This window comes from Macaca thibetana, chromosome 3 (assembly GCF_024542745.1).
Source record: "Macaca thibetana thibetana isolate TM-01 chromosome 3, ASM2454274v1, whole genome shotgun sequence".
NCBI lineage: Eukaryota > Metazoa > Chordata > Mammalia > Primates > Cercopithecidae > Macaca > Macaca thibetana.
The window spans coordinates 95964738-96036826 of record NC_065580.1 but is presented as its reverse complement, the minus strand read 5'-3'; the positions used below and the strand labels follow the sequence as shown (position 1 = coordinate 96036826).

The following is a 72089-nucleotide window of genomic DNA, read 5'->3' as shown; positions in this document are numbered from 1 at the left end:
GCATCACTACACTCCAGCCTGGCGACAGAGCAAGACTCCATCTCAAAAAAAGAAAAGAAAAGAAAAGAAAAGAAAATACAGTTATCACTTATAAAGAGTTTCTGGATATATAATGTAACATGATTTATAAATATGTCAGAATTATGCATATGAAATATATATCATATGTAGTAATTAAGTACTGTCTACCAAGAGTTTTCTTTGTAAAATCACTATAGTCTTTTAGTATGGAAATACTATGGTATGTAGTGTTATAAATCATAAAAGAAAGGCATGGTTTATTGTTTAACAAGAGCTTATAATATAATAGCAGTTATATTATCTCCTTACTCTTTGGTGGAACATATAGACTGATATGACAGTCATAAGGAGCCAGACCTGAGTGATGTGGCATTCATTATTGTAGGAAAGTCAGGTTAAAGCTTTAAAGCTAAGTAAGGGAGCAAAAGTAACTGCAAACTATATTGCATTTGAGCTTAGTATGAGACCAAGTGTAGTTCCTGCACAAGGCGATTGTTATGTGGATTGAATGCATGCATCACCTCTTTCTTTTATTTTTGAGGGGTTCCTGTTCTGAGCCAGTACTCCTAGCTTGAATATCACCTAACCCAGAGAGTGGTAGCTGGCCCTTTCTTTATGTCCTTTCCTCCTGCCTTGACCATGAAAGAGGGAGGTTCATATCTTGGCCATTAGAAAGTTAATTTCTCCATTGTCCATCCGCTGAGCCCCAGGAGGTGATTATGAATGATGCCAGAGAATGGGATAATGCAAACATCAACCAGGGAGCTAAGAAAGCTTGAGTTGGTATAAGGAAAAGAGTGTTCTGTTGACCTAATCAATTGATTCCTTCTATTAACCATTATTTTGGGTCCTTACTTTATGCCAGTAACTCTGCTAGGCATGGAGAATATGAAGAAGTATCAGGCCCCTTAAATAATTCATAATTTAGGAAAGGGAATGTGTAAGATGAACAATGTAACGATGTCTGATAGGGGATGAGCAACTTAGCATAAAGGGAGGAGGGGGAAGATGAACATGGAGAGCTTTATTCATTTATTCAGCAATATTTGTTGGATGCCTATTGCGATCCCAGGACCTATTCAAGGCACTGGGCTACAGCAGTGAGAATAAGACAGGTTAGGGTTTTTGTTTCTTTGTTTGTTTCTCTCATGAAGCTTACACTGTAGAGGAGGGTGACAGGCACAATGCAACAAGATGCTTGACTTGCATCTTCTTACTGGCATTTCAGCATGAGAAAAGAGGAAGTTCAAAGAGGAGAGAGCTTGAGGCAGCAGGGCCGGGTGGAGAGACTCAGAACTTGGTGAAACTCAGCAATCAATTGAGAGTTTCGTTCCAAGTACAGAACCTAAATCAAACTGGCTTAAGCAAAAGGAAATGTCTGGCTCATGGAATTTAGTAATCTAGAGAGGAGCTGGCTTTGGGCTCAGCTTCAGGTAAGAGTTTAGAGGGTATCAAAGAGACCCTGTGTCTCTCCACCTCTTCATCTCAGCTCTGATCTGGCCCATAGCGGCCTCATTCTTGAGACAACTATGGATACCTCCTACTTCATGTCCTTAGCTCCAGGAGCTCTGGTGGAGAAGAGAGAATCTTACTTCTCTCTTGATGGTATAAACAAGTCTTTTCCAGCACATGGCTCTGAGAGTTCACACACCCAGCTCTTACATGGAATGGGATGCTCTAATGGGCCAGTCCTGAGTCACAAGCCTTCTGCTGGAGCCAAGAGTATCTCTCCAGGAGAAAATCCGTGCTGTACCCAAAGAAGAGTGAATGCGTGGGAGTCACCAAAAAGTCATCCCCAGCATAACAGTTCCCTGGGTGTCAGGCTGTGTGTCAGAATAGAATATAACGGGTACAGCCAAGGTTAAAAGGCAGATGAGTGCGACCCAAGGAAAGACCAGTGCATGATTAGAGGCTGCTAGCTGGGCAAACACACATCAGCCTCCTCGGTTCTCCTGCATTCGGTTCTCTTACAGTAAGAGAGTAGAGAGAGTGTGCATGAGATCCAGCTGGCAGTGCATTGCTCCTAGGGCCATCGATCCACGCTGCAGCAAAAGCGGGTGATGTGGCTGCATGCACCCTACTCTGTAGAGAATAGAAGGACCTCTCCCCTTACCCCATGGGGGTCTGAATTGCAGAAAAGGGGTGGCGAGGGACAGGTGAGGGGACATTCCTGAGGGCCATCCATGCATGCGTCTAAGCAGTCTAGGTGCACTCAATGAGTTTGAAATAGAGGAAGATTCCTGCACAAGGTGACAAGCTCAGCACAGGTTATGAGGGCCCCTACCTCTTGGTAAGAAAGAGCTCTAGGCCCAAAGCCCATTTTTATGTGGCCAAGCAGAATCACAAGACTGCCCACACTAGACTGCCTTTCCCAATACCAGGCTGCTTTTCCAAGAGTAGAAAGCTTTATGTTGCAAAATAAGGAATTTGGGCATTATTCTATGGGGAATGGGGCAGCACAGCGACGTTGGAGAACAGATTGGTTACATCAAGGAGTCTTAAACCAGGCTACCTGGGGTCGAATCCAAACTCTGCTACTTAGTGCCTTGTGACTTTAGGCAAGTTATTTTCCTTCTCTGTGCCTCAGTCTTCTCATCTGTGAAACGAAGGTGATAGCAACAAGTCCCAGTGAATAGGTATTTTACAAGGATTAAATGAGATAATATATGCAAAGTGCTTAGAATAGTGACTGATACCTTCAATGTTGCTGTTCTATTGGAGGGAATTTAAGGACCAAATAAAATGACAGACCACAGAACTAGCTGGTGGCAGTTCTGTGGCCTTGGTGAGCCATTGTCTGTGTCTGCGCCTCAGTCTCCTCCTCAACAAAATGAGGAAGTCAAATTAGACACTGAGATCTCCTTGCTCTGATGATCTTCAGCTGTAGTTGCAATGTGGCAATGGACTTGTGTTTGAACTTTAAAATGAGCCTTGGTGCCTTGCCGTGCCCTTTCAAAGGAAGGGGACTGACAGCTCAAAAGGAACCAAAGCTCTTTAAGCAAAAGAGCTCACCTGACTGTCCAGGGTAATCCAGAGAACTCTCATGAAAAGCCTTCTTCCAATGCTGGGAGAAAATGCCCACTTTTTTCTAAGAAATAGATGAGAGCAAAGATGTCTGATGGCTTTTGAGTTTACACAAACCAGGCCCCCTCCCTCCTACAATCTTTTGAACATCTCGAGTCAAATGAATTCTTGATGTCAGCAAAATTTTACATATGTTATGCAAAAGCCATCACTAGAAACACAGAGAAAAAGACATAAATAACGCAAATTGAGCATCCATCTTAGCCCTGGCCAGATGAAGTGGGGGTGGGTGCTGCAATTAGCAAGTTGGGGCCCAACAATGTCCATTGTGCTGCATAATCTATAGGAGGAATCTTGTTAGACCTGCACATTTGCAAGGCAGAAATATAGTGCTTGATGAAAGGGAAGACAAATACAAATTGTGAGGGACTGTGAAACAAGGTAGGAGGAGAGATAAACAGAGACGTAGAGAACGGCCAGAGAGAGGATGCACTCACAAAAGATGGGAGACAATGGAAGCCCTGCCCTTGAAATCACTGCCATGGCATCTTGATCAAGCTGTTGATTCTATTTGAGCCTAAATTACAAAGGATTGTGAATTATACATGGAAATTGTCTGGGTGCGTCCCTTAGCAGATGGGAAAACTGTGGTGGCAAATGAAATTAGCAGGCTGTCTCGTGGAACGAGCTCCTGCGCCTGTTCAGAGTCTACATGCGGTACAAATGCCGGGATCATCAGGAACAAAATAGCCATTAAACAACAACAACAACAACAAAAACACCCTTTTTATTTTCTCAAGATTTAAGAAACCGATTCCCTTTTTCCAAGAAATTGCCAACTGGTTTTAATTCTTGGAGATTTGGCGAGGAGTGGGCGTGAGAGGAGGCCGGGAGACTTCTCCGCTTCCTCACTGCCCACCCTGGTCACCCTGAATTTCGTGATCATCTCCAGCGAGTTCAGTACTGGGCACAGAGGCAAGAGCAGAAAGGAACAGAAAGTCAGCTGTCGCAGGAGTGAAGCCTGCTCTTGTCCTTCAGTGGGCAATGCTGGCCAAAATTAGTGGTTTCTGCGGAAATCACAGTGTGAAACTACACTTCCTTAGAGAGTTCCAATTGAGGAACAGACAATGAGCTCAGGGAGCTCCCAGCAGCCAGCACAGCAAAAACCTAAAGAGAATGACACTCACCAAACAGCATGGGGAGGCAGATGGGGAACTCTCAGCATGGGGAGGCAGATGGGGAACTCTCTGCTACTGATCGCGGATCAGTAGCCTTCTGCTCGGCTGTCTAGGGTTTCCACGAAGTCTGGACTTCTTTGGACACAGTTTCACTAGACTTATATCCTAGAGCAAGTTAAAACCCAGCAGATAGAAATTCAACATCATCATAATTATTAAAATAAACATAATAATGATAACAACTCTAATTGCGATCATCAATACACAGGCACGATGAGAGCTATTACTTTCTTAATGCTTACTATGTGTGCAATACTATGCTAAGTACTTTATATGCATTTTCTTATTTAATTCTCAAGACTTTGAGGTGGATGTCATTGTTAGTTCCATATAAAAAGTGATGAAACTGTGGTGCAAAGAAGAGAAATGTCTTTTAAATGTCATTGTGGTAGATGAATTGCAAGGTGGCCATAATTCTTCATTATTCCTGGCATCCACACTCTGCAATGTGACTTCACAGCTTTTGACTGTTCTTATGGCTTCCGTTTGGACAATGGAACGAGGCTTTGCTAGTTCTGAGCCTAGGTCTCAAGAGACCTCCTGCTCTTCTGCTTTTTCTCTTGGAAACTGCTGGGCTGCCAGGTGTATAAGCCTGGACTAGCCTGTTGGAAGATGAGAGACCACATGGAGCCAATAAGCCATTTTAGCAGAGACCGTCTTAGACCAGCCAGCCTCCTGAAGACATATGAGAGAGTCCAGATGAACTCAGATGATCCTGGCCCAGATTGGAAGAAACATCAAACTGATTGCTGACCCGTGAGCAATAATGGACAGTTGTTTTAAGCTACCAAAGTTTGGGGTGCTTGTTACACAGTAATAAATAACTGAAACAATGGCCCAGGTAATACTATTACTCTAAATTGGGTTTCTTTACTCCAAAGCCCTTTGCCTTTAACCTCTAGTCACTAGTGACACACTCCCATGCGCTCCACCTTGTTTACCAACACCATCTACTCTAATTTGGTGTAGATTCTGGTAGGTTCTGGTAGGTTCTCTTTCCAGTAGGTTCTGGTAGCATCAATTACTGTTTGCCTATGATATTCATTTGCTAGCAGAACCCCATGAGACTTGGAGAGAGATCCCTATTCCAACCCTAAGGGCAAATCTTGATTTTAAAAGCCAGCAATGGTGGCTGCAATCCCTTCAAGGACCATTAATCAGAGGTGAATATGAGACCCCTTTCTGACTATGAGATAGGCCCATGCACCAACTGGGGACATCTGGGAAAAGTTTCCTCTTTCTAAGGACAGAAATGCCAGAAAATACAGCTTTTTAGATTTTGTATGCTGCCCACCATCTTGCAACAATAAGGGGCCCTGACTGAGGCTGAAGCTAAGCTGAGACAGGCACAGCGCTGACATGGGAGAAACATGGAACCCTGATGAGATCACTGGGAAAGAGGTCGAATCAAGCCTGGGATCCACACTACTCTTCTTTTGAACTTTCCCTTCTGTTGAGTCATTTGAATCTTTCTGTTTTTTAACTTGCAGACAAAAGCATCCTAAGTGTTAGAGTTCCCGTCATCAGTTAAAAGGAACTCAGTAACTTGCTAGTCCTTTATTTTCTACAAAAACCAAAACCAAAGTACACACGAAAGCTTATTCCCTGGAGGCAGGCCCCAATTTCTGGGAGTCCCGTGCTTAAGACGTGTCTTGGCACCTTTTGGTTGACTTCGGCAGTAAGCGCCTGCCTCGAGCCTCAGAGCAGGATGACTGCAGGATGAGAGTAAAGGGCGAGGAGTTTTGAGAAGTGTTGGGACCATGATTGAAATGTGGTCAGACCTAATACCATAAAAACCCTAGAGGAAAACCTAGGTAGTACCATTCAGGACATAGGCATGGGCAAAGACTTCATGTCTAAAACACCAAAAGCAACGGCAGCAAAAGCCAAACTTGACAAATGGGATCTCATTAAACTAAAGAGCTTCTGCACAGCAAAAGAAACTACCATCAGAGTGCACAGGCAACCTACAGAATGGGAGAACATTTTTGCAATCTACTCATCTGACAAAGGGCTAATATCCAGAACCTACAAAGAACTCAAACAAATTTACAAGAAAAAAACAAACATCCCCATCAAAAAGTGGGCAAAGGATATGAACAGACATTTCTCAAAAGAAGACATTCATACAGCCAACAGACACATGAAAAAATGCTCATCATCACTGGCCATCAGAGAAATGCAAATCAAAACCACAATGAGATACCATCTCACACCAGCTAGAATGGCGATCATTAAAAAGTCAGGAAACAACAGGTGCTGGAGAGGATGTGGAGAAATAGGAACACTTTTACAGTGTTGGTGGCATTGTAAACTAGTTCAACCATTATGGAAAACAGTATGGCGATTCCTCAAGGATCTAGAACTAGAAGTACCATATGACCTAGCCATCCCATTACTGGGTATATACCCAAAGGATTATAAATCATGCTGCTATAAAGACACATGCACACGTATGTTTATTGTGGCACTATTCACAATAGCAAAGACTTGGAATCAACCCAAATGTCCATCAGTGACAGACTGGATTAAGAAAATGTGACACATATACACCATGGAATACTATGCAGACATAAAGAAGGATGAGTTTGTGTCCTTTGTAGGGACATGGATGCAGCTGGAAACCATCATTCTTAGCAAACTATCACAAGAACAGAAAACCAAACACCGCATGTTCTCACTCATAGGTGGGAACTGAACAATGAGATCACTTGGACTCGGGAAGGGGAACATCACACACCGGGGCCTATCATGGGGAGGGGGGAAGGGGGAGGGATTGCATTGGGAGTTATACCTGATGTAAATGAAGAGTTGATGGGTGCTGACGAGTTGATGGGTGCAGTGCAGCAACATGGCACAAGTATACATATGTAACAAACCTGCACGTTATGCACATGTACCCTAGAACTTAAAGTATAATAAAAAAAAAAAAAAAAAAAAGAAATGTGGTCAGAGATCCAAGGATGCAAAAATGTTCTAGCAGTGTGTGTTCTCAGAGGCAATCTCCCTTTTGGTTGGTCCCAACTTTTTCTCCCCATTCCTGGACTCCCAGGAAGCATGTGGTATGTGTCTTTATTCAGGGGTGACACTCAAAATATTTAACTACCGTTATGGCACGGATATGGACCAATTAAAACAGATGGCTACTGTGGTGCTGGAGAGGGGCTTAGAGGCTTCAGTTTTTGGGTCATGGGCAAGTGGGCACATAGTTGGAGGGGAGTGATCCTGGAGAAGGGGTCAGGGCAGAAAGGGTAGAAGATGGATCCGGGGGGCAGCTGAATGGATGGATCCTGGGCAGTCAGGAGGGCATTTACCAACCAATGTGGACTTATTTTCCAAAATGTAACACAAATGTTAACAACGTGTTCAGTCACATTGGGGCATAGCAGGCAGGAATCTATTAGAATGCATACCATATTCTCTGTTTGTCTGTTCTGCCAGCCTGTGTACCCAGGCTGGGGGCACTGTGATGCTGGCATATTAACGCGTCTCTAGCACCTAGCCCTATCTGCAGCATACAAGCCACCCCAGCACAGCTGTATTTATTTTTTAATAAATTGAATTGAACAGAATCAACAATATAAACATTGAGACCCATGCATGTTTTCTAGTCCAGATTCTGAATATGGAGGAATCTGACTGGTCTTGCCATTTCCCTTTGAAACAATTATTTTTTTGGAGCAGGGTTATGGAGAGGCAAGGTGACCTCTGACATTCTGACCTCTTTCACCCTGAGATATCACAAGATTAAACAGTCTAATTGGGAAGAGCAGATAGTGAAGGGAACTGGGGGAGAGCAGCCCCTGGCCCGCCTCCATCACCCTCCATGATCCAACACTTCCCATTGGACTGAGAAAAGAACATAAAACCCTGCCCCTCGCAACTCTTGCCCCTGGGAAACTCCTAAAAACAAGCCAGGAGTCCAGGACTTGGACACTGTGGAGATCTTGAAAGTATCTCTGTGTGCCGTTCATCTTCCTTTCCCTTAACACCAAGCAGTGTCTTATCCATGGCAGGGACTCTGGAACCATCTGCCGAGAGCTCAAGTGAGTGAATGAATGAATGAATGAATGAATGGGGTGCCCTCCCTTGAAAGCAGTTTTGGTCTAGAGAACGTGAAATAAACTTTGGAGTCATATTAATTTGGGTTCAAATCCAGGTTTTGTCATTTACTGGCTATTGACTTTCGTCAAACTCCTTAACTTCTGTAAATGTGTTTCTCAAATGCAAATAGACATAATAAAATCAATGTCAAGGGCTCACAATATCTGAAAGTGCTTAGTATTACATCTCTAAATGCTCAATAAATTGTAACTACTTTTCTCTTTACTTTCTTCTTCTTTATTTCGTCTTTTGGGTTATAACATTATTATTATTAGTATTAAACTTACTATTCAGAGATATTCTTCACATGTGTTAGAACAGCCTAGCTTGAGTTTCTTCATGTGAATGATGTCCTGATAAGTCATCATATAAATGGTATTTCTGAACAAAGTCTTTATTGTTCATTTATAGCCATTGAATGTGCATAAGCTAAGGAAAAAGACCTACTTGAAACAAGCCTTGTAAAGAATGTAATGTTTAGATACAATGGGCACCTCCCTTCACTTATCTTCTCCCTCATAATTTTTATTGAGCCCTTATAGTGTGCCAAGCCCAGTGTAAAGCTCTTTATGATCCTATGTTTTTCCTAATCTCTAGAACAGCCAGGAAGTCAATATTGAGGCGATCTTCTTTTACTGATGAGAAAACTGAGGCTCAGAGATGTTAAAAGATTAGGCTAAGAGAATACAAACAGCAGAGCCAGTATCACAAACGTTATGGTGGTCTCCCCAGTATCCATTTCTTCTTCCCCAGGTGAACTTCTGGTTATGGTGTAAGTAGCTCCATCCTCAACTCCATTGAGTGACTATAATTGATTTAAAACAACTGAGGTAATCCTATTTCTTTTGGACAGTGGTTTTATTGGATAGCTCAGATAAACCAGACCTCAGCTAATCAGTGCAGGACATGCCCCTAGTCAATCCAATTGGCGGTGTGACAACTGGCAGAGAGCAGTTGTCCCTCTTTTTCCTGCTGGCCCCTAATGAAAATGCAGTTAGCCTCACTTGCTGCTGGAGCCAGCATGAAGCCTTGAGAGGAACTGGGGAATCAGTCTGAGGATGGAGCTGAAACAGTAGAGTAGAGAGAAAAGGAGCTGCTGGTGACATTGAGCTGCTGAACAACCAATCTGGAAGCGTCCTCTGCCTTTGCTCCAATATCATCTACTGACTTTTGGTGTTAAAAAAGTTTCCCTCATTTTTTCTGTTACTTGCAATCAAAATCATTTTAAATGACACCATAAGATTCAAACCCAGGTTTATCTGACCCCAGTGGGAAAACCCATGTCCTACTGCTTTCCACTATCCTAGCTGATGGCCTTAAAACTCATACCTTTATCAGCAGGCAGTGGCACCACTGCCATGAGTCAGCCAGTCTGCAGCGGTTTTGGGGCAGTTTGTTCTCTGGCTGGAAGAATGGAGTTCAAGAGGTAACTGGTGGACATTTAAGGGCACTCTTTCAAATTGGTGACTGGAGATCATTAGAACAAGCTGAAGGCTATTTCTAGATATAAAGTAATGAAAACCTCTTCTTGGGATCAATCCAGCCAAGGAAGGCTGTGGAGCAGGGCAGATTTCAGTGAGGACCAGAGAAGTAAGCAGACAGCTGCGACAGCTGCTTATCAGGTCTTGATGTATTGAACATGTAAAAATGCTGAACTCCTCTGACTGCAATCTAATTTGTACAAGTGCTTAGAAAGAACACTGAATTTATCAGAGCTTGAAGTGCAAAATATTAAAAAATAAATCACTGCTAGTAAAATTGTAGAGCTATCAGGAGATCCATTAGAAAAGACAGTTAGCAAAGTCTATTTGAAGCACATTCATCAAGCTTTAAAATCATAGAGAAGCCCTCATTCACATGGGCATCCTTCTAGCCAGCTCAAGAGGACCCTACAATTGAAGGCAGAGAACAGCTGAATCCTCATAACTAGGGATCAGATCATTGGGAATTTTAATAAAAGTGTTTAAAGATATAAAAGAAAATGCCAGCCCAAATTGCTGAGATCAGGAGATGATTTCTAACCTTCCTTTTCCTGGTCCCTGCCTTGCCATGTACACTGTGGCCAGGGTTGCTTTTGTTCTCCACCTGCAAACTTAGTCATGCCCAAGACCAGGCTCTAAGTCGGCTTCCCAGGCCTGGGGTTTAGGTGACTTGTGTTCTTCCTTTTTTTTTTTTTTTTTTAGCAACCTACCTTTTCTAAATCTATTCTATTCTATTCAATTCTTTCTAACCTTTTCTCTTTTTTTCTTTCCCTGGTCCCCCCCCCCGCTTACCTTTTTTTTTCCTTCTTCTAATATTTTTTTCTTTTTTTATTGCTTTCTTATGATTTCTATTCTAACTTCTCTTCTTATTTTTCTTTTATTTCTAAATTCTAAAAATGATTTCTTTTCTTTCTTGATCTAATTCTTATTCTAACCTTTTTTCTAAAAATTCTTTCTAAAAATCCATTGTTCTTTTTGTTCTAATTCTAAAAAATTCTATTCTAATATTCCTAATTCTAAAATCTAAACCTTTTCTAAACCAGCAATTGAGAATTTTCTGTATTGGGTTTCAACCCATCTTGACTACCTGTAATTGAGGGATCCATGTTGATCTCACTGGGAAGCATCCAACCTTCTTGCTTACCCAGTTCAATCCTCAAGCGGGAGTGGGCATCCTAATTCTGACTGGTCAGTTTCTCTGTTCAGACCTCCAACCTCAAAGGAGCCTAAGTTCCTTGGACTCTGGGCTGCACCCTGTTCCCCAAATGATGTGTAGTGTTACACTCGAGGCCAGTTTTTTCAGTTCTGTCCCTTTCCCCTGGGCCTCCTGAGGAAGTGGGTGCCAGGTCAAGGTCTGGCCCATTCTTCCTCCCACCTGCCCCATAGAATACGAGAAAGAATGAACCTGACTCATTTGTATGTTAACCATTTATTTGTTTGTTTTTTAATAATGAGACAATATAGCATGATGGTTTAGGAAGCAGTGCTTCTCCAATTATGCATGGTGAATGACCAATGTTTTATGTTTTCAACCTACCATAGAATGCAATGTGGGCTCCAGCAGCACCTTGCGCCACATGTGCCTCATGATGCGAAAGAGACAGTTCTGAACTCATCTATATCCTATTTAATGAGGTGTGCCCACTGATCATGCACTGGGAAGCCATAAAAGTGTCAAATTATAAAATATTCCATATGTATACTTTCTATTTCCATGCTTGCCTTGTTGCAGATCAGTAACAATTAGTTCACATCTGCACATGGCACTCTGAGTAACATTTGTTTAGATCAATGGTTCTCGAAGTGTGGGCCCTAGACCAGCACATCACCTGGAAACTTGTTAGAAATGCAAACTCTCAGTCCCCAGCCAAGACCTAAGAAATCAAGAACTCAGGAGATGAGGCCTGGCCATGGGGACTTTTATCAGTCTTCCAGGTGATTGTGAGGGTGTACACCAGGTTGGAGAACCACTGCTCCTGCAGCTGAGCAGGGCAAAGGCCTGACGACAACAGGGGTGTTACGAGATTTCTTCTGTTAGAGCGTTAAGTACCAGTCAAAGGAAATAATCATGTCAGTACTGACCTACTGAACTCAATTTTTAAAACTTTGAGTTGCATTTTCCTTAAAGCCAATGAGTAGTGCATTCCACAGAAATTTACCTAAGTCCTCATTTTAACCAAGCCCACAATTCAGGTGTTCAAAGTTAATATTTAAGAAATTTAAGGCCAGGTGTGGTGGCTCATGCCTGTAATCCCAGCACTTTGGGAGGCCAAAGTGGGCAGATCACCTGAGGCCAGGGGTTCGAGGCCAGGCTGGCCAACATGGTGAAACTCCGTCTCTACTAAAAGTACAAAAATTAGCTGGGCATAGTGGCACATGCCTGTAGTTCCAGCTGCTTGGGAGGCTGAGGGAGGAGAATCACTTGAACCTGAAAGGGGGAGGCTGCAGTGAGCCGAGACCGTGCCACTGCACTCCAGCCTGGGTGACAGAGTGATACCTTGTCTCAAAAAAAAAAAAAAAAGTAAAAAGTGTGAGTGACCATTTTATAACTTCTCCTTAACCCATTCCTATCTTTTGCATTATTTTAAAGCAATGCTTCAATAGCATGTGAGCAGAGACACTCAGAAGGAAGGAATACCAAGGGAGGGAAGATGAGGCTCGTTGAAGGCAAAGACACCAGTACCCTGATATGCTTTGAGTCCATGTCCCTGGCAAGATCTCACGTCGAATTGTAATCCTCAGTGTTGGAGGAGAGGCCTGATGGGAGGTGATTGGATCAAGAGGTAGATTACCCCCTTGCTGTTCTTGTGATAGTGAGTTCCCATGAGATCTGGATCTTTAAAAGTGTGTAGCACCTTCTTGCCTCTCTTCTTCCTCCTGCTCAGGCCATGTAAGATGTGCCTGCTTCCCCTTTGCCTTCCACCATGATTGTAAGTTTCCTGAGGTTTTCCCATCCATGCCTCCTGTACAGCCTGTGGAACCATGAACCAATTAAACCTCTTTTCTTTACAAATTACCCAGTCTCAGGCATTTCTTTATAGCAATGTGGGAACAGACTAACACACACCCCATCTCTGTGTCCCCAATAATTGGTTGATCATAGATACTCAGTACATCTTAATGGAACAAATGAATAAATGAAAGAACAAACAGAAGCCTGGAATTGGATGAGTTAGAACACTTTGGGAAAGAACTTTCTGATTAACTGAACTTTCTGGTTCATTGACAAATACTTTTTGGCTGGTTTCTATTTGTAAAACACTTTCTTAATAAAGTACATTTTGTTTTTCATCTAGCTTGAGTGACTTTCTATTAATTGCAACCCAGTGGTCACTTGATTAAAAGATAGTCCTTGTTCAAGTGTGAGGCATCCAAGCTACATCTGTCCTAAAGGAGACTGTCCAAGTTTCCCATGTTGCATAACACAGCAAAACTGAGAGTATCATTTGTGAAAATTTTCTTATTGAAAATGAATTTATTGGAAACCACCTGCAGAGAAAAGCAAATAAAAAAATTATAGCTCATAAAGCATGACAAGTATATGCTGTTATTATTTTAGAGCAAATGTAATTATTTTTATTGTTGATACTTAAATTAAACACACCTGCATTTGACATTACCATGAGGATAATCAGTAAAGTAGTTTAATATCAAGCTTAGAGTTGTTCAGGAAGGATTTGCCAAAAATACAAGGAAAATCATAATTTTTTTTAAATGAGAGGAAAGTAAAAGACATCTACCAACTGGTTTGCATACTCAGGGCCAAGCAGCTAGAATGATAGATTCACAGAAGTTGACTGAGTCTGGCTAAAACTTCATTGGCACAATGCTGAAACAACCCATTGATTTGCTCTGTTCAATCCCAAATTGATTGAATTGGTTAGTCAGTTGGAGTTCCTTGGAAATCTGTCTGTAACCTGTTTGTCTTGAATACGAAGGCCTGTGTCTTTTAGGAATAGCCTCAGCCACACAGCATCCCTACTTAATGGGGAACAAAAGTACTATGGTTACGTAAATGCAAAGAGACCTAGGGGTACCGACAAGAAGTTCTAGTATCTGGCTCAGAATCTCCTTTATGATTCAGGCAAGCTCATTCTTATAGAGAGTCTGACACTCCTGGGTTCTTAGAAAAGGGGGAAGTGAATCTTATGAGAGAGGGGGAGAGAGAGAGAGAGAGAGAGAGAAGAAAGTGATGATGTTATTAAAACAAAAATTTTAAGGTATGAACTCAGGAAGATCTGAGTTTAAATCCTGACTCTACCTCTTTGGTCATAGGATCACTGTCTGTAAAACAGGGATAATAATAAATCTACCTCATAGGCATTTTTTAAGGATTAAATAAGATCGTGCTCATTGAGCACTTACTATCACGCCTAGTGTTTAATTAATATTAGCTGTTTTTGTTAGTTACTTTTCATCAAGCGTAGAATTTTCCTTGATTTGCCCAATAATGTCTCTTGGGTGTTAGATATTTGAGTTAATATCCAGATAGAGAGTAGATGCCTAATGGCAAACTCTTCACTCCAGTGCTGAGTTTTCACCACACTTTATGAGCTGGTTTGTGAAGGAAATAATGATTTTCCCACCCAAAATATATCATCCCTGGAAATATTCCAGTTGATGGTCATGAAGCCAAAAAGCAATAGTAATGAGATTATCAGACTCTGCAAAGACAGACAAACTAAAGAAGATTCCAAACCCATGCCTGCCAAGTTTTCCCTTATTTGGAAGTAGCTCGTATGAAATTCTGGAACTCTGTACAGGTCATTCTCAATCTGCCCGTTAACTTTCCTGTTTTCTGTCTTCTTGTCTACCTATGTCAACCTTTCTTAATATTTAAGCAGTTTTCAGGAAATTCAGTTTTAAAATGACAGCAAATCAGCTTTGAATTTGCAAAAGCTTCACATTTCAGAGGTGATACTAATCTAAAAAAACACACTATTATCTGTGTAATTTCCAATTGTTGCTGGAAGCATTTTGCTGCGGAGACCATTGCCGGCTATTAAGTAGAGGAGACTTGTTTTGGTTGCCAGAATTAGCTGAAATTAAGATCCTTTGACATCTTCTTACAGAAAAAAAGTCAGTTTCAGTACAAACAATCCAGAATTTAATACATTGTGACAGGTTATAAAGTTCTGTGCATTTGAAAGAAAAGCTTTACTGGTGGAATAATGTGTTTCTAATTTACACTTAATAGGCCCATGAAGTTATGACTAGAAGGACATTAAAGTAATGAGGAAATTCCAGTTATAGACACCTTCCGTAGAGATCTTAAAGATTATGATTAGGGCAGTCATTTTCCCAAGTACCTTATATAGCTAAAGCCAAAATGAAGGTGTCCAAAGAAAGGAGACGAGAAGCACAATAGGCTTCAGTTTAGAGGGCCAGGAAAGCGTTTTTGAGATAGCTGCTCAACCCAGATGTGGAGGATTTTATGAAACTTAATGAATGCTGTGTTTACTGAAGACCCCCAAGGGTCAGCACCGGGTGCTTTTCCATGAGGGAGGAAGGATCGATCATCAGTGCCATGAACAATAAGAAAGGCAGTATCATTTTTGTGGTTAAACCTTTCCCCCAATACAAAAGAAGAAACATTCTACTTTGCCTTGGTTCTTTGTCCCCACAATTGTCACCTTCTCCATCCTCCCCATAATGAACACAATGCACAATTGTTTCATTCAGTGCTTTCAGCATTTAGAAAAGTCTCAGTGCTACTGTGTCATTTAAAATGTATACTAGATGGCAAGAAAATTGGGAGTGTGTTATTTGATATGACATTGGGTAACCATTCTTATAACACGAATTGAGATCGAGATAGAGGAAGTGGCTGGTGCAGAACAGCAGAGAACATGTTCATAATGAAAGGCATATGATTCACTGCATTGCCAATATGTAGTTTCCTGTCCTTTTGTGAGATCAGTTCTCAAGAGTTAGTTGATAGAAATGAACCTGCTTTCTGACTAAAAAGTGACTGGAATCTCATTCTGTTATTGCTTATATTTTGGGTGTCATATTAAACATGGGAGGTCAAAACATCTTGGGTGCCATATTAAACATATTAGAGGTGGTCAATACATCTCCACTTAGGTGTTAAGAGATCTGGCAATTTTGTTCTTTTTTTTAAAAAAAAAGTTTCTCTGGTAAGAGTTTCATGGCTCTCCTCTTCTTCCTCCCTCTTTGCCTATCAAAAAATATTTTTTGAGCACCCTCTACAAGTCAGGAATTTTCTAGGCACTGGAGAATGAGGTCCTTGTGTTCACATGTACCATGGTTAGGCTCTGATCCTCTTTGGCTTGTTGAAGGTCTGTTCCATCAAACAGCATTTTCTAAGCCTTCATCTTACCTGAGTGTGTGTATATATATACACATATGTATATATAAAATATGTATGCATGTACATATGTATATATGTATATGCATGATAGGTTGCAAAGGACGTTGGTAGAAGTCACCTTCTACCTAGAAGTCTGAGTTTACAGTTTATAAGTCACCATATTACTATCGAAGAGTAGAAAATGTCCAAAGAAAACAAAAAAATGCTATGCCAGCAGCTTTGCTTCCCAAAAGCCCATCTCTTTCTGACTTTCCTTCAGGAGGCATGAGATTTAGTTACCAGGTACAATTTCCTTCTTCACCTTCTCTAAGGAAGGGTGTCTTGGTGACACTTGACAGCTGGGCAATGAGTTCAATTCAGCCAGAGAAAACAGACCTAGCTAGCAAGTTGTCTGGTGTCCAATAGAAAGATGATCTTCTTTTCTTTAAAATCTTTTTGCCAGTTTGTTATCTTGGGACGTTCTGGAATCCACTTATCTACAACTGAAATTTCCTTCAAGAATAAATATGATAGAATTCTTTCTCATCCCTCTGTGGTCATCATCCCTTAATCAATAATAAAACTTTCAGAAATAGCATCAAAGGCCATGGCGACCTCATTCATTCAGAATGCATGATGCTTTTTCATTGCACTCAGAGGAGGTTCTTACTACAATAGCATGAGAATATCCTTGTTAGACGAGGGCTGGAATCTGGGTTTGTGCTGTTCTCAGCATCCTGAGAACTTGAAAGCTCCAACTCCACTCAAAGTGAAATCATAATATTCTGAAAGAATTTTGGACATAAACTAGGGTAAACTTGGATAACAAGAATCAGCCTTGTTTGTGGCTGAAACAGAGATACGCTATTGTCACTGCTTGGGCTTTTAGAAAACTAAATTCCTGATAGATTGAAATTTGGCCCCCAGCTTGCTCTGTGATTTCTTTCAGAGTAGTCCCATGCAGTGGACAATCTTATTTATTTTCTTGCAAAACCTCTCATTTGAAATTTCAGAGTTGGAAAGTATCTTACAGGTCATTTGTTCTTATCTTCACCCCTCCCAAATTCAACACTTGTGTCTCCTAAAAGACCAACTATGGTGACAAATAACTCACTAGTTTGTGATACTTTAAAAATGCCTGGCACTGGTGTATGCAATGAGATTTGTACAGATAATTGATGGAGGAATGAAAAGATGCACCCAGTAGCCCAAGTGCCAGGGGCCAGCTCAAGGTGTGGGAGGTATTTACCAGAACTGGCTGGTTATATCCATGGCTTCACCATGACAATTAGAGAGAATTAGAAGAATAAAATCACTTTCTTTTTAGCTGAAGTTCCTAGTTAAGCACGTGGATGTTGCTTGCTGCCATTTTTCTGTCACCCTTGTTTCTTGAACGCGCCTATACAATTCATGCCACTTCTGAAATCTACACTTCTTAGTCATTATTTTAAAAATAACAGTATTTCCTTTTCCATATGCACTGAGAGCTGAATAATTAATTTGTTTACTATTTAACACATGCCTATTATCTACAAGATACTCAAAAACAAATGAAGTCAAACACCTTAGTTGGCTTCCCATCTGTAAGAGATATACGAGGAAAGATACTACATTAAACTCTCTCTGAAGGGAATTTCGTCAATTGTTTCAAAAAATTGTAAAAGTGTTAATACCTGGCCAGGTGTGGTGGCTCATGCCTGTAATCCCAGCACTGTGGGAGGGTGAGGCTGGAGGATTATTTGAGCCCAGGAGTTTGAGACTAGCTTGGGCAATATAGTGAGACCATGACCCTACCAAAAAAAAAAAAAAAAATTAGCCCGGGAGGATGGCACACACCTGCAGCCCCCGCTACTTGGGAGGCTGAGGCAGGAGGCTCGCTTGAGCCCAGGAAGCCAAAGTTGCAGTGAGCTGTGATTGCATTACAGATTGAGTGGCAGAGTGAGACCCTGTCTCCAAAATAAAAACAAACAAACAAACAAACATACTCTTTATTCTTCTAGCAATTCATCCTAAAAATATGGATTATAATAACAAAAACTGGAAATAATGAGTTTATCACTAATAATAATAATGGGAAATTGGATCCAAATGCCCAATATGAGCTGTCCAGGTAATGAACAGTAGCTTGCTCTAACAAATCATCCAAGACCTCAGTGACTTAACACAGTAACTGCTTATTGTTTTGCTCATGATACAGTTGGAGGTGGATGGTTTGGCAGCCTTCCACTAGGTGGTTTAAGGATCCTAGCTCATTCTGTCTTGTAGTCCTACTCTCTTTTAGAACCCCAAATTCTTCCTCTAGATCCCCTGAATTCATTCAAGTGATGAATAAAGAGAAAGAGCAAACAGGAATGCCCGGGTAGGTAATGGGCTGGATATGGCTTGAATCATTCGGACCACATTCTTTGGCCAGAACCTGGTTATACGACCACAGCTGTCTTTAAGGACAGTTAGAATCCTTACAGCCGGGAAGTATAACCCTTCGCTAAGACCAAGAAGAGGAGACAGGATTGGTGAGTATCTAGCTGATCTCCGGCATAGCCCCAGATTGGCTAAACACTTAGGCTATGATCCTGACTTGGTAAAAAATAACGTATTTGCAAATAAAAATCCTATTACATTGGTACAAAAGTAATTGCGGTTTTTGCCATGGAAAGCAATGGCCAAAATCGCGATTACTTTTGCATTAACCTAATGGAAGCCATACATCAGTGCTTCTTCCTGAAAGGTGGGATGCTAAGGATCTTCCTTTTCTATACTGCGCTTTTTAATATTCCTGGGGTCCGGAGTAGGGTATGGATTGGGAGATGTTGATCAAAGGGTATAAAGTTTTACTTTGGTTGAATAAATTCTAGAGACCTATTGTATAGCATGATGACTCTAGATAACGATGCGTTGTATACTTGAAAATTGCTAAGAGATCTTAAATATTCTCACATAAAAAAAAGCATATGAAGTGATGGATATGTTAATTGCTTGATTTAATCATTTCACAATGTATGATGTATATCAAAACATCATGTTGTATACCATAAATATATACAATTTGCATTTCTCAATTATATTTTAATTAAGCTGGAGAAAAAGTAACTTTACTTTAGAATAGGCCCCTCTAATAGAAATATAATGCAAATAACACAGGCAATTTTAATTTTGTTATTTTTCATTTTCATTTTAGCTTTTGATATATTAATTTTTATTGGTTACATGTTGAAATGATATTTGGGATATATTATGTTAAAATGTGTATTAAAAATAATATCACTTGGTTCTTATATTTTTACAAGTGTAGCCTCAGAGAATGAGAAGCAGTCTGAGGTAGACTCGCTAACAGTCAGAAGGACATCCTCACAGGAGGATGTCTCAGATGTGTGGGAGGCAGGAAAAACTCTTATGAAGGAGGTGGCTTTGGGATTGGGCCTTGAAAGATGTTATCAGTACAGGAGTTCCCCCTTATCCGCGGTTTTGCTCTCCGCAGTTTCAGTTACCTGTGGTCAACCATGGTCTGAAAATATTAAATGGAAATTCAAGAAATAAACAACTCACTAGTTTAAATTGTGTGCCATTCTCTTGCTGTCCTGCCCCATCCCTTCTTCATCACAAAAAGGAAAAGGGTGAGTACAGTACAGTAAGATATTTTGGGCCGGTGCAGTGGCTCACGCTTGTAATCCCAGCACTTTGGGAGGCCGAGGCAGGCGGATTACTTGAGGTCAGGAGTTCAAGACCAGCCTGGCCAACATGGTGAAACCCCGTCTCTACTAAAAAATGAATTAAAATAAATTAGCTGGGTGTGGTGGCGTGTGCCTGTAATCCCAGCTACTGGGGAGACTGAGGCAGGAGAATCGCTTGAACCTGGGAGGCGGAGATTGCAGTGAGCTGAGATTGCACCACTGCACTCCAGCTGGGCGACAGAGCGAGACTCCGTCTCAAAAAAAAAAAAAAAAAAAAAAAAAAAGATATTTTGAGAGAAAGGGACCACAAGTATGTAACTTTTATTGTAGTATATTGTTATAATTATTCTCTTTCATTATTAGTTATCCTTGTTAATCTCTTATTGTGCCTAATTCATAAATTAAACTTTACCATAGGTATGTATGTACAGGAAAAAAATCACAGACATAGCGTTTGGTACTATTCGCGGTATCAGGCACCCACTGGGGGTCTTGAAACATATCCCCCTCGGATAAAGAGGGATTACTGTAATACTATTGATGACCGCAGTATCGGCAACACCCACTGTTTATCACAAGCTTGCCACTCGTCGGTCACCCTGCTAACCGCCAGGGGTCGGTAGCGAGGCGGAGATGGACTTTCTGAATGCGGGAACAACAGCAGTAGCTGCAAAAGCAGAGACCTGCACAAAGGACTATGTACACTTGGAAGTATTTGGGGTGGAGTGGGAGGTAGGGGACAGGAACCATAAGGTGTTAAACTCTTACGAAGTAGAAGAAAAGGCAGGGGGCAAGTTGGAGTCAAGTTTAGAAGCATCTTAAATAGGAAGGGAAAAACTTTATATCTAGTTCCGTGAGAAAATGTGGTGATAACAAAACACTCTGGAAGCGCTTTGTGATAACGTGCTGTTCCAGTGTCCAACACGCACTGACTCACTATGAGAGAGGTACTAATAGTCACGTGAGGTTTCACCACCGGGAAGCGTCCTGACACGTGCATGTTAGGCAATTTCAATGCCTTGTGAACGTCATAGAGTGGATTTACACAAACCTGGATGGCAGAGCCCACCACACCCCTGGGCTGTGTGGCATAGCCTGTTGCTCCTTGGCTACAAACTGGAACAGGGTGATACTGTACTCAATACTGTAGGCAGATGTAACACAATGGTAGGTATTTGTGTATCTAAATATAAAAAAAGCACAGTAAGCCGGGCGCGGTGGCTCAAGCCTGTAATCCTAGCACTTTGGGAGGCCAAGAAGGGAGGATCACGAGGTCAGGAGATCCAGACCATCCTGGCTAACACGGTGAAACCCCGTCTCTACTAAAAATACAAAAAAAATTAGCCGGGCGAGGTGGCGGGCGCCTGTAGTCCCAGCTACTCGGGAGACTGAGGCAGGAGAATGGCGTAAACCCGGGAGGTGGAGCTTGCAGTGAGCTGAGATCCGGCCACTGCACTCCAGCCTGGGCGACAGAGCGAGACTCCGTCTCAAAAAAAAAAAAAAAAAAAAAAAAAAAAACACACACACACACAGTAAAATACAGTAGCAAAGCTTTAAAACAATGGTAAGTGTATGGGGCACTTACCATGACTGGAGCCTGCAGGACTGGAGGTTGCTCTGGGTCCGTGACTGAGTGAGTGGTGGGTGAATGTGAAGGCCTGGGCATGACTGTGCACTATCGTAAGCTTTAGAAACACTGCACACTTAGGCTACGCTGAGGTTATAAAGTATCTTTTTCTTTCTTCAATAATAAATTAACCTTAGCTTACTGTAGCTTTTTTGCTTTATAAACTTTTTAGTTTGGACTCATTTGTAATAACACTTAGCTTAAAACACAAATACATTGTATAACGGTACAAAAATATTTTTCCTTATATTCTTATCCTACAAGCTTTTTTCTATTTTTAAATGTGCTTATTTATTTACTTCCTTTTTATATTACTGCCTTCCACACCCACATGTCATCCCATTGGAAGGTCTTCAGGGGCTAGAACGCCCATGGAGCTGTCATCTCCTGTGGTAACAGTGCCTTTTTCTAGAATGCCTCCTAGAGGACCTGCCTGAGGGTGTTTACAGGTAACTTTTTAAACCATAAGTAGAGCACACTCATTAATAACAATCAAAAGGATAGTATAGAAAATGCATAAACTAATAACAGTCTTGATTATCATCATCATGTATTGTGTACTGTACATAATTGTATGCACTATACTTTTACATGACCAGCAGCGCAGTAGGTTTGTTTACAGGAACATCACCACAAACGTGTGAGTAATGCCTTGTGCTACAGCAGTACGACAGTTATGATATCACTAGTTGATAGGAATTTTTCAGCTCCATTATAATATTATAAGACCACCATCATATATGCAGTCCGTCATTGACCAAAACATCATTATTATCTCTATTATCCCCATTTTACAGATGAGGAAACAGGTATAGAGAATTTAGGAAGCTTCCCAATGTTAAACAGTGTGTGACAAAGCCCAGATTTCAACTCCAGTATTTCTGGCTCCAAAATCTACCTCTTAATCACTCACAAAGACTGCACCATTCGGAACCAGAGACCTGGATTCTCATCCTAGGCTCTGCACTCACTCACTGGGAGACTTGAAGTCCTTCTCTGAGTCTCTGGTACCCTCAGCTTCCTCCTCCATCCATTGAAAATGGTTCACACCTTGTTGATCTTAAGGTGTCACTGTGTGGATGGAATGACACTGGGCACATAAAGCATGAGTTATACTGCCTGGCACAGAGCAGATGATGCCCATAAAAGCTGGCTGCCCCCCAAAATGCCATTGGAAGTCATTTTGGGCCTTTAAGTGGGGCAATGAGATGATTGGACTTATACTTTTACATGCATGTTGGAAATACTCATCTTCCCTGATTAATCTGCCAGAGATTGATTGCAGCTGGGAGAAATGTGTTACAAAGATGTTGCAAGAATCCAGAGAAGAGGCAGTGAGGGTCTGAGCAGGGACAGAGGCAGGGAGAAAGCAACGGTATTATTGAATCTAAGATTTTAGAGCGAAACAGGCACTATGGGCCGTATAGTACAAACTATCCTCATTTTATAGAACAAAGGGGCCCCTACCCAGACTTAAAGGACTTGTCCAAGGAGAAGCTGTGGGACTAGTCCAGGGCTTCTAATTTCCTGATTCACTGATTTTTCCTCAACTCAACCAGTGCTGATGTCTCACTAGAGTTTTCAACTCTTAATAAAAATAACAAAGTATATCTATTTTATGTAAATCATATACTTTCTACTCTTCAATAGCTTCCATGGACATTAATCTCATTTGATTTTGCCAATGACAATTCTCCTTCACCGCCAAAGGAAGGTAGCACACTGGAGTTAGAATTATCCTACACCACAGATAGGTAAACTAAGGCATGGAAGATGATTCTAATTTCTGGCTCAAATTCTCTCATCTTTACTTCTACATTAATTCTTTAAATTTTGTTTTTTAAGTGTTATCACAATGTTGATACAAGAATGGTATTCACAGAATTTCGTCCTGAACAAAATTTCATAGGGGCAGAGAGGTTTTAAAAATGTACCTTCATTTAGAAAGGTTAATGGGTGGGGTTTACTTGAAATTATGTCCAAAGAAAGACTTTGATCACAGGATACTGTGATCAGTGGGAAATTGTATGTTTGTAGTTGTTCCGTTTTAATTATGGTGAATGAAAGTATATCTTGCTTAGAAAGTATGCTGAGATGCTATCTCTTTCTATTCCTTCCAGAGGAAAGAAATCAAATCGTATGTTTATAGAATTTGTTTTCTTGTCTGTGGCCAATTGCTAAATCCTACCACAGGGGGGCGCAGGAAATGTTAAGCGCGTTTCACAAAATGGACACTAGGTGGCGCCGCTCTGCTAGTTTTCTTCATGTCTGCTTTTAATTTCGTCTTTTTATTCTTTTGTTTAGTAGTAATTGAAATGGTTAGCTTTAGCGATATAAAATGTATTTTTATTTTCCCATGCTTTTCTTAATATGTCTGGGTCTGTCATTTTGGCTTTATAAAAGCACGCTAAGAGAAGTAGAACCAGTTATTTATGTTAATATGTTTTCTTTACATTACATAAAATAGTTGTATTTTCTTTCACAGTATTTTTCAGGAATTCAAATATAAGTCTAGATTGAGTTTTCCATTTTTGTCTGTCATTGTCTCTTATTCTTTAGAGTTTTATTGGAAATTACATATTAGTTTGATTTTAAAAGAGGAGACATAATTCTGAATCGTATCAGAACAGCAAAAATCTAACAAAACTTGAAAGCGGAAGAGAAAAATAGGTATCAATAAAGGAGCTGGGAATGGATTCTCCTATTTAAATTTGCATAAGGAAGAGTTTCTCCCAGTCTTATAAATTATTTAGTGAACTAGTTGTGTGTCTGTGAGTTATGCCTCTCTCTGGAGTTTGGATTCCTAATTATAAAAACGAGGCGGTTCCTCTAAATGTTTCAAAGATCTCTTTGCAATCTGAAAAGTAGTGAGATTATGGATATATTAACAAACTTATGCCCCCTGCCTGTTCCAAACACAATTCTTGAACATATATGCATAAACTGTGACTTTTCAAAAAAAATCTAGATAATTCTCAGTGGCACAAAATATGCAGTTATGAGCCCCAGCCAACTTTTCAATGCATGTTACTCGACTGGCGTTCTTGTGAGAATGAAGTCTGAACACGAAGGAATAAGTCGCCTGCCCTGGGAGAATCGTGTCCCTGGAGCAGAACTTGCTGGCTCCATCCCTGACTAGCTGGGAGACACTGACCTGTCAATTAGCAACGGCAGTGAGCTCCACAGCAGACCCCATGAGGAAGATGTGGAGAAGAAAAAGGCCAGGCCCTGTACCCCAAAATCTATGAGGGGCACAAGTTGTCCTGTCTTGGGAGGTTAGTAATACTGGGGAATACGTGCCAAATGATATCGGATCTGTGTTCCTGACCTGACCCCTGCCCAAACCATTGCCCACAGCTGTGATGCTGAGAAGCGGTGCTAAGCCATCACTGGGCACTGGCTGGGTCTGGGTGGAAATCATCGAATTAGGGCAGAGAAGACCAGACGAAGGCTGGAGAGAGATATTCATACAATTGTTTAACATTCTTTGCCAACTGGTAGCAAATGTTAGACATCATGATCAAAGGTGTTATGTTTTCTGTTGAACAAAAGAAAGTGGCAAAGCTGTAAATACATCAGGTTCACATAGATGTTCACTAGCCTGGAAGCAAATAATAAAAGTCCTCAAGACATGCCCTCCTTGATGAAGTCCACTGGAGCTGGTAAAACGTCGAATGTGAGCTCATCAAACCAAACGATGCATATGGAACCCTTTTAAATGCCTGTGTTGGCGACACAGGGCTCTTTCTAACCTCTTATAAAATAGAAACAGTTGCACACTTTAGTGCATGGTACATGGACTGATCACCAAGACTAAATGAGTTGCTGAAAACCGTGAAGACTGTTAATGTTACAAAAACAGTACACACTTGGAATAATTTTGTCCCTACTGTCATATGGGCTGAACCTGGTAAAAATGTGGTGGGCCTTTCAGAGCCCCAGTGTACTTCCTGGTGATGTGGCCAGCAGAGCCCCCGCTCTTCTGGGCTAGGGTTGTGCGTGGGCTTTGGGGAAGCAGGAGATTGGAAGTGAGTGATATAGAATCTGAGTTTGGAAGCTGAGGCACTGAAATGAGGGAAAGGGTGGGGGATGCACCAGCAGCCACTGAGATGCAAAAGCTCATGAACCAAATCTTTGGGTGTTTTTTTTTTTTTTTCTTTGAGATGAAGTTTCGCTCACTGCCCGGGTTCAAGCGATTCTCCTGCCTCAGCCTCTGGAGTAGCTGGGATTACAGGCATGCTCCACCATGCCCGGCTAATTTTGTATTTTTAGTAGACATGGGGTTTCTCCTTGTTGGTCAGGCTGGTCTTGAACTCCCGACCTTAGGTGATCTGCATGCCTCCGCCTCCCAAAGTGATGGGATTACAGGCGTGAGCCACCGCACCCAGCCCAAATCTTTGTAAATCAAGAACAGTTCATGTCGATTCAAGATGGTGGCAGCAGTGGCAGTGAACAAAGATGTGAGACTCCTTAGCAGAGAGCTGGCCTGCCTTCCTGATTGATCTTAAACCAGTGATTCCCAGAGGGTGTTCCTGGGCACTCTAGCACTGAGGGATGTTAATGGATGAGGAGAATAAATGTTTTTTCAAATTCATTTGGAAAATGTGGAATTAAAAAAAGTCAACCACATTTATTTGCTTCTAGGAACCTTTAATATGCTACCACATGTTACTTTTTATTCCTTTTTTAAAGGAGTATTTATGGTGTAGGGTTTCCTAAACTTTTTGAGTTTGGAAACTTAAAAAAAAAATCATTGAGTATCTCGTGACAAGTGTTCTGAGAAATATCTCTTGGAAAATAATATCCTAATGCATCCTAATTTATTTTGGATTAAATTCTATTTTAGCATTATCAGTATAAAATTTTCAGGATAAAATAATCGACAGAAAAGTGAAGGATTTATTAAACCAACTTATTTGGTGACATGCAAGCAAAGCCAGAAGGATTATTTTGATTCTTTTGTTTGAATCCGTTGTGAGCATAGACACACTCCTAAAAAAGGCACTGGCCCCATATTTAGATTATTTTTCTCTCACTCAGCGACGCGAAGTTGCCTCTGCACTCCACACAATTGGGCCTGGCCTAAATGCTGCCGCTGCCTTGGAGCCTGGTGTCAGTTTGGTTGTCAGTCGAAGCAGATCTTCTGCCATGATGAGAATAAGAAGAATAAATACAGTTCCTGATTTCCAAGTCAAAGACAGTGCAAATTGATATTACACAGTAAAATGCAATGAGATTAAATCAATAACATCTGCAATAAGGCATAATGAAGGTAAAATTATATCTCTGGCTTCCTGAACAGCTGTGAATCTATTTTTAATGATCCTCATTTTTGGCAGTCAGCTAACAACTTCTAAAACGTCCTAGAAATTGGATTGTTAAGCAGATGAGCACGGCAGCGGCTCAGAATGTCATTAATTTCAGCTGCCTTATCCATCTGCATAGGTGAGACAGAGGCATCGAGAACTTACCACTCACCCACCTACCAAGCACCCCACTCCCAGCCTTGGATGGCCCCCGCAAATGCTGGAGACAGCAAGGCAGGGGAGCTGCGGGCAGGGGAGCTCCCTGGAGAACCACAGACTGTGGAATTAAGGACAGAAAGGAAAAGTTCTGGCCTTTGTAATGCCAATTACAGTACATAATTGGCTTGCATGTCTCCAGTGCGCTATAGAACCTCATAACCACTGTAGAGAACTGGATGCTGTAATGATCCCTCAGTTTATCAGTGGGGCACTGAGGGGCCTTGAGATTGCTCCGCCCAGGACTTGGTTAAGGTCACACTGCCAGCAAGTGCCGGAGCCAGGACGCAACACAACTCTTATTCCAAAGCCAGGACCATTTCCACGGCTCTGCCGGTCTTCTGCGTATTTGAATAGTACCCATGGGAAAGGCACCATGAAAAATTTGATATTGAGGAAATGTGAACACTCAGGATCAGCCATGTTCTTCTTAGCTGCCTGGCACCTTTGCACTTGGCTGCAGCTTTTACAAGCTGTGCCTGGGAAACGGGCATTGATCTCTTTGGTTGATCGTTTTGAGCTTGCTTTCCTTCTCTGGGCTGGCAGGGATAGGGGTGGGAGGTGGCATCCCATGCTCTGCACACGGTTGTATTTTGTGCATCCCATGGACAAATTCTCAGATCCCAAGTCAAGCTTACAGGCTCAGGGGCTCAGGAAGCTCCAGGCTCAATGGTGTTCCAGAAGGCTTCACCTGAGGGTGGAAATTCACCTTCAGACCCCTTCCCTGCCTGTGTGAGAGCTGAGAGAGGGAGATGAATTCCTTACGCTCTCCCCTGTGCTGGGAAGCAGTGGTGTTGAGAGAGATCTATGTGTCGAAGATGGAGCTGCAGCTAAGATGACCAGCCTAGTTTATGGGCTTGTTCCACCGCCTGGCTTGCTTTTGGCAGTGGAGCTGCTCTTTTGCTGCCTGAAGTATGCGACAATCAAGAATTTGATGGTGCAGAGGGTGAGGCTGTGACATGTGTTTGGATTGGAGAAGAGTCTGGTTCCAGGAGAGTCATCCTACGACAAATGGGACCTGAATGGTTGAGTAAAACAATATAAATGGATACTTCCTTCAACAAGGAAGCCTCCCGGTGGCCTTCCTGATTTGATGGCGGGAATGCTGTTAAGAGAGGTGGAAACAGCAGAGGGAACTGGGAGGTCTGTTATAATGGAACAATATAATCAAATGCTAATGGGTAAAACGATGCCTGATGTGCTCAAAAACTAAGGCTGGCATCTGAAGACATGAGGGAAATTGGAGGGATTAAGGTCCACGGGAAGGTGAACAAATCATGCTCAGAAAGAGAAGGCAGGAGGGGCCCAGGGAGAAGAGGGAGAGCAGATTGCCAGGCCCAGGAGGACTTAGTGGGCTGACTGCAGGGGCCAGGAGGCCGTGCAGCGAATGAGAGGGATCCTCGCAGCTGTGTCGGGACCTGCTTGTCATGCCAGGGGAGCAGTGTATCTCCCAACGTGCAGGGAACAGGCCCCTTTCTTCTGGTTCCTCTCTCCCCAGTGGTTCCCTAGCACCAGCTCTTCCTACATATATTAACCAACGATTCAAACATGTTGTTTTGCTTTTCAAGAAGCTGTTGTCCAGAAGCATTTAACTTACATGCGGAAGGCCACATGCTGGTCTTAATGAGTTAGCTGGGGGTGGGGACAGCCTTTCATTTTACGAGGAGCTACTTGTCTGTCAGTGATGAAAAACCTTATTTCTTCACTGTTCATTGACAAGGGCTTAATTCAGGGTTGGCAAATAGGTTTTGTTTCCCGTGTTGACTTTATTGATTCACTATGTTCAGAAGGATTCTGAGGCTAGGTCTAGGTTCATTCAGTTAGTGAGGTCTGCCCTGGATGAGAGGTAGAGAAGATAAGTCACAGCCATGCCCCTACTGCACCTAATGAGGTGTTTGCACTTTAAGTGGAGCTGGCTGAAGCCTCAAAAACCAAGGGAACGTCACACTCTCAAGTGGGAGAGGAGACAGAAGGAGGAGCACTTCCTGTTCCAAAGTGCAAAACACATAATTATTTCAGGCTTTGGAAGTATCGGAAATCAAATTCACTGCTAATGAGGCTGTTTGGAAGAATCAAGACCCCAAAGAATGGTTTGGTAGAAGCCAGAGGGCCAAGCTAAGTTATCCAGTAACCTGACTTAGAGTTAAGGATCAGGAAATTGGGCTACTACCTATCAGACAGGAGGAGCAAGCTGGGTCCTCTGCTCCTTCCCATTTTGAATAGTGAAGCAAGAGCAAGTCCAAAGAGACAAGGGGGATGGAGATATGTATATATACACACATATATGTGACTCATACTTATGTGTGTGCATAGATATATACACATGCAGATCATATGCATCTCACTTGAGTATGGCTACATGCACTTGAGGATCATATGCATCTCACTTGAGTATGGCTACACGCACGTGAGGATCATATGCATCTCACTTGGGTAATAGACACATGCCCGTGCAGATCATATGCGTCTCACTTGGGTCTAGACACACACACGTGCAGATCATATGCATCTCGAGTATAGACACACACACGTGCAGATCATATGCGTCTCACTTGGGTCTAGACACACACACGTGCAGATCATATGTATCTCGAGTATAGATACACACACGTGCAGATCACATGCGTCTCACTTGGGTATAGACGCACACGTGCAGATCATATGCATCTCACTTGGGTATAGATGCACACGTGCAGATCATATGCATCTCGAGTATAGACACACACACGTGCAGATCATATGCATCTCACTTGGGTACAGACGCACACGTGCAGATCATATGCATCTCACTTGGGTATAGACGCACACGTGCAGATCATATGCGTCTCACGTGGGTATAGACGCACACGTGCAGATCATATGCGTCTCACGTGGGTATAGACGCACATGTGCAGATCATATGCGTCTCACGTGGGTATAGATGCACACGTGCAGATAATATGTATCTCAAGTATAGACACACATGTGCAGATCATATGCATCTCGAGTATAGACACACACGCGCAGATCATATACACCACACTTGAGTATAGATACATGTGCCGATTATATGCATGTCACTTGAGTACAGACACACGCACGTGCGGATCATATGCATCTCACTTGAGTGTGGATACACACACGCAGATCATATACATGACACTTGCTTCATCTATATTACATATGGACGAGAACAACTTAAGGAATGAAGAGCCAGAGGCCCTATTCCCTTGCTGGTCTGCATCAGGTAGTCGTCTTTTCTAACTAATTAGGAGCAAATGACTAAAGGCAGCCAACTAAAACTCAAGATTAGAGGGCAGTCACCTGTGGGTTAGATACCTGAAAACTGACCTCATGATCAGCTGTGACTCCCTGGGACTGTGGCGTGTGAACCACAGAGTTAGAGAAGCAATTTGTCCTGTGGCTATGAGCAGATCAAAACCTATGATGTTGGTGGTGTCTGGAAACCTTCACTGTGAGTTCAGATTAGTTCTGGGAGGACTTGCAGGGCTTGAGTAGATTAAAAAGCAGAGCTTAATAGTATTTTAAACAAGATGGTATCACCATTCAGAGGTAATTCTACATGTTAATATCTTTGTCCATACTAGCTTTCTAATAAACTGCATTTTACTGGTAGGGTATGGGATGCTAATTATCAATGGGGTTTTGTTTTCAAAAGGAAAAGTCACACCAAATGTCTGCATTGGATAATTTCCCATAGATGAACATCAAATGACTGATGTTGAATTTACTCACCTATTAGAGAAGCATGTACATATATTATGTCACAGTTTGGTTTCATAAAAATATTTTAATAACTCCATTTTAATATAACTGATATTCTTTTTAATCTCATGTATGTTATTTTATACATTAAAAACATGGGTCTGAGAAGAAAGTCTCCGAATAGAAAGAGCCCCCCTGTCATATGAGTAGGCCTGGGCTATAGTACTTGCTAAACAACTTTGATCAATCCTCCTTTTAATGTATTTATTTTGGGCAATTTAGAAAATTGAGATGAAATTCACATAATATAAAATTTACCATCTCAAAGTGTACAGTCACTGGATTTTAGTATATTAACGAGATTTTATAACCATCACTACTATCTAATTCCTGAACACTTCATTACCCCAAAGAGAAACCCCATCCCTGTTAGCATCACTCCCCACTCCCCCTGCCCTAGCCCCTGGCGACAACTAATTTGCTCCCTGTCTCTATGGATTTGCCTATGCTAGACAGTTCTTATCAATGGAACCAGATAGTATGTGGCCTTTTCTGTTTGGCTACTTTCACCTAGAATGGTATCTTCAAGATTCACTTCTATTGGAGCATATGTCAGAACTTCATTCCTTTCTATGGCAGAATAATATTCCATTGTATGGATGTACCACATGTGGTTTATTGTTGATCCATTCAGGCCAAGTTCTTTTTCAGCCTTAGGTTCTACACTTGCAAAATGAAGAGATTAGGGAAGATGATGGCTAAGGATTGTCCCAGCTTTCAAACCATGTTTGTGCACCCTCCTTTTAGCCACTGCTGCATTGTTTTGCATAAATCTCTGCTTTGACTCAGTTCTAACTGACCTGTTTTCAAAGATTAGCCTATCCAATTCCTCAGCACATGTTTTTCAGTTCTATCCATTTATATGTACCCCAAAAATTTAAAAACCAGTTTGGAGATCGTACCTAACTTAGGCCTTTTGGGTAGATGTCTTTAATGAAATATTCCCTTTCTTCAATTATCTTTACAACATTACAGCAACCATTCAAACTATAATGAGCTGGGCCCATGCATAGGAGGCTGAATTTTTTTTCAATTACAACCAACAGAAAACTTCTTTTTAAATATCTGTGGCGTTTTGGCTGCCCCGGGGAACAATTCAAGGTCTCTTCCAACGTTCCCACACTGCCATTCTCAATGCTGAATTCCAAAAAAGAATTTTCATCTGTCACTTTAAAATTTCAGCAAATCCCAACAGCTTATTTCCACTAAGCCTGTAAAGGATCAGAAAGATAAAGGAGGAAAGGGCTCATGGAGATAAGGAACTAGCAATAAATCCTCCAACAATGTGAGCACAAAGCATTGTTCAAAGAGTTCACTTGAGGATCTGTGCCTGCTTCTTAACGCATTGCCTTCACTCTTGTCTTTATTAGATTACGGAATAGCACATAGAAACAACAGTCAGAAATAACACAAGGCTTCTTAGGCAGTACAACAAATACATATTTAATATGGGAAAAGAAATTGTAAATTATGTACAATGTTATTGGATTTTATGCTCTCTCTCATTCCCCCAGTGCATACATTTAAAAAGGAATCGCCCGTTTCATCTCCTCACCTTTCTCTGACATCAAGTAAGCCCTGTTTTGCTTTCAGCCTGTTCCTTTGTTGCATAACCACACTCTCAATCCATTCTTTCATTTCCTCCCAAGTGCTTTCCATCACACCGTGGCCTCTGAACCTCACGTTTGAGACACCTCATTACACCCACTGGCACGTGGTGCTGAAGCGTTTACTGTGCTCAGCCCAGGATATTCTTTGCTTGCAAATGCTTTAGGTTCTTTGGGAGATAAACCAAGAAATCTGCAAATTCATACCTAATCTGTCATAGTCCTGTCACCCAATTCAATCCTCTCTAAACAAAATCCTTTTGGTGAAAGGAAGACAATACCCCCGTTTCATAAATAATTTTTTCCACCAACCTTAATCTGCTGTCTATGAATATTAATGAGTCTCATCGATTCATGTCTCCATTTTATGTCCTATATTAGACACCTTCCCAGAAAGCTAGCTGTCAAGGTTGCATAGGAACCTATTTCACTTTCACATTAAATTAGCAAAATGAAAAAGGGCGACTTCTTTGGCTTGTAGGTTTCAAGAGATACCCCTTTAGCCCTACACTCTGATTTTTGTTTTTTACATTGCTTTTAAATTACAGGCTGATCTGTGCAGGAAAGAGAGTTAGGTCACTTCTTTTTTGTTTGTTCCAGGCAAGAGTTGACTGGTAATTGGTGACCTGATACCATGGAAAATTTTCAGAGACCTACAACATGTGTTTCTGTGTTTTTCTCTTACCACTAATTGTGACTTCTTTGCTTGCCTTTCTTTCTTTTTCTTTTCTTTTTTTCTTTTTTGGTGCCTTCCTTGTTGGATCTATGTCTGAATTCCTATGAGATTCTGCTTCTTTTGGCTATTCCTGCCTTTAAATATTTTTCCAGGGGACAGCAGATTAAATAGGATTGGTTCCAGGACTGCCACTGGCGTATAGGGAATCTTTGTGAAAATTAGAGAAGTGGTCTTCTGACAAACTAATTAGAAAATGGCTTTATGACATTTCCTCTAAGGGGACATATTAGGAAAAGGAGCCCCTCTCTGGGTGGACATAGCTGTGTACAGGATCCAGGTTCTGTGGGGAGGCGGACTGCATTTTAACACCCACTCCCTCTCGACGGGGCGACTTGGTTCATTTCTCTCATTAAATCTTTCACACGTCTCTCTTAGCTTATTTCTTAGACCCAAGATATTTCTGGGACACTAGAGGCCTACCCTTTATGCTTAGTTCTTTTCCAATTGCAATTCACTTTTTTTTTCTTTCTTCTTTTTCACAGCATTCATGTTTAACCCCTTGTTTATCTGCCAGGTTTTACTGAAGAAACCTCACCTTTACAACATTGAGCAATGTGACTAGGAATTCCAATGGCATCCTTGGATTCTTTTGTTTATTGGTTGAGCTTTTTAATACATGCTTTCACATGTTTCACAAAGACTTGTTTGCCCATAGCATTCTATGTTGCTTAAATGACAAACATGGCTAGTTGCCAGAGGAGGCCATGTTATTTGAGGGGATCCTGGAAGCCTGCTCTGGTTCTATATATACTCCTCCCTTGCTTTCCACACATGCCTGAAATTCCATCTTAAAGTCATATTGTTTTTGATTAAGTAAATATAATATAACACACTTAGAAATAACAAAGTACACTGTATCAGTCATTAACACTTTAGTGAAAACTAGATTATAAAATCCGATCCCAGGGACAGCTATGAGAAAGAAGGAAGGGTTTGGGGCATATAGAGAACTTACTCTCTGGAGGGTAGGTCTGGTTAGGTAGGCATAATACAATTTGAGCACATTGGGCATTTGGGAGATCTCTCAAAGAACCGGGAACATGGAAAGCAAACTTTCCCTTGCCAAGTTTTTGTCTACAGCAATCCCAGAGTAGGGCTTGGTATCAACTGTTCAACAGTATTGGTGTTTTCCAAACCAAATAAAGGTGGGACTTTTTTTTTTTTTAACTTACTGGGACACCAGAGAATTTGAATTTCTGCTTTAGAATGAAGCCAGTCACTCCCTGTTTTGTCCTATCTGGGGTAAACATTAAACTTTCTCAAAGGCCCAGGATTGATGTTAGCAGGACAGCATATACACATTCAAAGAATTAATTTCTCACATGAACATGGATGTCTGTGGCAAGATCTTTGGGTCATAGATCACAAATGCAAGGAATATTGAAGAAATTAGGGTCCTTAAAGATCATCATTAGTCCAGTCTAAATGTGGGCTGCACACACATTTAAGAGCACAAAGCCATGAGTTACATACAAATAAACATGAAATATCTTCCTGAAGTGTCAATTTTACTAGACAATAACAAACTTAAAATGTGAGTCTTAAATTAAAACAAGCATGACTATATTGTGGAATTGAGTACAGCAGTCACAAGAACTTGAACAAGCACCGAGGGAAATGAATACATGATTACGGAAGACAGAGCTTAAAGGGATCTTAGAAATCATCTAGGCCTGCACACTGAGGCCTGATCATGCATCAGAATCACCTGCAGAATTTCAAACAAAACTCCAAAACAAGATTGAAGCTGGGCTGCTTTCCAAACGGGTTCTGGTACGTTGATATTTCTCCAAAGCCTTGGAGGTGATTTGAAGGTACAGTCAGGGCTGAGAGCCACCAAATTCTAGCCCAGCTGAGGCTCAGAGAGGCAAAGTGACCCCAAAACATACAACAAAAATTTGTATTTGGTGTTTTTATCTATTGCTCTAGGTATGATATTCTTCTCAATGGGATCAGCTGTATAATTTGTGGACCCAGTGCAAAATATGAATCTCAAGACAGCAACAGCAAAACATTAAGCGCAGAGCCTTTGTATGTATGGAGCCCAGCGTGAAGTCGATCCTGCCCCTCTAAAAGGCTGAACAGCGAGCGTGTTCAGGGCAGCAACCACCCTGAGCACAGCTGGAGCAGGTCCACGGGGTGGAGAGGAGCCTGCCTTCCTCTCCCTGTCTTAGTTTACGGGACTAGTTAACATGCTCACATGCACACAAACACATATGCACCAACGCACAAACATACACACCTGGACAGGTAGTTCAAAGAACCCTCTGACGGAAGTGTTCAGCAGAATGAAATCCAATTTTTTAAAATATGAAAGCATATTTCCTTGTTTATCTAAGTCAGGAATGAAACTGTCATCTTTTGAGTATAACCTATGTTCAATGGGTTTAAAATTCTAGTTTATACTTTCAAAATTCTAGTTTATACTTTCTCTCCAAACCACAACCCCACTCCCCATCCCTGCATCATCTCCCATACTTCTAAATCTTTATCTGGAATTGTAGACTCAGAAGACTGAAAAGCATTTTGTCATATTTTGACCCAAACTGCCCTCTCTAAAATAAATATCTGTGGTGTTGGGGGTCGCCAGAACTACCCACCCACACACACAGAATGGAAGCCCAGCAGAGCCGATAAGGACTCCAGACCTGAGAGTAAACCTCACCCTAAAGAGGCCATTCTTTCCGGAGAAGGAGGATGCGCACTTCTGGGCCTGGAGAAAGACCTCTGTGAGGGCCAGGAGGGAAGGCACAGGGTGGGCCTGGGGTCAGTGCGAGGAGGCAGAGGGCCATGACCAGTGTATTGGAGGAAGGGGGAGACATTCATTCTCTTGAGATTGAGCAGGGAGCAAGATACTGAGAGCTAACGATTCAAGAGGAGGATGGGGGACACCAGGGAATTCAGGGTAGAGATGAAATTCTCATTACATCACCACTGGATTAACACACAAGCCTTCCTCTCTCCCAGGATTTCTTCTTGGAGCTGGCTGCTATGAAATATTTGGGTCCAGAGATGCAGGGAAGCCCTAGAGGAAAGAAGGTGATTGCTGTTTCTGGGAATTTGCATCCAGCCTTGTAGACACAGCAGCCAGTGACCATCGCCTACAGGACTGCAGATGCTTTCTCAAAACCCTGGAAATCATGAGGCATCTGGTCCCGAAGGCGAGGCCAGTCTGCTCAGGTGCAGAGAGATCCAGTGTGGTCCGTTCTATGAGGACCAATGCTTACCTGGCCAGCCTTCTTGATGCCAGAACCTTGTCAGTACTAGTGTTCCTTTGGCTGGCCCCTAACAATATCTAAGTCTGCCTCTCAACCCAGAACTTCATAAAAATAAGAAAGGATTCATTGAGATTCAGAAAAGGCACATGCTGGAAAACAGTATAAACAGTTTCCTAAATAAGTAACTATAGACCATGCACATGGATAGGTAGGCGATGATGCAAAACAAACCACAGATCCCACAGGAGCTTCTTAGTGCAGTGGTCAAGGCAGACTTTCAGGTCAGACAGACAAGCATTCTGTTCCCACCTCTGTGTGATCTTGGGCAAAAAACTTAGTCTCTCTTAGACTTTTTTTTTCACTACAAAGTTGCCTTGAATACCTATTTCATAGACTTGCCTTGCGGGTTAAATGAAATGGTGTAGGTGAGGGCTGAATGTTGAACGTAGCATGAATGTTGTAGGTATTCAGCAATAATCACTATTAGCCACAAATCCTTTCCTTCTTTCTGCCCCCACTCTGGGGATAAATGAAAACCTTAGCCAAGAGGATGTTTCTGGCCGGGTCCTGTTCCAAACATTTAGCACTTTTTGTCCTAATTCTGTGGAGTTGGTTGGTCTCTATGCCACACGGGTACTCTTTCACAAAAAGCCTAACAGGCTGGGCATCTCTCCATAACAGGGCCTATGTATTAATTGAAAGACCAACTTCTTAGCCTCTGTCTCCTGCTGTTTTCGAATGTCACACTTTGAACATGAGTCAAGATGAATAGTCGTAATTTGCTTCCCGATCAATTTGGGCATTGCTGGAAGATAAGACTATTCTTCCTATTTCTTCCAATGTGTGTCCAGAGAAGTGGCCCCAGAACTGTGTCTCTCTGGGTTACCTTCTAGCAGCCGGAGGGAGGGCTCGTCCAGACCAGAACTTCTCAGGGGACCCAAGCCCTTCAAGAACATGTCTTTGAGCATTGTGTTGCAAATAAGAAAAGTAAGGACAATGAAACGAGATTTTGTTCAATAAAGCTTTTAATGGAAAGGACTATCCTTTATCCTTTATGCTGAGATTGTGACTTGCTTATATTTTTGGTATACAGTTATGCTTTTTTGGTGTAAAACAGTGGAGAGAGTAGACAGGAGTGGTTATTTGTAATGCTGTGGCTTGGCAAAATGAATGGCAGGCAAACTCATGTTACTCCCCTCACCATCACTAACCACCATCCAATTACAATTTAAAAAAAAAAAAATCTGGCCAGATGCAGTTACTCATGCCTGTAATCCCAGCACTTTGGGAGGCCGAGGCGGGTGGATCACTTGAGGTCAGGAGTCCGAGACTAGCCCGGCCAACATGGTGAAACCCCATCTCTACTTAAAAATATACTAATTAACCAGGCGTGGTAGTGCATCCCTGTAGTCCCAGCTACTCAGCAGACTGAGGTGGGAGAATCGTTTGAACCTGGGAGGTGGAGGTTGCAGTGAGCTGAGATCAGGCCACTGCACTCCAGCCTGGGCAACAGAGTGAGACGTTGTCTCGAAAATTTTTTTTTTTTTTTGCTGGCTCATGAAATTAAAAAAAAAAAAAAAAAAAAAAAAAAAAAAAAAAAAAAAAAAAAAAAAAAAAAAGGCTGGAAACCACTGATATAGACCACCCAGTCTGTTTGAGAAAGAAAATCACTTCCAGATTAGCAGTTACCTGGAACATTTCCCCCTGGACTGGAGACCCCCGGGCTTTTGCTGCATAAATTATTTCATGTCTCCTACGTGGCTAACGTGGCTAATGAAGATGTGAGGAGCTTTATGAGAGTTTATGGGTTCCCTAATAAACCAAGCATGTCCTAATAAGGATGGATGCAAAATCGAATGAGCTGCCGTCATTCCTACCACGGATACAAACCCTGCCTTGTGTAATAGGTCTGAGAACACTCACCACCGCTGCGGATTTGGTACTTCCAAAATGTTGTGTTTATTTTCTTATACAAATTCTTATGTGAGAGTGTTAACTTTAACCAGTTTTTGGGGGGCTTTGAAAATACCACATTTTGGGGGGTAGGTGGGGAGTCTGATACTGTAAAATTACTTCTTTCATCATTGTAAGTCCCAAACTTCACTAGGAACGAGATGATGTTTCTAATAATGCATCCTGAATGACCTGCTGTTTTGTCTCATCCTCTTGTGTTTCCCAGGGTTGCCTGAGTAAATGTTTCTGGAGCTCCCTGGGAAGGGCCCCTGTGGTTCTCCAAAGGTTTTCCTGATGCTGCAGCCAGTTCCTGGGCTTCAGACTGCTGGTCTTCACACCATCCCGTTATCTCAGGGCGTTTCACTGTTCCAGACACTTCCCACTGGCCTTGGTCTCCCTCATCCTCTCTTCCTCTGCAAGACTTTGTGATTAATTTCTGCTGCCCCCTCCTGGAATGACAACTTGCTCAAGCCCTGCCCCCTTCCCCAGGGTTCAGTTCTAATCACATTTCCTCTGGGAACTCTAAGATCCCTAGAATGCAAATACCTGCCCTTCTTATTCTCCTACTGTACTTTGTACCCCCGTAAGCCAAGATGCTTGTGATGAATGCCAAAATGGTTATTTACATGTTTTTCTTCCTACTACCTCCAGTAACCATATGGATACAAAGAATAGATCAAATTAGTTTTTTGAAACTTGCCCAAACACTGGCACGGTATAGGGTACATAGTAAGTCTGGCAAATATAGGATAAAACTGAGTTGTCTTAAATTCTAACTAGAGTGTAAATGACTGATTGTCATACCCCACATTTTGTACAAGAAAAACTGTCTCCATGGTAGGAATTTTTGTTCTAATCAGTCCATGGAAAGAAAAGGCTATTATTGAACTTTCCAGGAAATCACCCAGGCTGAGAAGTCTACCCAATATGCAGGCGGGTAAAGTGCCAAAGAAGTTTATCAATTCATGACAAGAATCCTGCGGTGTCTCCTACCAATCTTTCCAAGTGACAACACTAGCAGGTTTCACACAGTATTAGCCTCATTTAACCAGCCATCATTTCCATTTAAAAAATATGAGGGGAAGAATTAAGAGCGAGTAGAAAAAAAATGCCTTCAAATGAAAATCTTTGCTTTTCTTTGGACATCCAGATGATTAAATGAGATCCAGACGAAAGCCTGTAAATTCCAAAAAATAAAGCCCAGCCGGGGGTATCTGCATTCCCTCATGTTTCTGCTGGTAACCCGGTGGTAAAGTAAAGCAATGATTGATTCGGAGAGAATTATGGCTATTATAAACTGTAATCAGTGGTGGATGAGAATAATTACACAGAGAAAGGGGAAAAAGCTGAAACATGGCTGAGCAGTGTTCTGATGGATGGGGAAGTCATTTCCTAGCTGTTAATGACTGATTTTTCAACAGTCAGCACACAAGCTTTAATCCCAGAGGGGAGAAGGAGAAAGGAACAGTCACGTTATCAAGGATGCTACTGACTTAACCTTACCCATTTTCCTCTGGACATAGCTGGTGCCTGTCTCCCGTCTGTTCCTGCTATTGCAGACGTACCCTGAAGGGTTGAGGTCAGGACCTGGCCTTTATCTGAGAGACACTAGAAAGAGTTATGGCTGTAGAAAACTACCGTAGATCATGGTGGCGAGATACGGCATTCGGGTGTCATAGCATCGTAGGATGTTAGGACTAGAAGGGCCACAGAAATCACCTGATCCAATCTGCTTATTTTATAGATGAGTCCAGAGAGGGGAAGTGATGTGTCTACGTCACATAGCTAAGGGGCTTAGATGTAAGGGGAAATTGCTCCCACAATACCCGGGAGACTAGCTTTATAAAATAGGCATGACCAGATCTCTGAGGGAGACAGCTTTGCTAAAGCCAATTCGAAATTGGCATCAGCTTGGTCTCTTGCCCTCAGAGATAAGCTCTGGAGTTCAGTATTCTCTCGGCATTTGTTGTTACTGGGTGAGGTTACACAAGGTCAGAAAGGGCATGGGTTTGTGGAATGAACAGTTCTGGTTTACAGACCAGTCATGAGTCCTCTAAACTGTGACACTGACACACACACACACACACACACACACAGAGAGAGAGAGAGAGAGAGAACCCAATTTATCTTATCATTTGCAGCCATAAAACAGAATAACTGATAGAAGTGGATTAGAAGTCATAAAACTGTGTAAAACAGGACAGCTAAGATTTGGTGGGCATCACCCTTCAGGGTTCTCGAAGAGAGCCTTTTGGATACTTTTGCAAAGTGCTGGGTTCCCCTCTGGCCTCCCGTGCAGAGGGCCCACAGAAAGAGGCCGCACAGTGGTGCTGGGCTGTGACAGATTCCAGCCATGTCTCCCCTCCCCCACCCGAGGATAAAACCCATCAGAAAGAAAGGCAGGATCATCTTCTAAGAAAATACCATTGCCTTTGCGGCGAAATCATGTCAAGTGATAAGATCAGGAATGTCCAGATGCTGTTTATCCAGTCTTCATTAAACTTGGGCTTCTTTAGGAGAAGAAAACATGTCTCAGTTCCAGGAAGAGTTGTTTTGATCCAGAGGCTGTGTGGACTCTTTTTATGAAAACAAACATTTTAATCGAGATGATACCAGTGTTCCTAGATTTTCACCATGAAGGTATTTTCTGGAGCAAAATCTCTTGAGCCACCTTATGTTCTTCATAATATTTGATCCAACAGTATTAAACATCTCAGCTTTTTTTCCACTTTCATCTGTAGTTTTTGGAAATTATTTTCAACAGAATCAATTCCTTTTCAAGTACATTTTACAATGATTCGTTGAGAAGTTATTTTTCTGTCTGGTATTTTTTCCCCTTCTTCAGGTAAGTACACCTTACCTTTCCTTTGAGGAACCGTGCTTTCCCCATGCTGTGGGACCCTCCTGTAACTACAAGTCCCAGAGCAGCCATCCTACCCCAAACACCCTGCCTGGCCTGAGATGCATAAGAGGGTATGCAATCCAACAGGCCAGTCCAAGTCCTCTATCCCCAAGCCAGGGTGATTGGCCTTGAAAGAGCCACCACTTATGTGGGGCCAATCTCTGTCTTTCTCAAGATTTGCTGTATGGATACTGAGAGAGACTGTGTGTGCTCTTCCATTTGGAACAATAGCTGGAAGGATATAAATGTTTAGCTGCCTGCACTGTCTTTTCAGTGTAAGGAATAAACAGAGAGAGAGAAAATGTGAGACACACACACACACACGGAGAGAGAGAGAGAGAGAGAGAGAGAGAGATTATGATGTCACCTCTGATGCCAGGAAAACATGACTCTTGTTTATTTTATAACCCTAGACTTCCCAGTTATGGGAACCAATGGATTCCCTCCTTTGCTGTAAGTTAGATAGAATTAGATACAACTGAAGGAGTCTTGGCTAAGAAAAAGACTTTTCATAGGGTCTGCTCTGATTTTTTAAAAATTTTGGCTGTGAGTATAATACTTATTTTTGACATTGAAACATTTATATTGGATTATTATGTCAGTAACAAAGGGCTACCGGAGTTTGTAGAGCGGAAGGTAAATATACCTTTTGACTATAACTTTCAGGCCCAGTATGCATCTCATTCTAACCAGTCTTTAGATCCCAGGTTTTGAAAGAATAAATGAATGATTGGACAGACAGACGTGCGAAAGTTCCCCAGATCTCACCAAGCACCAACTATAATCCTCTATTCTGTCAATTGGTTATTCAAATGAATGATTGTTTTTCTTAACCATGCACGCACACACACTGACCCACATCATCCTACAAGGATTAACCAGAAAAAAGGCAAAATTCTCTAGAGGAAATACTGACAGGAATTGTTCAATAGGCAGTTTAAAAAAGAGTGCCGTTTCTCCACAGGTAGTGCTAATGGGGGGATCAAATTATGAGAACTCCAAAGGGAGGTAGAAATTCCAGAGCAGAAATTCAGACATCTGACTCAGCCATTGCTTTCCATCTAACTTTTCTTCATCTGGGGCCCAAATTTTATACCTCTGAGGATTAAGTTATACGTAACAAAGTACTTTATTTCTTACAGGCTCTGCCCTGCCCTGCGCAGAGCAGGAAGAGTGCAGGGAGGGTGCGTGAGATGCCACTTCTGATAACTTTCAGATGTGGAGGGTGAGTGCCTGAGACCTTGGAGGCAGTCTAAAAGCTCTTCCTCCTATGAGGGTCCCCGGGAGGCCACAGAGCACCAGGGACACCCGTTAGAAGGGACAGCTGGTGGGGCAGTCATGTCAGCAGGGCACACAGGAAGTCACGTGGCTCCAGAATTCAGTACCCTGCACGGGGCGCACACTGTCCCAAGACAAAGCATCCTACCCTGTGCTGTTCTATTGTGTGAAGTGCAGTTTCTTGGCTGGGAGGAGGAAGAGGAGAGAGGAGCCGCCCCTGGGCACAAATATCAATTAAGATCACTGTCACCGAGGTGGCACACAGCTTCTGCTCCAGGCAGGACCTTTCCCATTTTATTCTGTCAAGATGGCCATCTTCACAAAGAGCAAATGGATTATTTTGTAACAGTCACTTAAACCCAGAAAATGAAGACAAACCATGTCACAGAAAATGGGTATCTCTTTGTCTTATTTGTTGTTGACCTGCTGGGGGTGATATATTTCTGTGGGTTTACCAGAAGGTCAATTCTCTGTGTTGATGGCTCTTTGACGTTAGTTATGATATGATACATATGTGTGCATGTATGATACGTATATACAGTTATAGACACACAGCAGCATATATATTTTCATTCATTCATAAATCTATATGTGTGGTATACATATGTGTGTTTATACATGCATACAAACACACCTGTCTTATCCATAACTGTGACTCTGGAAAGAGGTGTTGAGCAAATTTCTTTTTTTGAGACGGAGTCTCACTCTGTCGCCCAGGCTGGAGTGCAGTGGTGCAATCTCGGCTCACTGCAAGCTCCACCTCCCAGGTTCACGCCATTCTCTTCCCTCAGCCTCCCAAGTAGCTGGGACTACAGGCACCTGCCACCACACCCAGGCTAATTTTTTGTATTTTTAGTAGAAACGGGGTTTCACTGTGTTAGCCAGGATGGTCTCGATCTCCTGACCTCGTGATCCACCTGCCTCAGCCTCCCAAATTGCTGGGATTACAGGCGTGAGCCACCGTGCCCAGCCTTGAGCACATTTTTGAACAAATAGCTTATTGACTTTTTCTGTTGATAAAGTAAGAATACTCATGGTAGAAAAATCAGAAGCAGAAATTTGTGAAGAGAAACATAAATACCACCTCTAATTTCACTAAACAGAGAAAACTCTGCTTTATTCATTCCTTCCCATTTCATGAATTTTTTGTGGGTACACCTTTTCCATGGCACAGATCATGGTATATACAATGCAACACACTGCCGTTTTCCACTCACCCCTGTTTCCCCTATGATTGTGAAACAAATGTTAAGCCTACCTTATGCATTTCTTTACAGAGGTCTCCAGTAAGTATGAGTGTGTGATGGCTGCGTGGCCCTGACTCCAGAATTGGGGAGTCCCATTTCTGTGTCCCCATAGCTCCCTCTTTTACATTGATGGGTCTGCCTGAAGGAGCAGGAGGTGAGACCAGGCATTGCTCACTGGCATCACCTTATCCCCCAACCCCCAACCCCTTTTCCCCTACACTTCTCTCCCAATCCCTCCTCCTTGTCCTGGCATAGTGATGGAACCACCACCTGCTGAAACCCAGAGGAGGCCTCTTGTTTAGCACTGGCAAGGGGCAGATGACCTTCTCTAGGATGAAGGAGGGCAGCCCTGGCTCTGAACTGTGACTGGCACTTTGCTCTGCAGGGAATGCACCTGTGAGGGTGGTTTAGGGGTGATGTCTGCAGACTTAGACTTGGATCTTGAGTATGCACTTCCCTCCACCCTCCAGAATGCATCTGCATCCTCAGTAGCTGAATACCATGGAAAGGGTGCATGAGGCTATTTGTGTAAGTGGTGGCTCTGTGTGTGGTTTGTGTTATTCAGAAAGGGCAGGAGAATGAGCTGCCGAGGGAAAGAGCCTGGCCATGGCTAGGTGTGCGATGGACTTTAGCAAGGGGCACAGCCCTCAGCCACCCAAGGCTGGGCTGTCCCCGCCATCCCCACTCCAGCCTTGATCAGATCTGCTTCCAGTTAGTTGGGCCCAGAGGCACAGAATGCAGCAAAGAAAGGAAAAAACACAGGATAGAGAGCCAACGTTGTAGAGAAGGCTGTTATAGAAAGATTTAGGCACGAAGACATTTTTACATTTTTTTTTTTAAAACACCAATAATTCCTTCTTGTAAAAATGACAGGAAACTAATTTGGAATAAAGAAGAGAAACGTACAGAGAGAATCATCAAAGATCCTTGAAGCCAAATGAATACAAAAGGAATGAGACTGCAAGGCAATGAGGGAGGTCAGCGGCTTGGTTGGCCTTTGCTGCCTGGCCAGAGCTCAGGCGCTTGCGCAAAAGCTCTCCCTGTGCCTGGCTCCACGTGTCCTGCTGGGGCTGTGCAGGATGAAGGAAAGAGACGGCTGAGGTGTGCTGGGAGCCCAGCACCAACATAGCTCTGGAAGGTCTGTCCAGTGAGGCGTCGACTACGATGTACCCTTCCCCCTCCAGGTCCAAGCAGGTGCCTGCAGCCAATACGAGGTACCTTCCAGGAGCAGCAGGGCCTCTGTAGGGCCTCCCTGTTTTGTTTTGTGTTTTGTAATGCGCCTGCCTGTTTGGGGGTGTCCAGGATTATGCACCAATTAACCAGGCCCTCTGCCTGTTAGTTCACAATGAACATGATACTCCACATCCTAAAACTATGAGACGTCAATGTTTTTTAAAAACATATACTTTCCACTTCTCAAATCTCAATACGAGGTACCTTCCAGGAGCAGCAGGGCCTCTGTAGGGCCTCCCTGTTTTGTTTTGTGTTTTGTAATGCGCCTGCCTGTTTGGGGGTGTCCAGGATTATGCACCAATTAACCAGGCCCTCTGCCTGTTAGTTCACAATGAACATGATACTCCACATCCTAAAACTATGAGACGTCAATGTTTTTTAAAAACATATACTTTCCACTTCTCAAATCTTAGCTAAATCTTAAATTTGACAAAATCATTTTAAGGTAAATGTAATCTTTTTTATTATAGAAGGAATATATATTTATTTTATGCGTTTAGGAAAATTGAATAAAGCACACAATATTTACCCACACTATACTATTACAATAGAAATATGTATTTGGAGATTGTGTATTCCTCCTATTTTTCTCCTTTCCTTCTTTTTCTTCTTTACCAGCTGACCTGGGATTATAAATACTACATCCTCGGGGCTTTCCTTGAATTGGGGCATTTTGAAAAGTCCCAGAGGATCTAAAAAGCACAGGACATTATGGTTAAAAAGTGCTGGGCAAATCCTGCCTCTCCCTTCTCAGAGACATTGAGAGAAGAGCTGCAGTAAATATCACTGTTGGACCTGGTTTACAACATCTTGTGCTTCTATTTGATCAGGGAACACTTTATTTCACACAACACACATTGCCATCCTGTGGAATGATTCTGAATACACAGCTTCAAAACTGCTGTTCAATCATGAGAAATCTGAACAGCCCCTGCCTTTTCTTGTGATACCGGCTTGTATGCTATCAACAGCAGCCGGTCAGTGTCCCCAAGCCCTTAAATGATGATGCTAATTTAGGGGCTGGCCTTTGAAATACCATTGATTGAGATTCTGGGTTGATATATTGGATACTTTGATTATTGAACCTCCCCTAACTGTTCTGTTAAAAACGCTTTGGTGTCTTGTTTTGTAGTGATTATCATCATCATGATCATTAGCGACATTTATTGACCATTTACTGCTTTCACGCACTGTGCCGAGCCCTTTACATGCATTATCCAATTTAACCTCACACCAGCTTCAGCAAGGAGACAGTATTATTATTCTCACTTAAATGAGGAGGAAACCGAGGCTCAAATTGGTTAAGTAACATGCTGAGGGTCAGTTGGCTTTCAAGTGGGTCAGCTGGGATTCCAATCCATGAGGTCTGTTTACCCTCAACCAGTATAAACTAGTCAATTCAAATATCTCTGCTGTAAGGTTTGCAAACATTCACAGAGATTTACTGGGCACATCTTAAGACCTTGTGTACTTTTTCCTCAACATATTTATAGCCCTAACCTATCTAATTATCTAGCTGGGTTTTCTCTTTCCTCTGTCTCTTTCCTCTTGCAAGGATTTATTAAATTTCTACTAGATGTTAAACCCTGAGTTAAGTGTGATGATGAAAATGCAGTATTAAGACAGGGGCCCTTCCCTTAGGAAGCTAACAGTCAATGTAAGATTCCGAGGAGTAAATCAATGGCTAAAACACAGTCCACGTTCCTTTAGGAACCCAGAGAGCAGCGTCTAAAGCAATGGGAGCCAGGGAGAACTAGAGGAGGTGGCCACAGAGCTGGCTTTTATTTATTTATTTATTATTTATTTATTTATTTATTTATTTTTTGAGACGGAGTCTCGCTCTGTCGCCCAGGCTGGAGTGCAGTGGCCGGATCTCGGCTCACTGCAAGCTCCGCCTCCCGGATTCAAGCCATTCTCCTGCCTCAGCCTCCCGAGTAGCTGGGACTACAGGCGCCCGCCACCGCGCCCGGCTAATTTTTTCTATTTTTAGTAGAGACGGGGTTTCACCGGAGCTGGCTTTTAAAGGGTAGGTGCTCGATAATAGACCAAGAAGGGGAAGGACTGACATTCCAAGAAGACAGGCAGGCATGGAGTCGGAACACGGCCGAGGAGTTTGGGGACCCACGCGTGCTGGAGTTGGGTTGGGCAGTGGGTCTTTGCAGGAGGAAGACAGGACAGACAGGGTCGGCTCTTGGCGAGTTGGGTGGGGCGTATATGCTCAGCGGAGGGTTGCTAGATGTATGCAGAATGACATGATTCGGTTTGTGTTTTAGCAAAACCACTCCAGCAACACTGGGAGGCCGCCTGAAGCGGAGGGATTAGGAATAGAGAGCGGAATTAGAAAGCAGGCATCTGGAAGAAAAATGAGAAAGGCCTGCCCTGAGGCAATGAAGGTGTGGGTGGGCCGGAAGAGGCCGATACTGTAGGAAGAAAAATTGGGAATATCTGATTGACTTTTAGATGTGGAAGTGAGCAGCGAGTAAAAATGACAGCTGGATGTCTGACTGTAGTGATGGTGCCGGTGGGACTAGACAGCACTGGTGAGGAGGAGATGGAAGGGGAGACACAGAGGAGGGGCAAGGAACCTGTGTGTCTGGCTTGGGTAACGCAGTGGGTGATGGTGCCAATGAGACTATTTCAACCTTCACCTCAGGAACCCTCCCCGCCATTTGACTTGTCCTCCTAAAACTGTGAAGCGCTGACTTAAAAAAACGAAAAACAAAACATATACTTTCATTTTCTATTCTCAAATCTTAACAAATCTTAAAATTTGACACAAAGTATTTTAAGATAAATGTCAGGTTTTTTTTTTTTTAATTACAGAAGTAACATATCTTTATTTTATATATTTAGGAAAATTGAGAAAAGTACAAAACATTCACCCACACTATTAGTACCTTAGGGAGATGTATTTGGGAGTTGCGTTTCTTTCTTTTTCTCTTCCTTACTTTGTTCTCCTCCATCTTCTCTTTCTTTCATATGTATTGATTTGATTTGGTTATTTATCATCCATTTATCTATTTATTCTACTGATATTATTTGAACATCATCTAGTATACTAGGCACTGGGGATACAGCAACAAACAGTACTTCGAGGAGTATAAATTCTGATGGAAGGGATTTTGACAATAAATGAACAAATGTATGTTGGGTGGTTAAAATTCTGTTGGGGGATATCACATATAAATCAGCAAATAGTTGTATGTAGAGCGATAGTATGTGCTATGGAGAAGAAGAGGTTAAAATGAGCAAGGGAGTTCTGGAATACTGCGTGGAGATTGGCCATTTTATGTAGAGTGGTCTGGAAAGACCTTTGGTCACTTGAGGTGAAAATTCATTAGAGACATGAAAGAACAAGGGAAAAGCTGCGGAGCCTATCTGGGGAAAGAGTGTTTTGGGCAGAGGGAGCATCCAATGCCGAGGCCCTGGGGTGAAAAAATGCTTAGCATGTGTGAGGAACAGCTCATGGCTAGAACTGAATGAGCAAGGTGGGGAAACAGGATGAAATCGTGGAGTTAGCAGGGAGCCAGACCAGACTGAGTAAAGAACACATTCTTGGAAAAAAGCACAGAGATCAGTTCGGAGGATACGTAAATATTCCACACAAGGGTCGATAGTGGCTTGTGCTGGTAGTGTGGTCGGGGGGAGTTGAGAAGTAATTGGATCTGGATTTATTTTGAAATCAGATTAGAGGGAGATGATGTGTGAGGCAGGGGTCAAAGACAATGTCAAGGTTTTTGACCAAGGTTTTGACCTGGAAGAATGGAGCTTTTGTTCACAGAAATGACTATTTGTTTATTAATATACCTGCACATATTTGACAAGATTGAAACTTAACTGTACCCTCTCTGTATCCTTTCCTTTTTCCACCAATTCTTTCCCCTCAAAGCAGGAAATTAAAGGAAGCTAAATAGAAGACATACTTCTTGTTCACCTTTTTACTTTTTCTAGCCTTATCCCTATATTTCTCCTTTTTCTTGTCAGGGAAACAGAATGTCCATGAATTAAGCCATGCATTCTGAATTTTGCTTGTGAGGGGACTCAGCTAGAGGCTGCACTTTATTTGAACTTTGTGGCCAGTAGCCAAGGGAAATAAAGCTTAATTAATGCTAATTTTTCTAACCCCTTTCTTTGCCTTTTCAGCAAAATAAAACCACCTTTGGGAGAACTGGCAAAAAAGTTAAAACAGACACCACACTACTAAATCTCACCATTGAAATAGCAAAAATATTTTCCTACATGGTTGTGCTTGGTCGCAAAATGATAAAATATTTTGCCTTGCTCCTCCTCCTCTCTGCCTCCAATTCTTTTTTTTAAATGTTTGAACAAGTCAGCCGATTTTTATTCGTCTTTATTTCTTTAGAAGATTAAGACAGTCTGTGAGCTTGTTTGCATTGGGCTGTGTTCTGAGCACCAGGGTTTGGTTGGCCATGGTTATAGCTGCTAAATTTCAGGGTGAGGAAAGAGCTGGTAGGGGGAGTTGCCTGCTGGTTGACTCAGTTCGGATCCAATTTGTTGGCCTTTCTGGTCTGTGAGATGGTTAGACCAGCTACCTGGGGACAAGCTATTAGGAGGTAATCTTCACCCATTTCTGCAGGTAATAGTTTTTGTTAAACTTAGAACCAAGGCATGCCCTTGTTGACCTCCTGGTGAAGACCATTACCTATGTAGTTTAAGGGGCTTCTTTCTTGGCCTTGGCCTATTTCCTGAGCACTTTTCAGGTTGTGTTTACAAAACAGTTGACTTGTGGATTAGAAGTGTAGAAGTGTAGTGATCTGCGGGAGCAGCAGCATTCCCATGAGAAAATGCTGTAACATAAAGCCTTAGAATGTTACAGCTCCGTCATCATTTAAGATAATCTAATGCAGTCCCATCCCCTCCCCATCTCCCCATGTCTAGACCAAAATCCATAGCAAAACACACACACACACAAATAAAAAGAAACAAAATCATCTACTCATTCCTTACCACTACCACCTCCACCCTATTTTAAAAATGAGGAAGCAGAGGCCAAGCGCCTGAAAGGGCCTGCCCAGGGATACCCAGCAAGTTAGAAGCTGAGGATGGGGCTTGGCTTATGAGGTTGCTGCAAAGAACCTGAGAACTGCTGTGAAGAATCAAAAACATTTGCTGTTGAGTTGCTCTTTGGCCATGTCCTTGGATAAGGTCATGATTTAGGGCAGTGACATATCTCACCTGGACCTCTATGGTAGTCTCCAAAGTAAGATCTCTTTATTTTTGTTTATTTCTGAGTCAGGGTCTTGCTCTGCTGCCCAGGCTGGAATGCAGTGGCCCAATCATGGCTCATTGCAGCCTGGATCTCCCAGGCTCAAGTGACCCTTCTGCCTCAGCCTCTTGAGCAGCTGGAACTGCAGGTGCACACCACTACACCCGCTAATTTTTTTTTATAGATGGTGTCTTGCTTTGTTGTCCAGGCTGGTCTCAAACTCCTGGCTTCAAGTGATCCTCCTACCTGACTCTCCAAAAACACTGGAACTGTAGGCGATATCTCTTTAGATAGTCTTTTTCCTCCTCCAGTTCTTCCTGGAAAAATCTGGGAGTTCAAGAGCCATGGGAGATTGAGGTAAAGGAGCAGGACTCAGAGCATCATGGAGATGAGAGCAGGGCAATGACTGAAGTTGTTGGGTGGGGGCGCCTCCCATCGAGAGCCTTAGTTGCTGACAAGGCCCCATTCCTGCAGACGGTGGCGAATGCTCAGTCTTCTCAATTCAAGTTATGACAGTCTTCTCTGAGTATAATAACTTCTGTAGGGTAATTACTTTCCCTCCTCTCGAGGGCATTCCCCACCTCCACCTTCACAAAGAAGCATCATGGTCAGTTGCAAGGTAAGCCAATGTATCCTCCAGGCATTGTGATGTTCTCCTGGTCCCTGGCTGCATCTGTCACTGAGTAGCTGAGGCTGATATGTCCACCTGTGATCAGGTGCCCATGGCCTGGTGGTTCCTCCTCATCCTTCTGATCCCCTGAGGCCTGCCTGTGGCTGCTCCTGAGAATCTGGCTGGCAGAGTCTGCTGTGGAGCTGAGTCTCCAGGGTAACTGTCTTCCCTAGGACAGCTTGGAAGCCAGCGTCATCAGTGATCATCTATGTTCCCTCTGGAGCACGTGGGAATTTCCATGTCCCATAAATACTAGGCCAGGGATGTGGCAATCTTTGGCCTGGTCTCAGGAGCTTCCCTCAGAATTGTCTGTTTTGGTTCAGGCACCATGCAGCAAGCAGCGCCCTGTTGGCCACAGGGCTTCTCTAAAAGGCATGGAGTATTTACAGGATGAGCCCAAGGAAGGTAAGAAAATAGTTTCCTATCGTGGAAGCACCTTACGCCTACCCCGATGTCTTCTGCTGAAGTTCAGCCTGGCACTCCAGATGTGGGAGCCGAAAGGTTGCTAATCTGACTTCCTATCCTTCTTCCTCAGTGGCTTCCCCTTCCCCACCCACACACTATGAGCCTCTTCCTTTCTCTGTATCTCACAGGTTCTGCCCACGCCTCATGTAATCCTCTTTGCATTGACTTAAACAAATGAACTTAATGTTTGCATCCCACCAGGCTTGGTCCCTGATGTGTAAAATTCCAGCTTTGGGAGTTAGGAAAAAGGGCTTTGCTCTTTCTCACAACAAACTCTGGGTCTTTGAAAAACAAAAGAAGCATCTTATGATGTTTTTTCCTCTCCTTATGTTCAGACTCCGAGTCTCTTCCTCCCTTCATGAAGGTTCTGCCGTGGTGTGAGTTTGGTGAGAGCTGAGCGATGAGATGTTCAATTTGCTCTCATAGATCCCTGGCCTCCAGGATGGGGGCTGCTTCTTGTCTTACGTTGGAGTCTGTTTCTTTAGTCAGCCTCTGGATGTTATGAGCTCCCAATATCCCTCCTACAGTTTTAATTTCTGCTTAGGTAGATTTCATTTCTGTTTTCTGCAACCAAGAACCATGCCATTTCAACATATGCTTTCAGATTATCACGTAAGTGGAAGCAGATTGTCATGTAAATTTAAGTTTAAAAAAAAATTCCAAGAGATCAGTGACTGTTCTTTGGTGGTTCTAATTTTATTAGGATGTGATCAATTCTTTTGTTTTAGTTGGGGCAGGTGGTAGCTTGGGGCAACTAGGAATTAGGAATTATCAGGAGCTACAAACATTGGTTTAGTATCTTGGAAATATTATTCTCACCATACATTTTGGGAAGTTTCTGGATGGCCTAGATTAGCATAGTTTATTCAAGAACGTACAGTACTATAGCTTGAACTAATAATAAAAATTGTCACTCACAATACCAACCAGTTTCTCTACTGAAACCTGTTGTCTGTTCCAATTTCTCTGTTCTTTATGTGTCATTTGCCATAGAACCTAAGCGAAGTAAAATGACTCTATTAGTTATCTATTGCTGTGTAAGAAATTACTCCTAAATTTAGTGGCTTTATCATACAGTAAACATTTATTACACACACACTTTCCATGGGTCGGGAATTTGGTAGCAAATTCACTGGTAGGGTTTGGCTTGGAGCCTGCCATGAGACTACAGCCAGATGTTGGCTGGGGCTACAGTCATCTGAAGGCTTGACCAGGGCTTCAGGAGGATCTGCTTCCTTGATGGCTCACAGACACAGCTGACAAGTTGGTGCTGGATGTTGGTGGGGGGTGGGGGGCTCAGTTCCTTCCCTTATAAGCCTCTCCACAGAACTGCTTGGGTGTCCATGGCAGGTGGCTTCCAACTGACCAAAGAGAAAACTGCAAAGCCTTTAATTCATTAGCCTTGGAAGTCACATATCCTTACTTCTGCTGTATTCTGTTGGTCACAAAACCAAATCATGATTCATTGTGGGAGGAACCTTTACAGATGTGAATACAAGGAGGGAAGGATCATAGGGGAACATTTTGGAAGCTGACTTCCACAGCTGTGAGAGTTCTAAGGTGGTAGGAACAGGTAACCCAGCAGACAATTTACAGCAATCGATGCCCTATCATCAAATTCACCGCTCTGTCCGAGGAAATTGCTATCATACACACATTGTGGGGAGGTCTTAAGATCAGGAGGAACTCAAATGTTTCTCACATGGAGGTAGTCACAGTCTCTTCACTTTTTCTTGGTCTTGGAATTGCACATTTTCTGCCATTTGTCATGGTTGGAATGTTCGTCCCCTCTGAAACACATTTTGAAACTTAATCCCCAATGTAACAGTGTTAAGCTATGGGGCCCTTAAGATGTGACTGGGTCACAAGGGCTCTGCTCTCATGAATAGATGAATTCATTCATGAATTAATGAATTAATAGGTTAATGGGTTCATGGATCAGTAGGTTAGTACAGGACTGGGTTAGTTGTCACAAGAGTGGGTTGTTACAGAGTTGGCTCCATCTTGTGTGCCCCTCTCACCCTGAGATACCCTCCATCATGTTGTGACACAACACGAGGCTCTCGCCAGATGCTGACCAGATGCAGCTGCCCAGTGTTTGACTTCTCAGCCTCCAAGTCCATACTAAATAAATCTCTTTTCTTTATAAACTGCCCATGGTCAAATATTCTGTTATAGCAACAGAAAACGGACTAAGACATCACGTCACATGTAAATATTTAGAAATCCATTCTTGGCAAGCACCTGAGAGGGAAATGTGTCTTCATCGTCACTTAGCATTACCAGCTGGGCCAAAGCAGCCTCTGGACGACAACTTGTTATTCCTCTGTATTTGGTAGATGATTTTTCATTGTGACTTAAAGGGAGGAGAAAAGAAGGATCCAGGAAGAGCCAGAATGCCCCATCCAATGTCTTTATTGTAGATAAAGCCAGTCTCTCTCATTTTTCATGAAGGAAAACCATACAGAGTGGTACATGTTCGTGGCATCTTACCATGTTAGGACTGGAAGAGACCTTAGCAATCACATGTTCCAACACCATTCTCTACTGGGAAGGAAGCTGATGCCCAATAAATGAGGAGGCTTGTCCATTGTCAGACAACTTATGGTTAATAGAAGCAAGTCTAGTAGAATGCACTCTTGGTTCCTAGCCCATTGTGTTTCTATTATTCCAAGGTGTTTCTAAATCTTTGTTTCAGAAGTTTCCCGATGTAAAATATTCTACTTGGCGACAAGTTTTCTGATGTAGATAATTTTCTTTTCTTAGGAAGTTCTTAATGCTTTTGGACTCATGGTCTATTTTGAAAATTCAATAAAAGTTATGTGCTCACCTGCAGAAATATGCACATACTCATCTACAGATGATATTTGGTGTGCAGATCCAGGGAGTTGTGGCCCACCTGAACGCCATCCTACTGGAGTGTGAAAGTCAGGTCAAAAAACTGTCTAAAAGTTTATTTATAAATATTCTCTAAATACGAACGTCTTCTGCACTTCCAAAATTACACTGTAAAAATATTCTTAATGAGCCTTGTTACACAGAATTTGAACATTATTCTGGTTTAGATTATGTTTCTGACTTTGGAAGCTGCATTATCTTTTGACATCTCAACTTGCAATGTTTTGTCCTCAAGTCCTTGGAATATTTTTTAATGCATCTTAGAACAGTTCTAGTTTCAGACCTATCCTTGTCAAGGAGACAATCTTTGTTTTATTTAATTGAGAATATTTTTGTTTTATAGCCTATTTAATATTTGAAAGACCATGAGGTTAAATTCATCACCTATAGACTTTCCGCCACTGTGCAGCAGGCATTATTTAATCACCACATGACAGTTCCAATCAGAATTCAAAACTTACACTGACAGCCAGAGTCTGTGGGGTCGAGCTTAAGTTTATCACTTTACAATCCAGAAATAAGCATCTTTGGATTGTTCTTCTAGGGTGTTCCTTCTGCCATTCAACTAGATGATTATTTCATATCCTTTTCTCCCTCCTCGAATTCCAGTACCTCTTTTCCTGCCCTCATCACAGCTGAATACTTTATTTTCTATTTCACTATAAAACTAAGGCAACTCGAAGACAGTTTTCATAGGCTCCTTTCACTACATCCTCCCAGCTCCCTGCACCTGTATGGTGGGTACTTTGTGCCACCTGGTTGGGATGGGTGAACTCCAAGGCCAATTCCTTCGCTTGTGCACTAGACTTTACCCTTTCTCTCCTACTCAAAGACAATGCTTCAACAATTGCCTCCTTTTTTAAGTCAAGAATCAGTATTTCTCTCTCCTGGATCATTCCCTTTAGCATACAAACCTATAATCCCACCCACTGTAAAACAGAACAGAACTCTCCCTTGATCTCACATCACTCTCTAGTTATGGCCAGATTTATCTGCCCCAATTACGGCAAAACTCCTCGAAAGAGCTGTCTCTACTCTTAATCTCCATTTCATCTCTTCCTGTTCTCTTGAATCCACTCCAGCCAGGGTTTCATCTCTACCACTCTGTGGAAACTATTCTGGTCAAGGTCACCGGTAAATACCATATTGGTTATAACTACTTGCCCAGTCTCAAATGTGCCACCTACCGTCCCACTCATATCGGTTCCTGAACTGCACATTTGAAAGACACTCAGGCTATCATAAGGAGAAAGAAAGAATGTTTACTCAACTGCTTCCCAAATTTGATAACCCTGCATGTCCAGCCCTATTTTGTACAATATAATTTTATGAGAAAATTGAGCCCATACAATTAAAAATATAAACTCTTCTAGGTCTATACATACAAAATGGGGCATCAGCAATTATCCAATAAATTAGGGCTGTTTAGACAAAGCGGTAGAATAACGGAGATGCCTGCTCCTCTCCCCAGCCACCATTTTTGGGGGGGCCACTATTGGCACTATTTGGTATTAAAGGATGTGAGAAATTGTATATTTCCTTGTTTTCTCTTTTGGGGACAGGGGGAGAAGAGTCCATGGTATTACTGTTGAAGGTCTAGAAAGCCACATATTTTCCTTTAAAGGAAAATGTGCAACATGAGAATGAAGTCTTAAAAATGAGGCAAGCTGCACCCTGTCCTAACAGTCTGCAACCAAATGGTCTCTCTGTGGACTCCGGGGGAGATAACTGTGCATCAGACTCCTCAGAGGAGTTTCTGAATGGACAAGGCAGCAGTGGTGGGCTCTGGGGGGAGGAGTTGGGAGGGAAGCCATTCGTAATAGACCTACATTAGAAGGAACTGCTTTATAAGTGACTCACGATTTATTGCAGTGGGATATGTATGTCTTCCTCAGCAACCAGGAGGAGAGAAAGGGATCTCAATCCATCTTTTAAAAACTGAGGTGATTTCTTCTTTGTCTCCTTATAGGGCATTCTCCATTCTATCTCCTTCCAGAGCGAAAGGTTCATTTATTTTCCTAGATAAGGTCTGAATAAGGGCAAGATATAATTTAAATGCAGTCAGGCTTAAGATAAATCAGTCATAAAGAGGCAATTATTTTATATTAAATCTGTGTCCTTTCTAAAAGGGAATTTATATTTATCAATTAACTCATTTCCACCGTTTAATTTTTCTAAAGGAGATTTTGAACTTAAAAAATCTTCATTGTGGGGTCTTTTAATTTGCAGAAAGATTTAGATGGTCGGGGGGGTCATATTATATTTAGAGTCATTTTATTCATCAACATAAAAAAAATAAAGAAATACTGTAGATCTCATTATTTTCTTTAGGCACTCAAAAGCTCATGCAACTTTTTTTTTTTTTTTATTTTGAGACGGAGTCTCGCTCTGTCGCCCAGGCTGGAGTGCAGTGGCCGGATCTCAGCTCACTGCAAGCTCTCCCTCCCGGGTTCACGCCATTCTCCTGCCTCAGCCTCCCGAGTAGCTGGGACTACAGGTGCCCGCCACCTCGCCCGGCTAGTTTTTTGTATTTTTTAGTAGAGACGGGGTTTCACCATGTTAGCCAGGATGGTCTCGATCTCCTGACCTCGTGATCCACCCATCTCGGCCTCCCAAAGTGCTGGGATTACAGGCTTGAGCCACCGTGCCCGGCCAACATTTTTGTCATACATTCCAGATTGTTAGATCAGTAATAGGAATGTCTAGCTGGCAACTGAGCACGGTAAGTATCAAACGTCATTTGCAATCAGACTTGCATTTGAATTTCAGGCTAACCACTGCGTGATCTAGGGCTTGCTACTTAATTTGGCTAAGTTTTAATTTCCTCAGTCAGAAAGTGGGGATGTAAACAGCATCTGATTGTAGCAAATATCTATTGGCTTTGCCTGTCCATCATGCATTTCCTCTTCTGGCCCAGGACATTTCCTTTTCTCGCAGGAACCACCCCTCCCCTATTCTCAGCCCACAGTGTTCTGATGGAGCTAATCTGCCTCCTGGTTTGGGGCTGTGCACCTGACTCAGAACTGCCCATCAGAGAACATTATGTCTTTGGTGCTAAGGGCTAAATGTTTGTGTTGCCCCAAAATTAGTATATTGATAGCTAATCCTCAATGCAATGGTATTATGGGGTCTTCGAGAGGTAGAACAGGTTACGAGGGCAGAACCCTCATGAATGGGATGAGTGTCCTTTGTAAAAAGGTTCAAGGGAGCTTGTTCACCCCTTCCACCATACAAGGACACAGCTTTGAGGCAAAGAGCAAGCCCTAACCAGACACCAGATCTGCCGTTGCTTTGACCCTGAACTGCCTGGCCTTCAGTACCGTGAACAATAAATTTCTGTTGCTTATAAATTACTCACCTAAGGAATTTTGTCATAGCAGCCCGAATGGACTAAGACACTTGGCCACAGTGGTAGGTGATATGTATGTATCGTAAGTGGAACCAGTGACTTCTGCTAGTGGTACTGGAAAATCAGTATATGCTCTCCATAAGGATTGCTAAACCAATAGAATGTAAGCCTGAAACTGTGAATGGCTATTTTGTTATCCCATATGGGATCCTTCTCGAGAATGACACCAACATAGAAAAAAGCAAAGCAAGAAAATATGGAGAAAGATAGTATCCTGGGAATATTTGAGCTGTTGTCTCCAGCTATGCCCAAAGCACAGTGCAACCCTGGATTTCTTAATCATATATACAAAATAATTCCATCTATTCAAAAGCCGGAATAATTCTGAATACTGTAGACACTGATACCCAGAGATTGGGAATTGCAGGGAACAAACCTAAACTATGGAATTAGTTGTCAGGGTAGGAGATGGAGTGGAGAGGCTTTTCACTCTTCTCGCTAGAAAGTTGGTTACCCTATAATGTGGGTTACCCTTCCAAAGCTTACTGTTGTAAGCATTAGTAGCTCACCCAATATTTGCCACTCTCTGCCTTCCAGGCACAAGTTAGAATTGAATTTTATGGTCCCTGTGATCAGGTGGGGCCATGTCACCTACTTGTTCTGGCCAATAAATTTGGAACAAAATTAAACACCAATTGCTGGTGCAAGATTCTCCAGGGCAATCGTTTCCTTCACTCCACTGAAGATGCCGGCTGCTGCGTCAGCCTGGAGTCCTGAGTATAGGTCATGAGCAGAGCTGCCCTGCTGACCAGCAATGGGCATGATGCATGAAGAAGAAATAAACCTTTGCAGTTGTCAGCCACTGAGATTTTGGAGGTGTTGGTTAAAGTAATATAACCTAGTCTTTCACAGCTCATGTACCTCGTGTATCTTGGGATTTAGACCATATTCCTATCAAAGCTCAAGCCTTAAAAGACTTGATAGGAAATGTCAGGATTACATCCTGCGGCCTTCAATTTGACCCTATAAGAAAGAAAACAAGCTACAAATTGACTTATCTGAAAGCATGGTGGAGTGGGGAGTGGGTGGGGGATGACTTTCTTAGGAGAGGGCCTGTGACCAGCAGAGCTAAGTGGCTACAAGTCAGGGATTCAAGAGCTTTGAAGGCTTAGCCAAGCCAAACCCTCTTCCCCAAGGCATAGTTAATGCAAGCAAAGGCAGAAAAGCTGGAAACTCAGAGGGAGATAAGATTGGGATCTGGGAAAAGTCTGATCTCCAGTTGGTGGAGGGCTCCCAGCCAACAAAGAGGGTGATTGTCAAATCACACCGCACAGAGCCACCCACTGGACCACCTTCTGGGAACCAGGGGCAGACTGGCTGCTCCTCCGCACCCAGCTATTGTTTAATATTGCCCAGGGGCAGAGGCCGAAATGGGAACACAAAGACATGTGGCCAAGGGACAGATGCTTTGAGGCCTGAGACTATATTCAAAGACCATGACTCAATTGAGCTTTGGTTAAACCACACAGCTCTAAAAAGCCTGGAGGTAGTTTGGCTGAGTTCAATCCAAACTTCACTAGCTGGGTGGCTTTGGGCAATCTACTTTACCTCTCTATTCTTCTATCTCTTTCCAAGAAGAGAGATAATAATACTATCTAAGTGATGCTGCTGTCTTCAAGATTTAATTAAGATTATGTATGTAAAGAGCTTAGAAGAGTGCCTGCACATAGAAAGCATTTAATATATGTGTTAGTTACTACAGCAACTACTATTATGATTAGCCAAGATAATGGATGGATAGTTTGAAACAACTTGAACTGCCAGAGAAACCCAAAGCTTGGCATGCAAGTGCTTATGATTGCCTGACCCCTGAACTGAGCAGGCCCCAAACCTGCACTAACAGCGAGTGGGCTGCTAGAGGAATGAAGAGAGCCCTGGAAGGGAACCTCTTTCCTAAGACAGCTCCCATGGGGCCATGGTGGATGTGTGCAGGAAAGAGCCTTCTAGAAAGCAGAAATGAGGACATCCTGGTTGGCTGATCACATAACTCACTTCACTGCCAGGGAAGCCAATACAGGCTACCTTCTCCAGCATAAGATCTCACCAGTTACAAGACAGTAGCCCCTGTATGTTGTTTTATTATTTTCTTTTCCTAAATAACACATTTTTCCCCAATTACCCTATTTTGCTTCCACCGTTGAGTGTTGGATATGACACAGGGAGTTAGAGTTACTATCTAGCCATGGAATTCTGTAAAGCTATGTGAAGCTACATCTGGATTGGCCAAGGGGAATTCCTATCCATCAGAGTCTCTGGACTCAGAACTGGGTGCATTACCTAGACAAGATTTCATGTTGCCTCCTTTTGGGGATGGGTTGAGTGTATTTTTGTTGTGTATGGGACAGTTGCATTGTCAGGCAAGGGCATATTTGAAGTTGTATATATGTGAAAAAGCGTGTACCTACATGTAGGATAGCAGGGTGGAATGAAATGAACCAGGACATTTCCATTTTGCAGAAGCAGCCTTGAGTTCTGATTCTGCCACTTGCAACAAAGAGTTCTGAATGAAAAGATAAAATAAGAGACAATGTGTATAAATTATTAAATATGATGTCCAGCATATAGTAATGGTTGAGTATACACTAGCCACTGTCGTCATTTTGAAGAATATTGTAAGACCTAAGTGGAATAAGAGGCTAGGAAAACAAGGCTGAGCAGGTAGATGGCACTTGTTCAAGGTGACACAGCTACAAGTTACAGAGCCTATATGATACCAAAGTCCCTTGATATGGTTTGGAGCTGTGTCCCCACCCAAATCTTACATTTAAATGTAATCTTCAGTTTTGGAAGTGGAGCCTGGTGATTGGATCATGCGGGCAGCTGCTTCATGAATAGTTTAGCACCACCCCCTCAGTGTTGTTCTTGTGATGGTGAGTGAGTTCTCAGGAGATCTGCTTGTTTAAAAGTGTGTGGCACCTCGCCGCTTGCTCTTTCTCAGTCCTGCTCCTTCCATGTAAGACATTTGTTCCTGCTTTGCCTTCTACCATGAGCAAAAGTTCCCCAAAGTCACCCCAGAAGCAGACACTGCCATGCTTCCTGTACAGCCTGCAAAACCATGAGCCAATTAAATCTCTTTTCTTTATAAATTACCCAGCCTCGGTATTTCTTTACAGCAATGCAGGAACTGACTAATATAGCCCTGCTCTTTGCGTGGAGGCAAAAGCTTAGCCCCTGTAGGCCCAGAGAGTACAGAGAATCCATGCACTCTCTGAGCATTAGAGCCAAAGGGACCTAAGAGATCACCACATCCAGCCTTATCATTTCACAGATGAAAAATCAGGGCTTTCAGAGATGTGAAGTTATTTCACCACGGAGAGAGAAAAAGAATTCAAAAAGCCCAGTATTCGCATTTACCTATTATGTCACCAAAGCATGAGGTCGAGAAGACCCAGGATATAGTCATGGCTCCATATTCCGACTGTGGGTTATGGGACCAAACATTTTCCTCTTCTAAGAAGGGAGGAAAGCAAATTTTCTTTATAACCACAACATTGCTTATTGAGGCTGGATCCCATTAAGGCATAAGCTTTTTTGTGGATTTGGGTTTGCCAGAGCTGAGTTTGGTGATAAGAATAGAGACAGGCCGAATTTGGTGGTTCATGCCTGTAATCCCAGCACTTTGGGAGGCCATGGGAGAATTGCTTGAACCCAGGAGTTTGAGACCAGCTTGGGCAACATAGTGAGACTCTGTCTCTACAAAAAAAATTTTAAAAATAAAACAAACAAACAACAGAGTCAGAGAGAATGAAGTTGCTTTGATTAACAGAAAGACAGAAAACACTTGGGGTTGGAAAAGCACTAGAGGCTTATGAGATAATATGAGGCTAAGGACAGTATATAGAATAAAGAAGTCCTTAAAAATATATCTGGGGGTGGGTGGAAGACAAGGGTCAAGAGAAAGAGTGAAAGGATGATAAAATAGGTTGCCTAACAATTAATTGAAATCGGTTCACCATTTTGGCACCACCATGGCAGTGAAGTGAACTCCATGGTCAGCCAACTCGGTTGTCCTCAGTTCTACTCTCTGCTCTTATTGCAATAAAACCCCTTCTGCTTCCTCAAGACCTTCAGTGTGTCTGCTGCATGTGAAACCCTCATGTGAGCAGATTTTTATGTCGACTAAGGAAGGAGTCAGTTCTACATCTGCATCACCGTGGTTGCACATGTGGAGTGGTGCAGTGATCCCTAAACTGAACTAATTAGGTAGAGAAGCCCTCAAAGCCAAAATAATGATCCCCCAACTCTTTAGAATTCATAAAGACTAAGAGGAAGCTCTGGGATGGCCTCGGAACATAGCATGAAGTTTTCAGCCCATCTTATCTAAATATTCAGGGCCAGGGAGGCTTCTGATGACAATAGGTTTAACATTTTGTCAGGTGTTGAAAGCCTTGAGATGGGAATGAACATTTCCAGGACATGCTCCTTTTTCAGAGTGCAAAACCATGAAATCAGGAATAAATTGCTCTTATGTTTGCATAGCACCCCCGAAACTGACAAATCTCCCTCAGCACTCTTCTGATTTCCTGGAGGTTGCTCTACTTGCGTCTGGTTGGGTGAGAATTGTAGCCTGGGATGATCTTCTTGTCTTTTCTCCTTTCTATTATTTATATTTGTCTTCGGGTTTCATTTCAGACCCCAGAGGCGTCTTTCATGCTTTCCTACAAAAACAATCGAAAGATCATTTCCATAAGAGTTGATGAGATCTCGGGTTTAAAGGTGAATGGTCCTCTATTACGTGGCCTGAGCTGACAGTCCTCTCAGCATGTACTATACAATTGTCTCAGCCCATCTGACTGCTGAACTACCAAGGGCAAGATGAGGAGTATAATGTGTCAAGGCAAACCAAAACTGATGCAATGTCTCCAGCACCATCCGCAGAATCTCCACTGGCTGACAGAGGACACACCGATCCTATTTGGATTGGCTTTCACTACCATCAGAAGGGTGTAGGAAATCCATCTCTTACCCAGTTATTGGAACCACTGGGATATCTGGCATACAGATTGAGAACAACTGCCAGAGAGTCTTGATCAGGAAGAAACCCAAGCCCGCCTTCACCCCTCACATTTGCAGAGCTCTTGACATATTTAAAAAGCATTTTCGTATACACTTGAAACGCTCTTAACCAACCTCCACTTCATCAGCTTGCCAGTCCAACTAATCCTCTCCATCCCTTCTATAAAATGTGATGACTGAGGACCACATCAAATAGAATACTCCTGACTCCAAAGTTACTCTCTAGTAACACTTTGCAAACTGCACATTGAAATCCATGAGTGGATCATGAAAACAAGTTAGAAGGTTGAGCCAGAAGTTATAAAAATGTAAAATGGAAGAAAAGCATGCATCACATGTTGTAAGGATAAGCTGTGTTTTCTAAAAATTACGTTTGAGGGGCATAGGTGTGTTTGCATTTGTATGAGTATGCATGTTTGTATGTGAGTATTTATGTGGATATATTAGGCTGCAGTAAGAAATGCTTTTCTGTGGATCTGCAGTCAAATAGTTCGAAAGATATTGCTCTAATATACCCAGATGCCTTTGTTCCTACCAGGTGTGTAGTGTACTTACTGAGAGTCAGTTGTAGTTATTCCTAAATTTATTTATAGCAGTTGTACTTAGTAAATTTATATTAATATTAATATTTATAATAATTTTATTTAATTAATGTAAGACTGATGAGCTATGAGAGTGAAGAGGCAGAGAGTTGTTTCCATAAAAATAGAGTTGAATGATTTGGGAAGATCTGATAAAGTGAGTTGCTAAAAAAAAGTGCTGCAAGAATAAATGTGGACCAGATCATGGTAACATATTGAGGGGATATGTTAAAAATTCAAGAATCTTAATTCATATAGCTTTAAGTTGTAATTTCTTTCAAAAAATGGCTTTGTGCAAGAAAGACCAGGAAGAACCCCACCAGCAAATCTATTGCCTACACGTGTAGATAGTGAGGATTCAGTGGTAAATGTGACCCGCTGGAAAGATGACAGGGAACAAGACCCTCAGTCTGTCTGCATAGAGCTACAATCCAGCAGGAAAGACAGACTTGAAGTAAATCATTACACAAGTAAATAATGATGACTATGATACAGCCATGAAGAGGAAGGTCTAAGAGGAAGGTCTGGACTGGAGAGTGTTTAAAATTCCGGGGGCTAGAAGTCACTTTCCTAACCCTGTCTCTACAAAAAAATACAAAACTTAGCTGAGTGTGGTGACATGCACCTGTGGTTCCAGCTATTCAGGAGGCCAAGGTGGGAGGATCAGTTGAACCTGAGAGGCAGAGGTTGCAGTGAGCTGAGATTGCACCACCAGACTCCACCCTGGGTGACAGAGCATGAGACCCTGTCCCCCTGATAAAAAGGTCGCTTTCCTGAGGACATCTTTAGTTTGTTTTCTCATTCATTAAATGGAGCTGGACATACTTCCCTTCCTATTGTCTCTTAAGGGCTTTCATGTAAAACACGAAATTGAATTAGAAGGAAAGTGCCTTCCAAATGTAGAAATATTATTAGAAATAGTCTCTGGCACATGCTATGGTCCAATAGCACTTAATAAATGTGGAAGCATGGAAAGAAGCAATTGAGTGAGAAATAGTATTTTTATGGAAGATTAAATCAATTATTGGAGGAAATACATCATGTGTTTGAATAGCTAGAAGATTTAGAAACATGCTTTTCCTATATTTGCTTTTGACCGGATCTTATATTTGTTAGGTCTTTCTTAAATCTGCTAAGAACTGTTTTTCCCCCTCACTGTCTTTACACCTGAGTCCTGAGCAGAGAAAACCTGCTTCTACACCCAGCCAGGCTTGGGTTTTATTCTTAATTTCTCAACACTACCCAGGATAGTTCCAGACATCCACACTGAGAACCCACTCCCTGCATAGCTAGTTCTAAGAGCCTGTAGGATGTGACAGAAGCCACCCTGGTCGCCTCCCCTTTCCCTCCTGCCTCAGTTCTTTCTTTCCTAGAAATGTGTGACTGCCCTACCACATTCCTCTTGAGAAGTATGAGGCCACATGGACCACAGGTGCTCCTTCCATCTCAAAATAGCGACTCTTTTGTCCCCTTCTATCAACCTGTCTCAGAAGTGTCTTGTTTCCCTTCCAGAACTAACCCCAAAGCTAACTACCCATTCCTTCTTGACCCCAGCCTTTGTAGCCTCAAACCCGTCCTAACATGCACAGCAGGTCTCCTCTGTATTGGAAAAAGAATAGTTCTTGGCCCCACTGTATCCTCAGACTGCTATGTTATTTCTGTCCTGTTGTTGCCTCTTTCTTGGTGAGTTCTCCATGCTTCCCATCTCACCATCTGCTCACTCGAAGTCTGGTTTCTGCCTATCCTGCTCCTGCCATCACCCTTTGGAAAGGCACCATGGCTTTCTAACAGCAAACCCAATGGTGTTTTCTCAGTCCCCCTCCTCTATGACAAAAGCAAAGTTATATGAAGGAGGAACCAAGAACTGAAGCAATGCAAAGGATCAAGAGGGTGGAAGAGGATTGGATCAAGAGCATGAGTTTGTTCATGGCCCCATGTTATCTTTCTCTGTTTCTTGGAATCTTCATCACTGATTACTTCTGTGAATGATCTAGGTTCTTCTTCTTTAGCCTCAGCCTTTCCTTAATCCCTAGGGACCATTAGAGCTCTGGTGTTAGAGATTATAATGTAGTTTTCAAATAGCCTGAACAACTTGCATGTTTTCCAAATGTTCTATTATATCGTCTAAACTTTGGGACTTGATTGAAACACACCATCTGAGGCTTGTGAGGCTCCACATCCCATTAAATCCCATCACTGCTTGCCACTGGCTAGACCAATTGCCGCCTCCCAAAGGTAACGTGCTTTACTTAGGCACTGTGTGGAAAGGAATCGAACCTGACTTCACGGAGTAAGTGCTTACTATAAGGAGCTGTTATTAGTATAAATGAGTGCTCAGATTAGTGGAGAGACTTCCCCATCATGACTTCCTTAACCGATCTGCGGGTTTACTCCATTTTCTAGTAAGCAGAGAAAAAAGTAGTTGTTCGTAACTATCGTCTAGAGAATACAGTAAAAGAGCAGATTCCTCTCTCATCTTATAGCCCAGCAATAAGTAAGTTACACCCGTGCTCTGCCTGGCATGTAAGTGGACATCATATGATCGGTTTCTTATTCTGGACCATCATAAAGACAATGTAAGAAGAAGACTGACTATACAGCCCCCACACCCACCCTCACATCAGCCTAAACCACTGAATCAACCATATCTTGGGCCATTTTATCATTATGGATATGATCCGAGGCTCAAAATGTGGGCTTTGTAAATTGTGTGGACTGAAATTTCTGTATATGAAGAAACATAGAAAGATTTTAATATTTAGTTTCAATTTTTCAGCATGCACAAACCATTCAAACTTTGTACGGCTCAGTGTAGTTACAAAATATCTCTGTCTAGTTATAAAATGCCTTAATTTTCCTTTTGGTCAATTCCAGATTCCAACTCACTTTTCAGTCAGCAAGAGAATCCTCCAAGGACTCAGTACTAGGAACAGGTGTGCATCTTAATGACATTTTTCTTTTTATCTTTTGAAACTATGAGCCATGAAGCTGTCTACAGTTCCCTCTTTGTGATGACCATGTGGAAGCTCATGTTCAAATTTGCAGCCTGATGCTGGTGGCAAAATATATGGAGTAATATAAGACCTGCATTTTATATCTAACCTTACGCTTGGTATTGCTTTGGTTTTCCACCTTTATCCCAATCCTCCATACCCACACTTTTTTCACTTATTTAATTTTGTTTTTACCCTTTATAGCATTTGTCATTATGTAAGCTACCACAAATTGTACGGAGAATAAATTCCAAACTCTTCAGTATGTCCAAAGAAGCCACTCCTCTCTCATTTGCCCTTGGTTGCCTCTCTCAATGCATCTTTCATAATTCTTCTCCTTGCTCACACCAGCCTCCTTGCTGTTCCTTGTACTCACCAAGCGCTTTTCCATCCCAGGGCCTTTGCACATGCCATTTCCTCTTGCTGCAATGCTCTTCTCCAACAAAGCTCCCTCCTTCCCTTCACTCAGGCCTCTGATTCAATGCCAGCTCTTCAGAGAGGCCTTTTCTGTCCACCCTGTCTAAAGCAGGATTCTCTGTCTCTACTACCTCCCCCGTAACCCCCACGCCACTGCTTCACTTATCTTGGAATATTTCTTATGACCTAATGATTAGAGAAACAAACCATGTTTCCTCTCTACTCTCACAACGTGCTTCTGACACCAGATGTGTGGGGATTTCTCCCCACCAGCAAGCAAGCAAGTAATGATGTAGAGTCTACAGTGAACACTAGGCAAGCATCCTTCAACCCAATTCAATTCTGACACCATCTACCTGGAGAAAATGTCAGATCACACAATTTGGGGTTCAGTCCCATAAGACTGCCCCCCCACTTTAGATGCCAATCGCAAGTCCCAGGTTGTTTTGCCTGTGCTTCTGCCCGACCGGTATAAATCAGGAATTAGATGACCTCCTCCTCAGGTTTGATTAACTTGCTCTAGCAGCTCACAGAACCAGGGAAAGAAGTTTACTGGTTTATCATAAAGAATATTGCAAAGGATACAGATGACGAGATGCATAGGGTGAGGTATGGAGGAGGGGCCACAGAGTTTCCAAGAGGTTTCTGGGCTTCCCACTCTCCAGGAACCTCTAGATGTTCAGCTATCTGGAAGCTCATCTGAACTCTTGTCCTCTTCTGCTTTTATGGAAGATTTCCCTATTACATCATAGGCCGTTGATGATGGGGGCTGAAAGTCCCAGCCCTCTAATCATGCGTTGGTCTTTCTGGTGACCAGACCCCGTCCTGAAACTACTTAGGGGCTGCCAGCCACCTGTCAACTCATTCGCGCACACACGAAAAATGCGCAGTTTGAAGATTTAAGCATTTTAGGAGTTGTACGCCAGTAAACTGGACAAAGATGAATATATATTTCCCAATATCATACCTCACTTAAAAACAGTTTATCTTAGGCAGCCTGGGGAGTGGTTATGAGCACAGACTCAGAAATCAGACTGTGTTCATCTTCCTGCTTTACCACTTATGGGGTGCGTGACCTTGGGCAAATTATTTTACTTCTCTGTGTTTCAGTTTCTTCACCTGTAAGTGAAAGACATAGAAAAGAGTACCTGGCACACAGTGAACGCCATCTAAGTAGTTCATTTTTGAAGGAATAAAGAATTGATGTTTATTTTTCTGACTCCTTTCTTGGCTTGTCTTACACATCACTGTCTCCTTAGCTCTGTAAACAGCTCCTGACATATTAGGTAGGCCCTTAAGTGTCTGTTGACTATACATACTTTTGGTATAAGTAAGAGCATTAAAAGATAAATACATATTTTTAAACCTGAAGTTAAAGAGAAAAGATACTAGGCTAAGTATTGGAAGACTGAAGTTTCGGTTCTTGCTCTGCCACCTAGGAGCCAGTTGATTTTAGGTAAATCAGGTAAAATCTGCCCAAGGCGAAACTGAAATGAAACAAGTCTTCTTTGCTCCAGAGGTTAAGGGAAAGTAAAGTGAGGATTTTACAAACCTCCACTTACTCCATAAAGAAAAGTTATAGTGTTCCCCAAGGAGAACATGGAGCCATGTTGATTAAGCGCTTCTATGTGCCTGGCTCTGCCTTAAGCCCTGGGAATAGGGAGGCTAAAGACTTGGCTCTTGCCCTAGAGGAACTGACAAAAATGACAAGGAAGACAGAAAGTAAACAATTGCAGTGGAGTGATGACTGCTCTGGTGGAGGTGAGTTTGGAAGCACAGTGGGGAGCCGCCTATAGGTGTGAGCCTCACCCTGAACTGGGAAGGCAGTTGTCTGGGTGAGGAGAGGCATTCTCAGCACAAGGAGTGAGTGTGCAAAGACATGGCGCTCTTTTCACCACATATTTCAGGAAAGGAAGGTAGCTCAGTATGCCAGGGAGTGGGTGTGTATGAGGAGAAATAGCAAATGATGGCATAGGACAGGTAAGCAGGGCCTGGACCTTATAGGGTGATGCTAAAATTCTCCTCCTTGCCCTCCCGTTCCTTTGACAAAGTGGCCTGGGTGCCTGCTGGAGGCTGAGACATCGCTCCTGGCCTTAGGAACCCTCCTAACTTGCTGGTCTCAAAGCTGCCTACTCAGATATGTGTCCAATACCTCAGAGAAGCCGATGGCATTCCTCAGAAAGAAGCACGAGGCTCACCAGAGTCATCAGATCAGATCAGATCAATTTCTTTTCTAGAAGAATAGTATTAAACCTTCCTATGCTTGAGGAGAGGGCTGAAGAGAGGGCAGGGGCAGCTGAAGTGAGGAGCAATCCCATTCTTTTAGATTGAGCCTGTTCCTCCTTTCCCCCCAAATTACTTCTCCCACTGCCTTTTCCTCTCACGGCCGATGCATTATTATGCTCCCAATTCTCCACTCATCTCTATCTCTATATTCCTGCCCTTTGCCATGGGACTTTGTGGCATCCAAAGGCACAGTCTGTTTCCCTATCTCTTGAATCTGGCTTGACCAATAGCATGTGGGGGAGGTGCTGGTATGCGGGTTCCAGCCCAGCCATTGGTTCCACTCTCCCCCTAGAATCTTGCCAAGGGGAAGTTGCTGAGTCATCCCAGGTGAGACCATTCTAGATCAGAGAGGCCCCAACCAGCCCAGCAGGTGACTGCAGAAGCGTGAGCAGGCCCAGCTGAGATCTGCCAAGCCAGGACCACCCACAAAACTACTTGCCCCTCCCTTAGGCTTGGGAGAGAGAACAAATGGCCATTGAGTAAAGTGACAACATTTTAGGAGGTTTGTTACATAGAATAGCTAATAAATATACTTCTCAGTGATTTTTTATTTTCCCTTTTGTCCCTCCTTCTCCAAAAAGAGTTAAAGAGGCAAGATCCTGGTGACTGAATTAGGGAGAGGGCATGAGTCGCCATTTCGGGCCCTATTTACTCTTTTTATCCTAGGATGTAAACTTTCTATTTCTATGAGTACTAACTGCCCCAAAGAGACACCATTTGTGCAGCGAGATGTGTTTTCCATTCTGATAAACCATTCTCCCCCTTATCCACAGCATTACCCTCTGCATTCCTGGGACTGAAGGTCATGGCTAATTGGCATGGCTGCTCAAATCTTCTCTGAGCATCGCCTCATGGAAATCTTGCAAAGTGGAGGACCCAGTGGGAGAACAACAGGATTCCGATTATGGACTGAAGATAATTTCACTGGCTCACCACGGGCCTTATTTGCTGGTGATAAAATAAAGGATAGGAGCTCAGCAACCAAATTGGCTCCAAAGTTGATGTGTGGCCGAATGGCCTTGATGAGGAAGCTGGGAGTTGTAAAGCAGGCTCGCCCTTTAATGGGTGCTTTGTGCTTGTTTGGCTCCTTGTCTAGAGATTGGGCAAAATCTATTAGTGAGATCCGTGCCACTCACTCCTCATACCAGAGCCATCTGGGAGAAGACTTACCCATTTCTTTTCTGATCCCCTAATTGGAACTGCTGACTGACTCTTATGTACCTGAGTGGCTTAAAATGGGGATGCTGAGAGCTCTGGTACCAAAGCATTTTAAAGGGCAACGGGAGATGTCATTCACATTGTCTGCAGATATGTTTGGATGGATGTGGACATCTGCCAGGAGCAGCTGGCCTGGAAGGTGCCCGTGCAAAGATTGCTGATTTCCAGTGACCTCTGACTGCACTTAAGCAGCTGAATTCTTCAGACTCCAGTGAGAGGAGATTGAGTGTGTTTGAAGTCAGCTGGTGAAGAGTTGAGCTTGTTTTCTGATCCTTCCTTCATGATCCTGGGGAAATGCAGACAGGAAGTCTCCCGAAAGAGACCTTCTGGCTGTAGTTTTCAATGGCAGGAAGTGGGGGCTACCTTCAAATTTGACATGAAAAACAATTCAGACATGGCTAGTTGGTTCCAATTAATCACCCTCATGGATCTACAGATGACTGAAAAGGTTATGAACCATCCTTTTGGTTAATAGTTTGGTAACTGAAGTCTGCACTCTCAAAGCTTGCTTTTTTAGTCATCTACTGGGAAGGCCAAGCCTATTGCTATTTGCAAGTTACTAAGCTGCTAAGTCTCTATGGGTGAGTTTATGACTGTGAGTGGAGATGGGGAGTTCACTTGAGAGGAAGCTAAGGTTTCCTCCCACACTATACTTTCTTTGGATTTTGCAGAGTAGATCCCGTGTAAATAAAGCATGCAGTTTAATGCGTCAAGCTTTTCTTGGGCACTTACTATGTGCAAGGAACTGTTAGGGATGGGAACACAAGAATGAATACTACATGGCTCCTACTCTCATGTTGCTCAGGAGGCACCAGGCTCTTCTTTGGGATGCCCTGTTCTCCCTCTTTTCCCTATAACAAGCTCAGCAGCTCTTCTCTCCCTGTACCCACTTGGCCTTAATGCTGCTGGAAGTACCTGGCAGGTTGGGGTGGGGGCTTTTCCTTCCCCCAGAAATGTAATGGGGGGAGGATTTTAAAAAACATCTCTATGAAAATGAAACTTTCATATTTTGTTAATTTTTAGCCCACCACATTCCAAAATGGATATAAAAATTATGGGTCATAAGGTCAAAATGGGAAGGATACAAGGGAAAATAGATGCCGAAAGAAATACACAGAATATGTGCCATAGAGTCCTATACATGACCTTGGTGTAGGGAGGGGGAGCACAAATTTGGCTCAGAGCATCTTTCATTACTAGCATAAAGACGAAAGCCTGAACAGACAGTGGATTCATATTATTCCTAGAATTTAAAAAGTAGATCATTTTGAAGAAGTAGCTATTCTTGAGTAGGCAGAAATTTCTCATAGTCCCTTAAAAAGGGAGTGGTATGTAATATAACTTATTGGATTCTTTTTTAGTTTAAATGATAAATAAAGATTTTCAAGCCTGTTGCCTAATGCATTTGTTCTTTAAAGATGGTTTTCTAAGAGATAATGCTAATATTGGATTGCTATACTTCTAACATTCTATATTTCAAGTTACAATAAATACCAGACTAAGGGAGAACTTGAAATCCACATCGGGAAGGAGAAGTAGCATTTAACATGCCCTCTAGGAGCTGGGTTTAAGTGGACAGGTTGGTAACACTCTCAGATGATGTCTTTATCAATTAATGTCATTTAAAGCATGGAGTACAGGGCTTCCAGTTCTGGGGCAAGATGGTTTAGAATTATGCCTTCCTGTTCTTCCCCTTTGAACACAACTAAATACCCTGGAAAGAATTCAACAATTATAAGAGGACTGAAATATAGGAAGAAAGAATGTGAATGTCAGGACTTGAAAAACAAAATCAAGATGGGTTCCCTGGGCTTTCTTTTTGTCTTCCATATATCCCAGACTGGGTGCCAGAGAGGGCTATAAGCTGGAACCACCAACAGGCACAAACAAAAAGAAATAAACAATAAAAGCCTTCTCTCTCTAGCCAATGCACTGAGAAAGGGAACTGTGTAGGTCCCCTTTCTAAACA

The 72089-nt window shown here is 42.5% G+C and overlaps 1 long non-coding RNA gene across 1 annotated transcript; it reads left to right on the top strand.

Moving 5' to 3' along the window:
• Positions 1–20937: 20937 nt before the first annotated feature.
• Positions 20938–35402, top strand: LOC126951406 (uncharacterized). The gene is made up of 3 exons (XR_007724457.1): positions 20938–21019; positions 21829–21928; positions 35039–35402. It is a non-coding gene; the product is annotated as an uncharacterized LOC126951406 (long non-coding RNA).
• The last annotated feature ends 36687 nt before the right edge of the window (positions 35403–72089 follow it).